Source organism: Pagrus major, chromosome 8 (assembly GCF_040436345.1).
Source record: "Pagrus major chromosome 8, Pma_NU_1.0".
NCBI classification, from domain to species: Eukaryota; Metazoa; Chordata; class Actinopteri; order Spariformes; family Sparidae; genus Pagrus; species Pagrus major.
In genome coordinates, this window is record NC_133222.1 from 19,667,300 (window position 1) to 19,729,459 (window position 62,160).

The window sequence follows — 62,160 nt, forward strand, 5'->3', positions numbered from 1 at the left end:
CACAGAATACAAAAGAATATGCAAGCCTAGAATAATGACAGCAGGAGCAAATTAGATCAGAACAAAATACATGAAAAAAGTTTAATTTGTTAACATACAGACATTAAATTGCTTTTGCAACACAAAGGTATCCTTTTCACATAAAAACAAGCAACATATACAGTTTGTTTTATGCTATGTGACAAGCCTTGCATCAGTTGTCTTTATCTTGAAGCCCAGTTTCATTCATAATAAAAGACAATTTTGCACACACTGGTTTAACCTTAAACCCACTACCAGGAACTTTTAACTGATTATGGAACAGTCTCAATTTAATACTGACCTACATAAGCAAACAAGACCATCAGCGAGAAGACTGGCTATTTCCGAATAGTTATTATAGTTTTTCTTAATGCCTGTCATCAGGTCAGATTTCAATTTATCCAGGTTGGATGAGTCATAAAATTTAAACTACTTTTCATGAGTGCCGAGGATGGATTGAGGGGGTTACAGCTTGAGGAAAGAAGCTGCGCTATTCTGATGATACAGTTAGGAACTAAAGCAAAGTATACTTTGTTTCGTATTGCCCACAGGAGCCACCGGAATCAACATAAAAAATTAAAAGTTCCTTGTAGTAGCTTTAAACAAAGTGTGCAATAGTAATCCAACTTGGAGAGGGATTATAGTGTATGTATAATGTCTATTGTTATGTTTAAAGCTGTAAATTCCTCTTTCACATTCACAGAACAATAAAGTATATCGTATTTGTATGTCAAACAGTTTAAAGTGCTGATGTGTTCTTAGTTAAATGATTAAAGCTTATGTTTAGCTGGTTTCCGTATATGCAGCAAATATGATGTACAAAAAAGAGATTAAAAGCAGAAATGAACAAATTAAGCGTAATGTAAAGTTTGAAAGAGGTACGTTTTTGGAAGTATCCAACATCATTCCATTAAAAAAGCATTAAATCTTGTAGGTTGGCACTGAGTCCTTCCTGAAGATCTTTACGTAATTTGTTTTCACCAAAGTTTGAACTCTTCAGCTGTTGATCCCACATATAAGATAAGAAAACCTTTTCCAGCAAGAGACTGTGTGTTCATGTCTGTTTGCTGTCAGCTCTGTCTCACCTTGTCTGGCTTCAGCTAACACACTGTCATTACAGTAGTGCACTTAAAGCAGTCATGTTGGCCTTCAAACATCTTCAAACTTCATCCCACTTACAATGAGGAAAACACTGGCACTTTAACAAGATTACGTATTGCTTTCAAGCTATGTTCGTAGTTAGTCTCTGTACAGTTTGTTCCATGTGCTACAGGTTTTATTTAACAGTTGATTGCCCTTTTACGTGATTCCGTCTGCTGCCAGGTTGTAAAAAAACGACACCACGCACGTCTCAATGACCCCTTTTGGAACTTGCACTGCTTTCCTGTTGATTATAAGATTGAACTGATTGCTTTTAGGGCTCAGGTATGTCTGGTTTCCTACCTCAGCTCTTGTTAGGGGTGAAGGTTTGACCCTCAATGAACTGGAGAGCAATTTTTGAGCTACAATCTCAGATCAAAGAAAAAAACGAAGGTGGCAAAGCCTTTCGTGTCCAAGCACTGTGCTTTAATTTTACATCTGTTAATTTTGAGGCAAGTGTAGTAGGTCACACTCATCACAATTATAAAAATCTGTCTTGCTGGCCAAATTTGGGTTATAATCACTTACATTAACACATAAGATTCGGTGGGGAAAAGTGGAGGCATGACTAGAGATCAGGCTGTTACTCCTGCACATGATGACAAATATGTTTCTCTTATCTCCGTGTAACTCTTCCTCAGAACTGTTGAACACTCCTTAAGCAAAATCTCAGTGACGCAAATGCTTCAAGAGTTGCGTTGTCACACATGAAAACAGACCGTAATTCTGCTGTGGATGTGGTTAAGGATGACAGCTCTACAAGCACTAGACAAACAATGACTAATGTGTGTTTTTGTGAGAGACGAGGAAAGAGGTATGGAGACTTTTCATGTTCTACCCGCTGGTCTTTGTCCATCCCCGCTCCTGGATGGGAGACAAGAAGAGGCCGTTGTTAAATAGAAGGGCAGCTGTGCTTTGGTTTAGCAGGCCCGGGCTGTCTCACAACTGAGATCATGTTGAAATGCTGTTTCTCTTGCATGCACTGAAAAATGACAATGCATTTATATTGCAAAAAATATATATACATTCGAGAAGTGTGTGCGCACATTAATATGTATAACAGTTAAAGTAAAAGCTGGCAATATTCTGTATTTTTCATAGTATCAACCAATACCAAGGAAAGAGCCCCTGATGCTACATACACTGATAAATGTGTGTCTGAGTCATCGTTCCCAAAAATATCTATTTCTGCCCATCCAGACGTAAACACTGGAAACAGACTTTCTGAACATCTCCACCCCAGAAGGAGTTTTCTATAAAGTCTGTTTTCAGCGACCTAAAAACGTCATTTAGATGTTTTTAAAAGGCCAAAAAAGCTTTGTTTTCAGAAATACCCATGAACGTGTGGACAGGGCCTAAAACCTACAAGAACACATAAATGAGCCACATGTTGACATGTTCTTTTCATTACAGCCAATATGGGCACTTTAGTTTGAGTCAACTAATTATATTCACCAAGAGCTATAAATGCTACAGCACTGAATGTGTATTTATCCCTAATTGAAAATAGTCCCCAACTAATACTACTTTACTACTGTTTGTGTAACATTTCCAAAAAACTACAGCTGTTGTGAAACTATATACTTTTGACTTGGTTTTAAAATCTTACGCTGTGTCCTCAGTGGTAACCAATGAGCTTGGGGGCTGCCTGCCACAGACAGGGCAGGGAAAGCAGAAAGTGTTGAGTCTTTTTGGATTTGTTGACAATAAGAAAAACATAGATTGACGCGTTTTCTTCAAACAGATGGTATGTAATGTCTGCCACCAGGTGTCTCAATCAAAATTATAATAAAAACCAAAGACATAGTTAGCTGACACAGTGAAATCACGTGTGATCACGGGAGTTGTCCTCATTGTTGGGCAACCACTATTGACGAATCTGACAAAGAACGAGGTAATGCATTAAAGTTTTATTCGCGTTGACACACAGTCGCCAACTTCCTTCCTTCACTCTCTGATGTATCATCTGACGTTTCTTTGGAATTTTGGTTGGAAACATGTTAGGTAATGTAAGTACCAACTCAACAAAATACATAATAATTTCTTATAATTGTTTGGTCCTTCTTAGACATTTTATTGAAGGAATGTTATATATCTTGAATAGTGAATGGTCACCCCCACTGCTATCCCTTTCTGCCTCACAAACGCTGATCTCCAATCTACGTCCCTCTTTGATTACTCTTCCTCTCGGCACACATCATAGTCCAATACTTAAGTCATTCTCTGGAGAGAACGTCTCTCTCTCATCTGGCAGATTTACTTAATCAGAGTCTATTTTTAGTCAAGCCACATGCAACCCAAGCAGGTTCTCAACTAAAGCCCCTGTAGCATTGTCTCAGTCTGCTGACTCGCGCTTGGATGGAAGTCATACATCACGTTTCACTTGTCACCGAGTGGATTAGGAGAGTAGGGTTATTAGCAACAGGAGGGATGGCTGCAACGGATCTCTGTGGGGTTCGAGAGGGCACGTCTCACAGCAGGCTGGTGTTGTTGTGGATGAGTTCACAGATGAAAACCTGATATTACTAAACGTGCGTCACCAGCCAAGCAAGCATGCCATAGACGCAGCTCAAGTAGTAAGTGTTTACACATGGGTCTGACATCAGTTTATCTTAACAATAACAATCGAGATGGACAGGCAGTAAAGGTTATACATCACTTCCCATTGTTTCATTAATTCCTCCTTTATGTATTCCTCATTTTGTGATTAGCTTTTCTGATAGGACTTTTTTTCTTTACCCAAGATTGGGTCAATAATGTTTTCTCAGACCCATTGTCTTGGGGCTAAGACTTAGTGCCCTTTGCACGTATTCTCAATGCTTACTTGTGTTAGTTTCCAACTGCTTCACTGTACTCGACTACAGGAATCTGTGCTTGTGATTATTGCTCTTAAACCTATATCTCGAGACCACAAATTAAAGGGACAGAATGCAATGTCTCTTTATTATTGTCTCTATTTTTTTAGACTTACTCTTGTGCTGCTGCTTATTTCCCTCTGTACTGCTGTGTTACCTGCGAATTTCTCCCAAGGGGAATCAATAAAGGAACATCTTATCTTAAAAAAAAAAAAGATTTTTCATGAGTTGGGAATGAGACTCAAAAATCAACTTTTCTTACAAACAGGACATTGAAACAACCACCATTGCTGATGAATATCTTTCTACTTGACTCACGCAGAAATGTTCATGACAAGGTAATAGTTCAAAGTTTTATTCATGTTACGTTTAATCACGTTCACCATCTTTCATCCTCTCTCTCTAACTCTTTCCCGGATGTTATGGAGACAGGCGACCAAATGAAACTGAAATTGTCATTTAAGAGGAAGACTAGCCCAGTTGCAACTTTACAGGCGAGTACACTTTGCTGATCTTGCTTAAGTGCATGTACAACTGTAACTGTACTGTTCAGTTATGAATCCTCCTCGACAGATAGTCTGTCTCAAGTTCTCCATATTTATCCTGTGATCTTGAGAAAACAACAGTTGTTTTACAGTTGATAAATTATCGTTATCTCAAGAAATTGGCCTTTGGTTTTCTATTTTTCTTTTTTTTACATTATGTATTTGCCCTTTTTACATGGCTTTATTGGACAGGACAGGTGAGGAATTGACAGGAAATTGGAGAGAGAGGGGAGATGACATGTAACAAAGGGCCACAGGTTGGACTTGAACCCCGGATGAAGCCTCTGCACATGGGGCACACGCTCCACCAACCGAGCCACTGGGGCGCCCCTGGCCTTTTGTTTCCTGAAGATACCAAGATAAATTAACCTGTTATCATGAGAAAATGAGCTTTGTTATCGAGATAATGAAATAATTACCTTGTGATTTCAAGATAATGAGCATGGCCATTCTTGGCTTTGGCTTCTTGACTGGGTGTAAATCAAGTTGGATTACAGTGTCAACACACCTGATGTCAGAGAACACAACTCACTGATGATGAATAGCATTTTGTTTCAACGATTGGACTCGAAAATGAAAATGAAATGAAAATGGCTCAAAATACTTGAAAATATTTATTAAAGTACATATAACAAACATTGTATTGTATATGTATAAAGTAACACAAATATACAGTATAAAGGTTATGATTTTCTTTGAAAGTCAAGGTGACTTTAGAAGAGCAACACATCTACAACTCCACTTGGTTATGAACAAAATAAGAGAATAAATAAAGACATTTAGAAAGGCATTTTCTTTTTGCTCAAGAATTAAAGCAGGAGCAGAGATTTGATTCACTGTGAAGCTGGAAAGCAAGAGCTTGACCTCCTGACAAAGCTTTGTGTTGGTACTCTACTGCCTCAGTGACGGCCGGGTCACTTTCAATGCTCAGTACATTGCTTAGTCAAAGTACATACAGCATGGTAAGTCACAATACTAACATTTTTCAACAGTCATTTCTAAGGTGACTGGTCAAGTAGAAAAATCTGGATTGAAACAAAAATACCTATACAATTTTAAAGTGGAAAAATATCAACCATCTTCATCATTCAAGTTTCCTCACAGACATCTACAGTAGAAAAGGAATACATTTGAAGAGTTGTGTGTTCAAAACTGCGTCATCTGCTACTTTCACACTCATCATATCTATACAGCAGTATAACCAGCTGTGGCACTGGTAGAGATCTTTACAGATATGCATCAAGTGCATCCTCGAGCTATATACTGTATGTTGATATGTTAGTATATATTAACAGCAGCAGCTCACACACATACACACACACACAGGCAGGCTGGCAGACAGGCCAGTTTGGTTCAGTTCAGTTGGCCTCCATTTGAAGCGGCGTCATGGAGAAGCAAGGAACAAGGGTGCCGGGTACCACTCACTGGGTAGAGTCGGAGTCACTGGAGTCCAGGTTGGCCTGTGTGGGTGCGGGGGTGCAGCTGTGATGGCCAGTCGGCAGGCAGTGGAGGGTCTGTGTGCTCCGCCGCAGGTTCTCCAGTGACTGCAGGAAGGAACGACGTGCCCTCTCCTCCTCCAGGGGTGAGGAACCCTCTTCTTCTACCTCTGCGATCTCAGCAAAGGTGACAGGCTGTGTTTTGAAGCGAGCCTCGCGAGATCGGCGGGAGCGGCTCTTGCCCCTTGCTGGGCCCTTGGGGACAGGCAGCTGCTGGGGGAACTCCTCCATGGCTGAGGCCATAAGGTGGGCCGGCAGGGCGTGGAAGCCGGACGCCTCCATAACCATCTGACGCACAGCAGCCATTGGCAGAACAGTGATGGGTACGAAAGTAAATCAAATGTGAACACAGTTGGAAGAAGACAGCTGATTGCCTGTGCACCTCTCAAACTTCTCTTTCCTTTCTCCCCGTCCTATTTGAAGAGAAGTCTCTGTCTCAGGTGTAAAGCAAGAGTTCGTCCAAAGTCAAGCCAAACAAACACTCCTCAAAAAGTCCAGGCACGCTGAAGAGTAACAGTCTTTAAGAAACAAGTGCTCTTGAGCTGCTCTGGTCAGTCTTCACTCCTCGGTATAAGAGCTTCTGTTTCAACTCTGCTGCTGCCTGATGTCTCTTTTCTCTCTGTTGGCTGTTTCTCACTCTGTGTGTGTGAATCTCAGTCTGCTGAGGCTAATGCCACCAACAGCTCCAGCACTCTCTTTTATAGCAGCTCACTACCCACTCAGTGTCTCCCTCTCTTGTCTCTGTACTCCTTGTGTTGCCAGGTCCCTCCCACTCCCCTCCCCTCCTCCCCTCTCCGTCACAGTTCCGGCCTTCAGAGCAGTCAGTCAGTCACCCCACCAAAATAAACACATGAGGGAGAGAATATCTATGTGTGAGTGTGAGTATGTGCTCGGGTGTGGGGGCTTTGACGGGTTGTGTGTGTGTGTGGGGGGGGGGTTAGCGACAGAGGGAGAGAAAGACAGTCAAGACCAAAGTGGAGACGTTAAATGGAGTGACACATTGAGAGCTGGGTAAAACAGAGAAGAAAATCAGAGCAGGAAGAAAAGTGGACCAAACCAATGTCAAGGTGGAGAGACTCAAATGCTGTACATGTTATATCACAAAATATAGGACAGGATCCTTGGGACAGACAGAAGTTGGACAAAACTCTGCAAGAAATAACTACTTTTATAGAGCTGTTAGTGAGACAAGTAGAGATGTGTTGTTCCAACTCTGTGGCAATTTTGGTATCTAAGTGTTGTGTTTTTGTCTCACACTGCATTACATCAGAAGATGATTTAGTTTATGTATTGCCACATGTATTCCACAGATTCAGGAATAGTTTGCCTGAAGTTTGAGAGTCTGAAGAGAAATAAAGGTAAATCTCTTGTCAGTAACAATTAAAGGTTGAATAGACAACATTTACTGCCACTAGATATCGCAGTAGAGCAGCAGCATCTCATACCAAAACAAAATGTGTGAATCTTTCACACAATAAAGTTGGGAAAGAAAGACCCTGAGCACACACTGCTCAAAAAACTCAAAATACAGCCCAGTCACCAGGATATCATGTTAGCCGTTAACATTTCTGCAAACCACATATACGTCCAAGGCTGACATTTGTACTGAACGTGGCACGTTCACATTAAATGCTTATTAGCCACCTTTCATATCAGATGGGATGGAGGTGGCATTATTACAGCCAACAAGGCAGCCAAATGGCTGACTGCAGTTCAAGTCACATCACTGGATATTTTTTAGGAAACCTGAGGATATTTCCAGCCTTTTTTATGGCGGCACTGGGTGTTTTTTAAGGAGACCGGCAGACATTTCCAGTGGTCTTTGAGGCAACCAGTGGGACCATTTCTGTCGGTGATCATGGTGACCAAAACAGGTATTATAAGCGAAAACAAGATTTTTGCCCTAACCTTAACCAAGTGGTTTTAAGGTTCTAACCAGAGCATAAGCACATCATTGTGACAAGAGAGTAATAAAAAATTCAATCTAAACAGACGTAAGGTTGCATCATAAAGAAACTTCTAGTTCTAACTTATCTGTGGTTTTGCAGAAACGTACCGAGTTAACATTATTCTGGCAATTGGGTTGCAAAATAGGCAGTGCTAAACAAATATGAACTAACACTCTGTCACTGCTTTGTCTATTTAGCGCTTAAAATGTTTTTGGAAACATTTTTTATTGTACTATTAAGTCATAATATGATGGTTTTTACCAGGTCGCCATGTTGAAAATGGACGCAGGACAGAGTGCACTAGCCTGGCTACCAAAACAAAGAACAGAGAAGCTCAGACTACAACACACACAGAAGGAGTGTGATATCATTCTCTGTACACGACACCATTACTCCACCACATGTTTACATAGCAAATAGTTGTTTGCTGATATATCACTGGTTAAAATAATATTTATGTTTAAAGAGCCGAAAAAAGGAAGGAAAAAAAAGCAATATCCAACTATGTGTTACTATTCTATGAAGCACTAGTACACAGTATATCCATTGTCTAATTTCCTCATCTGTTTTTTTGCACCATTACTGACGTACTGGAGCCCGGAAACCATTATTTTTATACAGTGGCCACAGTCACTGTTGAAGCAAATTTAACAAGCTATTTTAATTATATTTTACCAACCAAACGCTTTGTCAAAAACAACTGATGTGGTTATTTGCCAAAGACAGTGTGGTTAGACATACTAGTGAACCAAAGCAAATAGTGGATTTTCTCATGCATGTACTAAAAGACGCACACTCAGATGAAATATGTGGTTACCACTGAACTCACCCTGATGTGTGTCTGTAGAGAAACATGGCAGACAGCTCTGCTTATAGTGTTCATAATGTATGTATGTAAACATGACTGCAGAAGAGACTAACAATGTCAGGAATTTATTGCAGTGCCTGTGTCGGTAAAACCATATAATCTCTGACTTTGCGTATGCACAGTGTGGCAGTCACACATGTACGCACTAACCAACAATAAGCTGAGTGTACAGTAACAAGTAGTCAAATCCACCTAGATTAGATGACTTTGGTCTGTGGAAAGAAAGTGGAGCACCCTGACGAAACCCAGATACTCACAAAGAGAACAGGCAACAAAAGGTCCATGTGCCTTAAGGCAGCAGTGCTGACAGCAGTTAACATCAATTAATGATTTCCAGTTTAATTAGTATAATTAATGTAGATTAAGACTATCACAAAGTCCTAATCAGCCTTTGGAACTGTGAGCTACTAGGTCAGATATGGCAGAAAATCTGAATTTCTTTATGGCACAAAATAAAGACGATAATGTTCTTCCAGTGTGACTGAATCTGAAGCTTCCAGTTTCCTGTCCTCGCAGCTGGAGTTGGACAACGTTCCCATGAGATACTTAGCTTCCATCACATTCATGGACAACCACAGAACACCCAGGCTGCAATGTTGTTGTCTCAGTGGACATGTTTCTGTTCCAAATGAAGTCTATTAATAAATCATGTTTATTTGCATTTTTTTGATCGAATGGAGCTTCTTCTGTGTTTACTGCACATATTCACCAGTTGAACACATGATAAATGCCACTGACTGTGTGCAGGTGTGCTGAAAGTCCTGTCCTAGAATCAGAGCATGTTGCTCTAGAACAGGGCTGCCCAAAGTGGGGCCTGCATGCAGAAGTTGGCCCATTTTAAGATTAAATTTGGCATGCCAGATGTTTCTAGTGGAAAAAACAATAATGTGTATGCTGTTTTATTTTTTGTGAGGTAAAAATGCTCTTTAAATATGTGGGATGCATAATGAATCATTTTTCGTAATCTGAGCAAGGGTTTGTGAATTAAAGGAACTTCTTTTTGGTTGTATTGGTTTGAAAGTTGATCTCTAAATAATTTTCAGCTTTGATGCAGTATATAGTTAATAAAAATAATGTGTACTTGTTGAAAAACTTGATCATTTTAAAATACAATCAGTTTTGGTAAATCATTACAGCATAAACATCCAAAAAATCTGAAAAATATACCCTTCTGGTATAAAACTGTACCTGTAGACGTGACAGTTGATGTTTCTAAAAGGAAACCTTTGTTTCTCAAATACATAATGTAAATAAATTTCCCTTTGGGAAATTGAAAATGTTTGGAGATGAGGGAACAGGATGACAGATAGGTCACAGACAGTCACACAGGATGCTCAGCCATATTTACAGTCGCAGTAGACAAGGAAACATGTACACAAACTCACCAGCAGTCTCAGCATCATCCAAGTGACCATGTCATGTCATCTTAACCGTTAATAACTAAATTTATCAGTGTCACTGCTGGTGGCGTCATGTTAGGGTCGGTGCAGCTTGGCTGGGTCGGTGTGCCATTCACACTGCAGCTGACAGCATCCCAGTGCAGTCTGCTTCCCTCACATGAGACACAGGTCAGATGTTTTCTGATCAGAGTGACATAAATCTGTGTACAGTCACATTTGATCTAATCTGGAACATTGATTTTTGATACAAAATCCCTTCATGATCCCATCCCAATCCCATTCAACCCTCTTGTGACTTTAATTTGAACGCTCAAGGCAAAAATTATTCACTGCTGCCATGAAAATAAGCAACTTTTGTTTCTGCACCTCAGCTCAATGAAAAATACAAAACAATAATAACTGGCTCAGTCACACTCTACAGTCTGTCTTGAGAGATGGATGTTGCAGGTTACAACTATTGCTATCACGTACGATAATGTCAAAGGCCACATCAAGGACTGACGCATGTGCCTGCCTGGGGAATATTCACTTCCACAAACAACTCTGGCAAATGAGCTAAGAAAATATTGTCACTTACAGTAAATGAACCAGCTTCGATGAAAAAGATAAATCAGTGTACATTTTATTTCCATGTACATAATGTGATTATTAGCATGACTCACTGAATCACGCTGCTCAATGATCGTGCTGTCTCCACTGCTAACTGTCACCACGGTATAAATTTAGGATGTTATGAGCTTAAGTGTGGAGAGAAAGTCAAGTATTAAAGCATAAATTAGCTTTGCAGAGTTGTAAAATCCTGTCTGATAGCATTATAAAACTCTGTGAAGCGTTTGGTTGTCTGATAAGGCATCAGACTCGTAGATCTATTACTCAAACCAGACGTCATCGTCTCACTAATGCGTTATAACACACACCCCCAACAAGACAGCCTTTTTTTCCTAATGAATGTAGGGTTGTTTGTGGTCTAAATACCCGGTTACTGTGCAGCTGCTTCATTTCACTGTTCATATTGGTGACAGAGATGGGTCATGTCCTCAACAACCTGTAGTGTGATCACTGGCTTTGACACTCTAGAGCTTTTTTTCTCATTATGCAGTTTCTCTACAATTACATAAATCAGACAGTAACACACATACAAATCGGATCATAATCCATAATCTGCAGTTAATGTCACAGTAGTCAAGGCAACACGTACACAAACACCAGCAACACAGGGGCAAACCCAAGTGTCACCCAAAGTTGCTAATATTAACCTCTTGTATCACCAACAGCAGCATGTACATCATGAAATGTACGATCAGTCGCACTGAGGCGACAACTTTTTTGCATTTCAAGGGTTGATCTCACGGGCTTTCCTCTGCCGTCGTTTAAGAGTTTTCAGGAGTGACGTTATGGCCAAAAATGGCTCCCCCGTTTCGTCATGCATTCCTTAGATGGCACCTCAGGAGGGTGAGACAGAGACTAGGTCATCCTGTTTCTTGTCTCACACACACACACATTCAGCGGGTTGTAAGTTGTAGATGTGGACTTGCAAATGCCCCGTGTTCTATTTTGAGTAGATGTAAGGTCAGCCACGATCGAGCCAGCTGCTGCCAGTCAAGTGACATCACATGACATTTTTGATTCCTTTTTAACCATACATGTGTATGTGTAGCTTGGGGGTGTCCTTTCATACATGTATGTGCTTGCCTGGTTTTTCATTTCATGTCATAGCCCATTTGATCTAGCGTACATGTTTTATCACAAGGAGGGAATAAGAAGTGTATTGAGCAGGAAGTTAGTAGGCCAAGAGCTGTCAGTGTCCTTGGGGACGCCTTGTTTTTCTAAAAGCCCCTGTGCCAAGGCTGCATGGGTTGTACAAGGACATCATGTGGCAAAAGCAATCCCCAGACAAACATTTGAACTGCACTCATCTTTCAATCAGGTTCTTGGAAGTTTCTTTTAATTTGAGAAGAAAAGGTAAAAGACGTAGCTAAAACAGCGGTCCCTTATTTGTGTGAGAATATTATCTCATTTTTTACTTGTTTGCTTTGTAAATTAAAACACTTAAACACAACAGATGAGGAAATCCTGGTGAAAATCCCACTGTACATTGCAGCCTGCCACAGTATCTTTTTTGATACTACACTGTAAAATCTGACAGTGACTTTACTTTAAAAAAACCTAAGTAGGTAAGTAAAGTGGACATTTAAGTTGTTAAAACTTTTTTGCTCATACAACCTAAATTTAATAGTCTACTCAGTAATTCCTACCTACCTAGTAAGTTTTCTGACCTTTTCTTTGAAAGTAAAGCCAACTTTTAACATTTGCAGTGTACCACAGGAGTCATGAAAGTCAGAATTGTGTAAATCCTACACATAGGGGCTTTGAAAGCAAAGAAGCTCAAACTAAATTTAAAGGTACAAAATTCCAGTGTTTTAGCGATAACTTTAATTTATAAAAGAAAAATGCTTGTTCGTTGGAAATTTTTGAATGTTGGAGTTCTTTAATGCATCAATACTGGCTCTAGGTCTATGGTTGGCGGGTGTGTGGTGGTGGAAACTTTCAGAAGAACCTTGTATGCTTAAAAGAAGACAAGTTCAGTTTATCTTGGTTTCTTTGTTTCATGCATCATCGTAGTTTAGGCTTCTCAAATATGGCTAGATCTGAGTGCTAACTAAAACTATTAACATCCTACTACGACTACAACATCAGTCATCTTCTTTTAGGAATTGTAAAAAAACACAGGTAATCCAGGGTTCTGTATATCTCTCTTCCATCCTGTATCCTGTATTCAACAGCTGATGGCATTTCGAGGAGAATACTTCCAGCAGGGAGCATGGGCAGAGGCAGCTGAGAAATAATCCCCTCCAATCCTCTGCTTGATCACTAACACCACACTCGACCCACCCCAAAACACACAAGCACACCAGAAACACACACACTCTAATTAAGGACAGCTTGAAGTAGATTGCCATATAGTGTATATGTAGTATATGTATGTGGCTATTAACTGGGGCACTTTCAAAATGTTCTCTGTACTTTTCTTTGTTTTTGCCTTTTAAGTTCCACTCCACAAATAAAATTAATCGATGTAATATAAAAGAAATTTCTGTGGTGAAGAAAGAATTATTACTCAACTGTGCAGCTTACAAAGAACCAAACCAATCAAGTTTAAGGTCTTTGATGGAAAATGTCTCCTAATTTTGAGAGCCACAAAACCACATCACTAAAGTCAGTTAAGTTCCTTAAAACATGCTCGCAAAAGGAAAAAAAAAATATAATTCATATTTGCTTGCAATAGTTATAGAAAGGTGTCATAATAAATTTGTTGGATATACCGGTGTTTAAAAAATATTACACCTACAGCAGTGCTGTTAGAAGGTGCTTACAACAGTGTACTCCAAACTGGAATATAAGCCAGTATCAGTTACACAATGTGTGTATAAGTACAACAGGCCTGGTTATGAAACATGGTTGGAAACAAGGGCATTGACTGGAAAAGGAATCAGATGGAGTCATTATAATTTACAAGCAGGCTCGACTTTCACTAGATCCCACTTCATTGGTGTGTAAGTATGTGTTCGTACAGTATGTTTGTGTGTAGTGGATGTTTGGCAGGTAGAGTTACAGGGCCTGAATACATGGGATTAGTTCAGGGGCTGAAAGATATGAGATGCACGCCATGATAACGATTCAGCAATATTGTTTGTCTCAATATAGAATAGATTTTAATTGCTATAACTTAGAGTACATTGTGAGCATGTGTGCAACATACTGCATGTGTGATCAGGTGTGATAGCATGTGCAAAACGAAATGTATAGTAAGACAGACAACACAACAGTAGAAGCACTAAACAGTAAAAAAAAGTTTACACACATTGAAAAAGCTGGAAATTAATCAGGCCTGACCCTAAGGCTTTGAAGCTTGAACCACTTCGATTGTAATTGACATCTGTATCCATCTGACATCTGTAAATCCTTATTCTTTTAAACAAAGAAATGCTTTATAAGCCATTTATTAAGCAATTATTTATTATAAAGTTGCATATGATCTTTACAAACCTTTCCAATTGCTTAATGAGTAGTTTAAAGCATTTTATTTGTTTGTCAACAGCAAAATACATAGTAATTAAAGTTTAATTAACTATACATTTTATTATTAATTTATGATGGTAAAGTGTTGCCTTTTTATTCTGAAGAGGACGGAGATGTTGCTTTTGCTTCACTGAAAAATATGCAGAATACTTATAAGAAACAAGACATGGAGCTCCTATATGGCATTTAATTAGTCGCAATGCTTGAATACATAAAAACAAGGCAAATGCTCCTGAAACATGAGCATAGAAAAGTACCCACGAGCAGAAAAACATCCTCTCAAGGAAGCACTTGTGCTGCACATGCACAAAGAAAGAAACGGAAACTAAGTCACAGAACAGGAACATTATCATGAACAGCAAACAAGTATTTTTTGTTTTTCTTAGATGTTTATTTCACTGGATCTTCAGTGTGTCCTGGATCTATCTACAATGTATTTTTATAGTCTTGAGTACAATTCAGTCACTCTGGGTGCAGTATAAGGTAGATTATAAATGTGGTCATGGAGAAACAAATGGACTCAAAGGTTCAAACAACTACAATTTAATCTATTTAAACATGTACAGAACTAAAAACCCTGGAGCCAACACTCGTCTGCACAAAAATACCTCCGCCAGTCGACACTGCATTCGCCTTTGTCATATCTGCACTTGTGCAATCAAATCAAACTTGATTCAATCAGCTGAGAGCCCTTTTAACATACGCTTCTAATGAGGGCAGTATTGAGTCTCATACAGACCAATTCAACTGAGACTTTGATCTTAATTTAGCGCTAAAATAGGGTTTAATAAAGTCTAGTGGATGAACGTCTTTGGGACACTTTGAGTTCTAGAGAATATAGAGAAAGAAATATTATCTTGAATGTACTAAAAGATGGTTTAAGCGCAAGTGGATTTTAGTGGGAAGGGTCTGGGCTTGTGTCTGTTTCTTAAAATTTGAAAGGTATTGATTGAATCAAAGTATTGCTTAACAATGCAAAGTACTTACTCGGCTATGCGCCCTTTGAGACCACTCACACTTTTTGACAAGTTTTGTGAGTCTGTTAATTAAAATCAGAGACACATTTACACAACTTCATATAGACAGTAGTGTGTATATATTGCCATAAATCAAATATACATCCAAAACAATTACTTTCACTGAGTGTGTGTGGGAGAAGAAAATGATAGATAGAAAACAAGAGAGAGAGGGGGGGGGGGGGGGGGGGGGTCCACATGGTCAAGAGGTGAGGTACACGCCACAGGCAACATTCCCGGACTGGCAAATCACTCTGGACCCACTGTGGTGGGACACCCTTGTTACCATGACAACCGAAATGTCAAGGGATTGACAGGAACCAAGGAGAGGAGGGCAATCAGAGTTCGTAAGTCACACAGCAGTTCAGGTACGGCTTGTCTTTTCTCCCCACTAAAGTACTGTGAGTGAGCACACTTGTACCACCATACCATACTATATGGTTAATGACCTATATACTATAGGTCATTAAGGAGACATTATTTCCTGGAACTATTTCTTGATGAACAACAACTTTTCACAGCATACCCAAGTGTTGCTGTCACAGTTAGGTTGCCAGGTTTAATACCACTGTGCCTGTAAAAAGACCAAATGCAAAACAAACAAATAAACATCATTAGCTATAGTTACTTTTCAAGTTATAGCATTGCAGCCATTTTTGACAGTTAACTTACTCATTTCCCGTGTTTGAGAAGTGCTGATGCAACTGAATGGTTTTCAAGGCCAGTTTACAGTTTTTATCATTATTGCATTAAGTTATATCATGGCCCTGCTAACACAGAGAATCATTGATACATCGGCTGCTTCAAAAAAGCATGTTTTGGGCAAAACCGTGTAGTACACCTGTGAAGCGGGGTTGTGTGCACAACCGAGTAATCAGATGTAATAAATGGAAAAGGTGTCCTTGAACTGAAAAGTTAAAGAAATTCCAAAACATGGCGTATGTCGCTAGAGAGAAGCGAATGCCAGATGCGCGTGCGGTAGAAAAACAATGGTTTTGCTGGTGATGCATTTCTCATGACACATCTTGGTGTGATCGGCCGCTATAAGGTGAAAGTTTATATTGTTAAACACCCCTGAAAATGTATTAACAAAAATATAATATTAATTAGTTGCTTTGAAGATGCATGCATTGTAAACATACTGTGTACGAAAAGTTATATGCAACTAACTAACTAAAACTACCAATACTATTGTTGAAAAGCCTACACTGACCAGTTTGATCATGTATGACCGGAACATAATCACCTAATCAAGTTATTATTAGTATTTTTAAGTATTTTGGCACGTACAGTAAAGGTAATGTTATTCAAAGTAACATTAAAATAAAAGCGGTGCAATGTGCCTGCCCTGACAGCGGTTAATTATCAACAGTTGGCTAATCTGGTCAGCTGGCTTAAAAACAAAATTACCTGCAGATTTCATTAAATACATTAGTTACCATGTTTTATATTTAAGCAGCTATGTTCAGTGCAGTGAACATCTTATTGAAAATACACCAGACAGTAGCGGGGCAAAATTGGTGTAAATCAATAAACACGTCATCCTCTGGGGATTGGCCTGGTCTCCCCACCCTCCCTCTCTTGAGGCTGAGTCAGTAAGACACCATCGGGACAACATGGTTATTTATAGACTGAGACTTGGAGACTGGGAAGCATTCCCATCCAGAACACTGAGTCTGTTTACGTGGCACGGCCACGTGACAAATTATGTCTCACAGATACGAAATAAAAAATGTTTTCTGACGCTTTTTGTTTTTAATCTTTCTTCAGTTACAACTATATTTAAATGTACAAGACTTGAACACTTGCAGATTTTCCCAGACTGCCACTGAATCAAGTCTCTGTTTAATGTGTTTTTTGATTATTACTGATTTGATTTGCAGTTTGTTTGAACATGGGGTTCATAACACATGAATAGACAGACAGGGTCCTCACATCCAAATCAAAATTCAGGACAAAACAGCTTTGTCAGGGGCACAGGTGGTGAATGGGGTAAAGTTTCCATCCACCACTGCAAAGACCCTGGGGTTTGATTCCCAGTAACTGTATCTCCATCTTTGCCAGGAATTCCAAGAAAACTATTTCCCTTGTTCGTAGGTGGGAACCTGGTTAGAGTTGGTGTCCTTGTTTCTTTACCTCTGATCCCTACAATTGTTCATAAGACAAACATAAGTCTTAAAGGGTCAATATGAGTCTACATGTCTCTCACAAGACAATGTATTTTTGATGCAACTGTGGCGATTATTTGTTGATACGAAGCTGCAGTTAAGGGAAGCGAAACTGTGACCTTCTGGTTGCAGGATTATCACTTTAAATTCTCACCCTGCATTAAAGCAATAACAATTAAAATGTATCTCTCCTGAATCCATTTGTGAAGTGTTACCACATTGGCGGGTCATTGCAATCAGTCATTATGTCCTCAAGATGCCCCTAATGACTCTTCTGTTAACGTGAGGCTAGTGTCAGCTGCTAAAATTCACACAGGAAAGACGTGACTTCACAGGGCAGGGGGTGGATATCGAAAACAGTGTGAGAGATCCATTAAGACCAGCTGAGGTCATGTTAGTATGCTAAGATTAGAACAAGGCACTAAAATGAAAATATGAACGACTGACATATGAAATTCTACGGCTTTTAACCAACACGAGGAATGGGCTTTTAATTTTGAAGATTGTAAAGCTTATTAAAGACTGTGATCTATCTTAAGTCTAGCAGCTGATCTCAAGCTGATACATTTCGGGAGAGAAAAACAAACCACGTTCCTCCCTCTCTCTCTCAGAGGCAGATGCAATGTGACACGACCAACAAGCGATGGATAACAATGAGTACAAAAGGTGATAGACGACAGGGACGGAAAGGTGAAGATAAAGAAGAGGAAGGAGGAGAGGAGGAGGCACAGTAAGGGAGAGTGAACTGAAGTCATGAAGCCCAAGGGAGGGGAAGAGGGGAGTGAAGCAGGAGGGGGGTGAAGTGAATCGGTCAGCTCGTTCCCAGAGCAGCTTCCCAGCAAATCACAGCATGACTTCAGACTGCACTTACGACTATATTAATCACACACACACACACACACACACGTACACAGATGTACAACAAACACTTCACTCTTGGGCAACTCATTCTCTAGCTCTCTCTCCATTTCCAAGTAAACAATTCTATACTACAGCAGTTGTGTTCATACATCTGGAGACAAAAACACAAACATCTCACAGACTCACTTGCTCACTACACTCTTTGGAAGATGCAGGTCAGTTTGGGTTTTCACAGAATGCAGCAATAATGACACAGACTCCTGTACTGCGATGTTACTGACCTGCAAACATCCTACCTGTACACACAGAAGGTCATGGACTGTTCTCTTCTTAATGGACACTCCGCTATTTTGACTTGTTGACAGTGTGTTTAACTTACAGCCTCTAACCAGAAAGACACAGGTTTGCTGCACTTTACAACCTGAATTTATTAGTGTGCAAACACCTGCAGCTTTCCCATAATACAAACACGACAGCTTGGACAAGACTGGCTCTCACAGTACAGTTAGTAACTTCAGGGGGACACGTTGTCCCGTAACTGCCAGTTGTTTCTGTTATTGAGCTGTGATATGTGGCATCAACCATCTTTTTAGCGAAACTGGGACAATGAGGCTTTAATAGGATGTGATCTCTGATCTATGCAGTTTCTGCTCTTCCCAGCAGTATTTTCCAATCCGTTTCCACTGTGAGATAACAGATAACTCTGACATGTTGCACTTTTGACCTCATAGATAATGGTGAATTTAGAAATGCATGCCGAATGGCAGCAACTTTGATTTTTTTTTATCATTTGTGTTCATAGTCTACTGCTACAGGAGTGGCTCAGAGAGGCTGAAGCAGGTAGTGTTAGCTGTTAGCTATTTGCTAATTAGATGGAGACATGAGAAGCATGCAGCAGGAGAGAAGCCACAGAGAGTCGGACATCAGCGGCGGACGATTTAATTCGACCAAACAAGAGGTGATTGGGGAAAGACCAACCAAGACTGTGTTGGCGAGTTTTATTTGATTTATGTCAAGTTTGAACAAAGCGTGTTTTACAATGAGTTGAGAAGGGAATTAGGCTCATCTTAGTATGAGTAAAGTATAGAAGAGTTTCATTTCTTGACAATTTATGAGTTTATTTTGATAATTTAGTTCGATAACAGCTGGCATATATCTGCCTGCTGAAACTATGGGGGCTGTCCGACTATCACCTCTTGCAAAGTGTACTGTGCCATATTCAAAAATAGGCACAACATGCTCAAACAGCTGGCAAATTAACTAACAATTAATAACACATAACATTATGTAACACTTTTGCCTCTGACTTAATATATGTGGATATATATTCCCCACTGGATTAATTTCAATATCCTGATGGATCAGGACTTCGTAATGCCACACAGCCTATCTTCAGCTCTGTAATAAAACCCAGTAGTTTTACGGCTCATTGTCTGCTAATGTGAGACTATACAGTCTGGTGGCTGGAAGTCAGGTGGCCACAGTAAACAGCATGGACAGGAACGTGGCTGGACTGAGGCCTAATTGGGTGTGATCCACACAGTGGCTCCAGAGCGAGCTAAAAGGAGTTAGCAGCAACCGCAAGTCTGATGCAGCTCCCATGAATCCAAATGTTTCCAGCTCTGCACAACAGGTGTCGGGATCTTGAACAAGTAAACTGCGGCTAACAGAGGAATGCCAGGCAGCTTGTCAGTTAGCTATCCAAGTTCCTTTCCAGGCAGAGCGGAAAACATCAACATAAACAAGACAGAGCTGGGAAAGAGCTGCACATACAGGAAGACAATGTCTAAATCTGAATGTGTAGTGGGAATCAGGATGGCCGGAAACATAACAGAAATGTTATTTTCTCCATCATTTTAAGTCAGAAAAAATGTATGTAAGCAGTTATTCTAAATTAAATCTAAATGTAAAATTTTGTATAGCTCAAAATACAATTGACTTATTGACCTTTTTTTATTTCTTCGGTTCACTTTGGAGCAGTGGAACAATATACAGTTTGCAGCACTGTGTTAGAGTTTTTTAACCAAGGGCCCTAACACACTAACCCCACATCAAAGAACTAGTGACAACGAAGGCTGTCTGTTGCATCGCTCACACTGCCTGTGTCCTGGCCAAAAACCTTCATCTAAACTTACTGCAAAGACAACAGCCAGCTTGTACGTGCGTAACAGGAAATAACTCCTCTACCACCAGGTGGCAGTGGACAGTATTCATCATTCAAACAGGGACACCTGAAGACTCAGGACTGCGGAAATACAGTAAAGAGGTGGAGGCAAAAAATAAGAAGAAACCACGCTAAATGGATGAAATCATGAATACTACAACAGGATCATGGGTCTATCACCTCCTTTTTTGCACCTCTTCTTGTGAGCTGATTGCCTTTGCTGAACAGCAAAGCTTTAAACATTTTATATAAAATCAACAGCACAGTGAAATAAAGAATTTTCCGAAATCACTGTGCATTGACCAGCATCACCAGCACAACCTGTAACAATCAGTGAGCAGGTGCAAGATTTGCTACAGTTCATTTCCAAAACATAAACACACAATGCAAACGTTTTGAGCATGAGGCACTGTCCCGAAGCCAACTCAAATGTTCAACCCAGACCTAACGTGAAGGTTCAGTGGTGTAACGTTCTCTTCTGGTACACGATGTCCCAATCTGTGCCTCTTGAGGCCCATCATCAAGGAGCCAGTAAAAGTTGGGCACAGCATGCGGCGCATTTCTCACCTGCAATTCACCAACAAAAGGCCGAAGACCTATTACACAACCTGCTGCACTCACTGTGGGTCCTCCTCATTAACTCACTCCATTGACACAGACACACAGACACACACACACACACACACACACACACAAAGGGTCTTGCGAGGAGAAAGGGTGACTTCTGAACCTAGTTCACAGTATGAGTTCCCAAATCCTCTTGCATATAAACAAAAATACATCCTGCAGTCTGCTATTGTCACGTGTAATTGAAGCTGTTTGCTCAGTTGTAAGTTTGAGTTTGAGGAGCAAAGAATACAGTTGTGGGGTTTATAACTCTTTTTGTCGGGCTATCTGCTGCCGTGTAAGACTTAAAACATATTAGCAGACCAAAGTAAGGTCTACAAGGGGCCACTAACTGAGTTGTCATGGTTACAGTGACTGATGTAGTGATGGAAAATTTAGTTTAGCAAAGGCTGCAGTGAGTTTAGAGAGTCTTGTCAGAGTCAAGTGGTGTTTAGGTTAAAAAGAAAACCCTGGTGGTCTTAACTTACAGAATATGTTAAACTTGATCCACTTTTTTAGTTGGTAAATCATAATGCATGTTTGTCATGATACAATCCACTGGTCCTGGTCCCAGTCTGTAGTGTTCATTGCAACAGTAATTATTTGCCTTGTCCTCAAGATCAATCATGTAAATCTGCTGAAGTTAGTTACACTTCTATTACTCAATACAAAATTACAGCTTTTGAGGTAAATGTACTGTACATCCACCCAACTTCAACTCATTATGTATCTGGCAAAAGATACAGCAGTATCCACTGCCATACCACCAGACTCTAAAGCAGCTTCTTTCCCCTGGCCATGAGACTCCTCAATTCATCATCAAGACTCTATTGTCTAAACACATTGTATTGTAGCAGGACTCAAACTTTATTTTGTTTTTTTAACCCTCGTTTGAAAAAATGACATTAAATTTACCTTGTATTGACATCCTTGATTCTGTCAGTGTCCGTTGCCTCTGCTGCATCTGCTAAAGCCACGCTAAACTAAGTTAAACTAAGCTAGCAGATCAAACAAATATGGTTCTGAACCACCATCTTGGCCACCAGTAAAGTTTGAGACTGAAGTCATTTTCACTGTTTTCCACGTACACCAGGAAAAAAAAAAAAAAGACGCTTTGGGTTGTGTACGTGAAAACAAGAGCGATTAAGCAGCCGATGTACACATTACAACAAGAATGTGTAACTGTGGCTCTATACATTTAGCAGGGATTGGGATGTGTGTGGGATTGAATGATTTTTTTTTCTGAAGAGGCTGAGTTTCAGCTAAAACTGGTCAAATAATAACAGGATGAAAGGTGGTTTTGAATGTTAACTGCAAGAATTTTTGTTTAAACTTTCGTCTTGTATTCGGCGGCTACGGTACATCTGGAGTTGGGGGGTCTGGCCAAGAAATAATATCACAATCTATTTAATTACAGTGACAGTTCATGGTCTAAACTGGAATCTTTTTTTCCTCAAATTTGAAATGATAAAATAGGTAACTTGAAATAGCCAATGAATTCCTCCATTTGCACAATTCAAACTTGCACTATTATTCCTTCTTGGCACAAGCTCCTCATACACCATGCTGCTAGTAATTGTGACTTGGACTCAAGTTGACCGGAGTCACTGTTTTGATGATTTTCAACTTTGACTTGGAAGTGAAAGACTTGTGACTTGAGACATGATGACTGGAAAGTTTTTGTTTTTTCATCAAAATCTTTTTAAATTGTTCCGTATGCTTTAATAAAGTTATTTCTCTTTTGTTTTGATTAGATTCATTCCACCTATTATTGATTATTATAACACAAATTCAATTTGAACATGTTAGATGTATTGGCCAATAATATCATTATAAGACAGGCTCCATTACCTTGCCTTTTCTATTTATAAAGACAGGATACTGCAGATCTTGGGGTGTGAATAGACTTGGGACCTGCCCAAGAAAAAAAATGACTTGGGACTTGCACCAATTGACCAAATGACTTGAGTCACATCTCTGGCTATAACTCACATTGGATTGTTTTTATTACCAGAAGATCCATATAAAGTAATCTGTCCAATCAGTTTAGCCATCTAATCTGCTACATCACTCTGATTTCAAATCAATCATTCACTGATTTGTTAGCTAGTCATTGAGGGTCTGTGAAATTTAGAAAAAAGAAAAAAAGGACATTAAATACCACAACTTTTCAGTTCACATGAAAAGAAGATTGTGGACGCTTTCAAGATCGATGATGTAAAATCATCAGATCACCTTCCCCTAACTACATCACAATCAATCTGCATACTAAACTGCAACTGTAGCAACTGTTTTGCTAGTCCTCCAGAAAGCTTCATCAGTTAAACTTACTGGGGAGTGACACACTGAGTGTCTAATCCATTTGACTTTATCCTTCATCGCTCTTGTCAAGCTTTTTGTGCCAGTCTTGGCTGTTAAAACTTCCCTGTGCACCAACTTTATTAGAATTACAGGACAGTTTGTCCCAGACAGCACTTCTCTTCTTTGGGACATAACTATTTATCTGTTACATCAGGTTCAAGTATCGATATAATCTTCCTTCTTCCCAGTGGTTGCAAAGGAGGAGTTGAGTCAGGCCTATTTACGGTTTTATTACAGGGTCATTTTGCTAGGAAGAACCCTCAGATTGGAGCTGCAACACAAACAACTATAAATAACCCATATAGAGGGTTACTGGTATGATTAGACTCAGCTAGCTGATGTTACATGGCCAGTGACCAAATGCCTAACATATCACCAGGAGTCACCCAGAGGAGCGGGTTTAGTTTCTTGACACTTTGCTGAATGTGTGTTTTTCCATTTCTGCAACAAAATTCCTAATTATCCTGAAAATTGAAGCTCAGTGAAAACACATTACTGGTGGAACAAGAGCTAATCCATTTTGAACCTTGACTGTTTCAGTCATGTCTACTGGGACTTGACAAGACAAGCTGGATTCTTTCTCACAGTTTTTGATAGCGCGAGTGGATTTCAGCCAATGCTACAAATGACCCATGACTGTTTTGTGTCTTTTAAGAGTGTTTCTTTGTTTGTATGTGAGTGAGTGTAAAGACTTCAATAAGCGGTGGTAATCAAATAAAGTCTACACACACATTTTGTCAGTATATTATTTAGTCCTAAAACCGGCTGTAGAATTATTTGATGTAATTATCCAAGAAGATGGCACAACAGAAAGGACAGTGACACATTTTTCGTTGTATAGTATACAACGAAAAATGTGGATACCTGGATGGAGTATTTGTATACAATGTATACAAATACTCCATCCAGGTGTTTACATCCAGGTAAATGGCTTGTTTTCACGCATAGTCTCCTAATTTAGGTGTCAAAAACTAGAACAACCTAAGTTAAGTCATCACACTGACAGTAAATGCCAGAAGTCTGTGGCCCACAAACATCAATAGTCACTTTCTATCTGCCCTTGTGGTGCTGTGCTAGGTCAGTCTTCTCAACCTTCATTTTTTGGGACTTTTTGCCTTCATTGTGGGGTTTAGCAAGTAAAACAAATGATCAGTTGGATTGAGGTGGTGACTTGGCCAATGAAAAACAAAAAAAATAACGTCTGTAATTTAGTCTATTGCCTATCTAAAAATGGGGACTATTTTCAAAAAGGATAGTGGTTAGTAGAACATTAAAAATGTGACTCAGCACTTTAACTTGTTGAACTTGTTTGTTTAATTTTAAATCCAATATGTTTGACAGAGACCAAATGACAAAAACCACAAAACTGCCCGCATACTTTCTGACAGAACATGATAAATTATGAGGTGATCAAGAACTGTTTTCCATACAACAACCTTATCACATCTTTTGGGTATAATTACAACAATGGTTGCATAATCTCGTGTCTCAGACAACCTGGCGAGACCTTTCACTGCTTCTTGTATTTAGCAAACATTATGCACTGATTGCAGCATATTTTCATGACAAACTTTCTATCACAATGTTGGATTTTTTTCAACTTGCCTGTCCATTATTTAATGTTGAGCCTCTTCCCCAGAAGCATACCGCAGCTAGAAATTAGGTTTTAAATTCCATTATATGTATCAACTAAATTATGTTAAGATTAATTAATAAACATAGAATTTTTGGAAAATAGGACACAATAGAAGAGAATTCAGAGAATAATTGTTTATTTCAGAACAGCAGACAATCAAAACATGTGGGTGGCGAAAGAAGAGTGTATCCCCCCTTTAAAATCAGACCCAAAGTCTTTTTCAGCAAAAAGTTGCTCTGTTAATCTGCCATTATACAAACAGTGTGAGTTTTACCTATCTGTTACACAACACAATTGAGATTGCACTTTTCCTGGGAAGTATATGTAATAGCCAAATAAACATTACTTTAAGTACAGGAATTGCAAAATCATGAATTGTGCTTGGACAGTGCTACCCATCAGGTTCTTTAGTTTTATAATGTTTATTTCAGGCTGTTAAAGATTCTCTTTCTCTTTTGGGTTGTGAGATTCTTCCGTATCATTTCTACTATACACCATAGTTAAAATTAGGGGTAGACCGATTATAGGCCCAATATTCAGCACTTTATCTGTGATTTTTCTGTCAGATTGCTGATAAAATAAACTTATTTAAAATGTGCTACTTTGGCTCTGATGCAGCATCCTCTCACACAATGTCCCACCCACAACAATATCTGATTGGTAACATGTCACAACTAATAGCCTAATAACACTGAATAATCTGAATCTGTATAGAAGTATTTGAAATGGAAATACTCAAGTAAAGTACCTCAAAATTTTACTTAAGAACAGTAATTGAGTAAATTATACTTAGATTTATTTCATAACTGGTTGTTCAAAATTTTGACACAAAGACTTTCATTTTTTTACTGCAAATGAATATCAGTCCCAAATATTGGTTTCCTTGATTTCTAATAATCGGTATTGGCCCTGAAAAATTCATATCGGTCGACCCCTAATTAAAATGTCACTATAGTTTTTGTTTGATGTCTCTAGGTTGTTTGTAGTGTATGCATGTTAAGTTAGCTTGCATTGTGTGATGGCTATGTCTGTAAATTTAGATGCTTGTACCAAATGAGCTATAATTTCAACAGAAAGATAAATCCAGCAATGCAATATATTCTAACTCTGAAAGGAGATATTTTCAAGAAATGATTAAATAGTTTTCTCCATTTATTAATTTACCAAACAAAATTTACCTCAGTAATGAGTTTAGAACAAATATTTATATTGAAACAGCAGCTAGCTCTGATGTCACTGGCATCATTGAACAACATATAGAACTGATCGGTTTCTAACAATTGCATTTACCACTTAATATTTACTAACCGTCACTTCAAATAAAATAAAAACAAAAGCTGTTTCACAACTGATCAAAAACAAAGTCTAAGGTAGACAATTCATTGAATCAAAAAGAAAATGAGGTAACATGCTTCGGTTTGCTGTCCTGTTTCCCAGTCTACAAGTAAACATTTCAGACATACACAGTATATGTCATTATTCTGTTGAAAATGCAACTACCAGTATGTTGACTTGTTTTGTTAACAAAAAAACAAGACACCTTAATTATGCATATGCTTCCTCAAAACACTTGTGCTCTTTTCTGGTTGATTCTGGTTCATGTTATCAGAGGTTTGAAAAACCTGAACTACTTCTTTGAGGAACGGTCAGACCAGTCTTGTTCAACAGGACAATTATCTAATTCCAGTCGTGATGGAGGTGTAATTGTCTTAAGTGGCCACTTTACTTGTTCCTTCTCTTTAACAGCAACTACGTTTTCTCCAAAAGATTAACAAGGCAGAAGTCATTTTCCTTTTTAGAGCATTTCAGGAAAAGTCATATCGACCGTGAGCACTCAGGACACTGTTTTTCATAAAGACGATGGAGTCATGGAGTCAAAACGAATAAACAAAAACAAGACCTTCAATCTAAATGACTCACAAAGGCAAATATAATGATAAAGAAATGCAGTAGGTTTATGCCATGTCTGACATTGCCACCTCGGTGCTTCCTATTACTAACCAAACTTTTATTAGCAACTACAACAATGCATTGCTCACTGACATATCAGTGGTGGTTGAACTCTCCCAGCATACTAAGTAAAGATTATACCATGTGAATAAATAAAGTTAAAGTAATATGCAGAGCTGGCATTTTATCAAGTTGTAAAGCCTTCATTATCACCCATTCTCTACCTGGCTTCTCTGAAAACATTGATATCTGATAATCCCCACTGGTCATGACTGTGGTGTTATTATGGTTTGTTTATGCAACAGGTGAGTTCAGGCAGAGCTGAACATCTCCTCAGACTGCGGCCTGTAACTCAGTGAAGACTTCTTTCAAACAGATGAAATTGCTTAAAAAGCTCACTGAGAAGGACGACGACATTCACACACTACCGAGCCTTATTTGCCAAAATCTCTCCATCATTCATTCACTCAAGTCTTGTTCGCCCTCCAGCCATCAGATCTAACACTGCATGGATCAGTGTTTGGACTGCTGAACCATGAGAGACATTTTCCTCAGCTTTGCTGTAAGTACCTGACTCTGAGGGGAGTTTATGGTTCTGTGGCTGCGAATCGCAGCTTGGTCCCCGCCCTGTGGCCCTCCGGCTCTGGGTAGATAGTTCTGAAGGTCAAGTTGATGCGTGGGCCTCGGTCATGGTACTCTTTAGCCACTTGATGCTGGTGGAGACAGAGAGACGGATAAATAAAGACGTATTTTATATTTTGGTGTCAAATATTTTGGTTGACTTTTACCCAGGAAGATTTCTATGAATTAAGGAGACTCTACAGCTGGGTTTCAGCAATAATGATACATTTAAAAACCCGATTAGATGGTTTAACTTAAAATTTTGTTGCACCAAACTTTAGACTATCCTAAGATTAAGAAAGATTACATTTAAAACTCAGTTTAGTTTTTGCTTTGAGCCAAGATTCAATTTCATTCTATTGCACCACAACTTTAAACTCCATTTTAAAATGTGATCCAGTATTCACTTTAAACACACACAGGTTTTAAAATGGCTGTCTTTTTGAGATAGATTGAGCAAAAAAAATCAAGGTCCTTGAATAGTTAAAGGACAGACTCAACCCAGCAGAGTTTTATGATGCAGCTGAATTTCTGTCAAGATACCGCAAGGAAAACTGTTATGGAGCTCGACAGGAAGATTGGACCAAATGTGGCTGAATCACCAACTATTAAAGATCAAGTTAGTCTTTGTTGGTGCAACCTAATCCAAGCCTCTATATTCTCATAGGCAAATGGATATTCATAGACACACTAGCTGCTTTTCAGGATCCAGAAGGTGACAGGCTGAAGAAGAACATCTCTAGTAATTAGCTTTTCTTACCAAAAAATCATGAGGCTGACATGAAGACAAGTACATCTTGATCTTTGGTTCTATAGTCACCAAATTAGTATTTCTTATCAAAGGCTTAGTATGTGACACCAGATACAGGCTGTTCTTTTTCAATCTGTAGAACCTGATGTTGTGTTCGCATTGTTAATGAAAACTTTTAGCAATTTCAAATTTTTTAATTTGAGATAATCAAAACAAAACAAAGACTCATGGAAGCATGCATGCAACTGAGATTAGAAAAGGAAGATCAATATTGTCATGAATTTTCTAAACAGTGAGTTTTGCAGCCGACCTCTGTGCTCCATTAACTGGTCAACATACAACAAACACCATCTTCTTTCCATTTGACAAATGGGGCAAAAGTCAAATTCATTCCCGTTCCGAAAACAAAACTAAAATGTTTCCTAGCAGAGACACAATCTCTTTTCTCCCTTGAGTTCAACTTTTTGATGTCTGCACTTTTTACGATAACTTCCTTGTTTTCAACACAGACACACACTACACCCTCACCTACATCTCAAAAGGAGGCAAAAGTTTGCTTATCCCCAGCAGTGTCAAAAGAACGAGTCCGGAACAGACATAAATAACTCTGTATCCTTTTTCAAACAAACAAAGTACTTTAGCAGGATTGACAGGTTTAGTTAAATATTTAGCACTCACTTCCAAATCTCTCTAACTGAGCCAGGAAGTTTTATTAGGCGGCCAGGACTGCAGCGACAGAGAGAGAATTAATGGATGGTGTGATCTTCTGTCTCTGGCAAGATCTTTAAAGGAGAGATGAAAGCTTTGTTGAGATACTCAGGGTGGTGTCGCCATAAAACACCTGTGACCTTCTCTCTTTTTTTAAAGCCAAACCCTCTTTCACCGTCTCTGTAGGTCTCCCTCTCTTTATCCCGCCGCACTCTTTGTTTTTCTCTCTCTCTTTTGAATTCTCACTTAATTTTTTTTGTGTGACCACCAAGTTTAACACAAGACATGCTAAAGGAGCTTATAAATTACCAAAAACGTTCACATTTCATTTTCACACACGATGTTAAACTGGCAAGACAGTCTCTCAGACAAGGTCAAACTAAATAGTATGACCTATTTTCATCTGCTCTTACAAAAGCTGAAAATATTTAAATCACCATGAAATTCAAATGGGTTAGGGTTACAGCACATTTCATATAAAACATATTCTCACTGTTGAATGTGACCTGATTTTTTTCACCAGAAACTGGTCACACACTTGCACTCCTCATCTTCTTTCATGCACTCATAAACCAGGCCGCTGTCCCTGATTATAAAACAAAAGACTCTCATTATGTTGAAGCTCTGCCGATCTCTCCCGGGCACCCCATCCATCCTCGCTGCCTGAACCAAGTGCCTGGAACACAGGTCTATCGTCTCACGTGTGTGGAGTCGGAAGCAATTACACACACATACGCACACGTGCACACACACGAGCAGAGCAGGTGAGTAAAGTCTATTTACTGTAAATACCTGTCTAATTGATGTATCCTTTGTTTCATCGTTTCTGTTTTAATAATAATTAAGGATAGTTGAGAGCAAAGTCTTACATTTAGTTTGGTTTATTATCATTATTAACATTTCTAACATTTAACAACAAAGTGCTTCACATCACCAACAAAAAAAAAAGTAAACATATCAAAATGCAAGTTACAACTATTGATGTAATGACTTTTTAAAAAAAAATAGTAATTTGTTGTTGTTATTATTTGTGTGTTTCCTTGATTTTTGCAGTAAATATGTCATAATGTTAAATACAATTACATCTACACAGTGAGAATATGTACATTTTACAATTCAGTTTCACTTTTTTATATTCCTGACTGATAAATCTACAGCTGCTGGCTTAGCATTCTGTTTAAAGTAATATTAAAGTAGTATTGATTTCTGCGCATGACGGTATGTGATTTATAAGTGTGTATGGTGTAAACAAACAAAGCCTTAAGAAGTTAGTAGTAACTTTAATATAAAAAACACGGAACAAGACATAAATTCGTCAAGCTTTTTGACCGACAAGTAAACTGTGGGAAGGGTAGTGTGAAAACACCACAACAACCTCCACTTTATAACAAAGATGTTTCCAATAGAAAGAAGCAAGAAGAAAAACAAACAAAACAACTTTTAAAGTAGTCCTAATTTCCACCTCATTCTGATCCCAGTGTCAAGTGGCTGATGTTGTTATGAATGGCCAAATTCCCTGCGTGAGTGCTTGCACATGATAGGTCGAACCTACCTGCCAGTCGTCTTGTGTGGCTCCTGACATCAGCAGAAGTGTCCCGTGACTCAGAGGAACCCGAATCCTCTCCACATATGTATAGTCACCGTTCTCCTCCTAACATAGAAACATAAAAAGGGAAAAGCACAATGTATAATCATCAAACAACAGACACACACATTCAGTACAATGTACTTTAACATAACTAAACACACATAAAAGCAGAGAAGGAGGAGAACAAAAAACAGTAAAGTACAACTAAATGCAACTTGTTTAAATTAAGATTAATATAGCCTGCCTCCTGTGAGCTGTATATTTTAATGCTTGAAAAAATAGACAACTATTACACACAGGCCTCTAAACACTGCCGAGTTTAAACCCAATATCTTACCTCTTGCCTCTTTTTCCAGTTTTTCACTACCTCACAGTGGCTACTGTTATGTCCTCCACTATGCTCAGTCTATCCTTTTTTATTAACATCTGCACAGCAGCTTTATTAAGAAGCGTGCCGTAGAGGTAGAGCCTCCTTGACTGTGAGCCAAGTCTTACCACAAAACTAACTCATGAGAAACATCAAAAGGTCAGATAGAGTGTATGCAGGTTTTAGGAGGCCACATCAAGCTGGGTCAACACTAAAATTATGGAAAATAATGAGAAAATAAAGAGTGTGTGCACAAATTATGTCACTCACCGGTGGAGGCTGCTTGCGGAGACTGAACACTCTGGTGTCGCCCAGACTGATGGAGGCGATGGTGGGTTTGGAGCCCAAGGAGGCTTCGTCGTCACTGTGCCAGCCGATGCTGTCATGGCCGTCACGATAAAGGTTACACAGCAGTGAGTTGAAGCTGCATCCGCTCACCTGCTTCAATGTCTCGCGAAGTGTTAACAGCAATTGATGCCACTATGTAGAAAAATAGTAAGAGTAGAGCAAGAAATTAAACTGGCGTTAGACAACTTTTTTGCTTTAACTTGTCATTCAGAAGTACATTTCGATTGCAGTGACACAGCCGTGTCTGGTGACACACTGGTTCCTTATAAACCTCACTTTCAGCACAAGGGAGATGGTTCAAAACCAGCATTCTAAATTAGATCAGTAAGTAATGAAACCTGCCTACTTATGGATACAACCAGGTGTTTTACTCTGAGATCAGGATTTCTAGATCAAACTTGGATTGTTACGGTTGGTTTTCGCTTCAACAGTAGCCAGGCTGCTAGCAGTAGCCATGTTGCTACCACAAGGAATTGCATAGAGGGGGAGAAGTTAAAAACTAAAACAGCAAATAAAGAAAAAGATGAAAAATAAAAAAAAATAAAAGAAGAATTAGAAAACAACGAAAAAACAAACAAAAAGCAGCATTTGCAAACAAAACAGAAAACCATAGAAACAAATACATAAATGTATGGATAATATTGTGTGAGCAAAGTGCTTGTTTTTCTTTAAAACTTTGGTGGCTCGGACATTTATTAAATTTTTTCTAACCTGTGTGTTAGCAGCCATGGTGGAGCGAGCATATGTGTAGGGAAGCTCTCCATACCAGCAGGTCAGCCGGGGCTCATCATATGCCTCACCTGCATCAACACACACACACAAAATAAATACACCTTCACATAAAACAAACCAATTAAAACCATAGTCAGGATTTTTTTTTGCAGCTTCCATCTGTAACCAGGTCTTCTGTGGTTAGATTGATGAATTAACAAAAGGCTATACTGGTTCCTCTGCATGTTGTAGCCTATTGACATAACACTCAACCCCTGCAGGCTTTAATTACCCTTTTCCTTATGGAGAGAAGCAGCTGTGGACAGCATTTTTTTACATCACAAAAACCTGCCATTTTAACAGGGGTGTGCAGACTTTTTATATCCACTGTAGCTCTCTCTATATTCCATCAGTAATTGGGTCATGGCAATTTTAACTTCAAAAGAGAATACATCTAGTTTGTTTTCATAGCTGCTTTTTTTGCTGAATGACAACTATAAGTAGGGCAGACAGCTGACACAGTTTATTTCTTAATGTATTTCTTTCCAGCGTTAATACAAATGGACAATGATTATCTGCTAGAATCCATTTCTAGCAGAAGGTTCGGTCAACAACTTATTCAGTGTCTATTCTGTCCCTCTGTTGGTCTTTGTGCGTCTCTCGTTCTCTGGGAACAACCAGATCTCTTCTTGGAACCAAACCCCTGCTATTAGTGTATTTTGGCAAGCCCTCTGGTACGATAACATGGTGAAACCAAAACAAACTGTTTAAGCAGCCATCGCTTTTTATGGCACTGAATTATTCAGGGACTCTGGAGCTACTACTTATAAATATGTGTGGCCATTTATCAACTATCATAAGCCTTACTCTTTCCATAAAAAGATGATATCAGATAGAAAAGATTAACAAAACTGAAAGCCACTCAGGATCCAATTTGGAGCCCTGAGCAATGGTTGGAAAAACTGAGTCAAGAGAGTTTTAAAACAATGACAGAGGGCATAGGAGAGGTGACTGGTCACGGGTTAACATCTTTTTTCCACTACTTCCTCTTTAAACCAAACATCACATGGACTTTGTTGACAAAGTCTGAGGAGTGACGGATTGAGATTACACAACTTTGTGTTTACACATCATCTTGGTCACTTGTCTCTATCATGCTGTTTGTCTGCTATGGGGCCATCACAGAGTAACACACCAGATGGACGAGAGCCAGCTGAGCAAAAGGCTGATTCTGAGGCAAAGTCTGGCTGCAGCTCAATAGGCTCACTGTATATCGTCTGGGTGGGTACAATCATGTTATTCTTTCCTTTAAAAGGAAAACCCTAAGTGTTTTGCAATATGAAGCCTCTGGACAACTTACGCACGTGCAAGGAGAGACATGCTGCAGTTTTTGTTTTTTACAAGTTTTGCAGTCTTCTCAAGATAAACTGTACTTAGATCAATGAAAGCAATCAGGCATGTTTACGAAACGATTACCTTCAACTTTATCTAAACATATTCTGCTGTTAAAATAGCAATTTTAGAGAATTTTGCAGCCTTGGCAAAGTCGTGCACTCAAAATACTTTCTAATTAAAAAATGTCTCAAACATGAGATAGTTCAATGCTGCACTGTGACAAAAGTTGAATTTTGAGTCCCGTTTCCAATTTGTCAAAAAAATGCGTATATCGAAATGTCGATAAGATAAGACGCATACAATTAGACAATAATGTGGTTACCATGACAGATCTACAGACATGTACCCAACAGCAAATCAGCTGCAGTGGGAAAACCCTTTTCACCCTTCAGTTAACATCATACGCTCACATTTCACCCATTTCACACTTCTTATTCTTCAGACCCCTGGTACCCACCCTGTCTGTAGTTGGTCTTCTGGGACCAGGGAAGCTCTGCTAACAGCTTACTAAACATCCAGTCAGCCTCTTCTGGGGAAAGAAACCCAGGCAGCAGCTGCAGTCTAGACAAATGGAAAGACAAAGCACACACGCAGACTAAGTAAAGTAAAGTGGATAGATACAATATTAAGCTCATATATTTAGTTTGTACAGGATAGTCTAAATTGGGGCGCCGTATGAGTCTGAAGGGCATAATTCAAAATCCTTGGTTCAAGCCTGGACATGTATCTCCTGCGGTCACCTTTATACGACTGACTCCCTGAAAATGTATTAATTCTCCGAAAACAACACAAGTACAGGTAGTAAAGAATTCATAGGCAGTGGCTTGCAAACAAATAACCAGCCAAAACAATTTGGCAAGTGGCTGGCATTAGGGTAGGTTTATGCTCAACCAGAACTAGTTTGTCTGACAAGTTGACCAACCATGTCAGAAATCGTGTTTGTTAAAAAGAATTGACCACCATCAAACAGAGAGGGAAAGTATGGGCATAACAGAGCACATTTTCAGACACTTTCCCCTGGAAGACAAATAGTGTTGCATTCAGTCACATAAAAAGTTCCACAATTAGTTCTGCAACAAATGAAAAAGAGAGCTGGGAAGAAGCTCAAACCATCCAACAAGTAGTTCTGAAGAAGCATTTTGGCCCCCTTCAGTGTCCTTCGATGCTTAAATGTTGCACACGATCTAAGGTTAGTGGTGGGATTAATCTCAAAATCTAGCGCAGACTTAGATAAAGTATACTCAAAATCTCCTTCTCATTACTGCTGAAAATAAAGACTAGCAAAAGAGCAATGTGCCTAATTCGGTTCCCTGCTTGAGTGCCACAGAAGTTGACCACAAAAGATTTAAATTAGAACTGAAATGATAGTTTTTTCCCTACTGTTTTCTCTCTCTTGGTTATCTGTAATGTCTGTTTCTCTAGGTATCTTAGTCTTGACAACAAGTAAATGCAATATTTACAGCACATGTTACCACATATTCAGTGTCTATTAAAAACACGGCTCACTTCCATGTGTCCTCATGGGTATCATATGTGGGGTATGATGCATGACTTTCACCAAGACATTCACTAAAAGTGGTATAAAAGCTATACATACCCTATTGCTTGTGTGATGACTGCCATCTAGTGGACTTCAAACTCAATCACAGATTTGTCATCTTAACTAAAAACACTGGTTTGGTATTATCACATCACTGTTTATTCTCCTCGTTTCCATTTTTATCTATAATTCCCACAGAATGAGGATCCTCTCTGAGTCACTCTGTACTCACCTGGACACTCCTGATGGCCCGTGACTGATCTCATAATCACCTGCCTGTCTGTCGAGAGCAAAGTGATGAATGTTAGCCAACAGATGTGTAGCATACAACCAAATCATGAGCTAAAACACCATGAGATAAGAAACAGAAATGTGTGACTTACTCGATCACCTTCTCTGGTGGAACATCTCTAACTGGCTGCAAGGAAGAAAAGAAGAACACAGAAAGGGTAAGCCTTATTAAAGAACAAATGAATTACCCCAGCATACAAAAGTGACTTATTTCTTATATTTATTGTCTACCTTGGTGGGTTGGTTAAACTCAAAAGTTGTAGTTGTTTGCTGTGGTCCACATCCCCAGGCAGCAGGGGGTGGATTGACACTTTTGGGCTGATGGTTATTTGGGACAGCACCTGGTGATAAGCAAAAATAAGATGTTTTCTACATATCAGGCAGGTAACAGAACTAACAAATCGTAAGTGAATGTTTTTCAGCGAGACACAAACAAAATGTTTACATCAGAATAAGGGGCTGTAAATAAGTAAACAAAAAGATAAGGGTCTCATTCAGCTTGGAACAGGCAGATGGATGAGTCACATAACACCGAAAAACAAACAAACAAACAAACAAACAAAAACAAAAAATACAGTGTAAATTGACCTTAAAATTACCTGCTGGTCCTGAGTGTTTTGGCACTTGTTTGGCCCAGGAGCCCTGGACTCTGGCACGCTGACGCTTATCTGACATCACATCAAATCTGCAAAGAGTAAGAAGCAATAATGATGAATAATGAAATAATGAAAAAGTCTCAGCTGGATGATATATTGTCCCAGAAATAATTGTGTTAATATTATTGTCATTTAAAGGCTAGCGCAGAAAATATGGGAGTCTCTTCTCTGTCACAATAATGAAAACCCACAAATTCTTATCCAACTTTTAAACCATTTCAATTAATTTGTTGAAAAGGACCAAACCAAAAGCATGTGTAGAGTTGGCACATGTCTGTCTTCCCTCCCTAGGCCAGTAGAGTTATCAGTGACAAGGAATGTGGCATAGAAAATTGAGGGAATCGTGCAAATAATTTTACATGTGTACAGGTGGTAATTCTTTAGTTTTGTAGTCCTTTGTGAAGGTATGTGCTATGCTATTGATTTAAAGTATGATATATGGGCTTTTATACGTCTTTAATATGATGGTGATTGATGACAATGATGTTGTTGATGATATGATGTTGATTTCATTTATGCTGTATTCTACTGCATGTTCATTGATTTGCTTTCTTTCTTTGTTCCTTCATTTTTTAACATCACCCTGCTCAAGAACTGCTGATGAAATAAGGCTTTTTAGCTAACATTATTCACCGAAATAATTTCTGAAGTCATACGTCCAAAGCTATTTCAGCTAGTTAGCAACGAACCTTGGTTTTGTAGCTAAATCCCTCCTATGCTAGTTAAGTTAGCTAAACCTACGTCAAGTTACTTTAATAAACATTTTGTAAAGTCAAAATTTAAAACAAAAACCATGCTGCCTCCTATGCTAGTTAAGTTAGCTAAACCTACGTCAAGTTACTTTAATAAACATTTTGTAAAGTCAAAATTTAAAACAAAAACCATGCTGTCTAATGTTGAACTAAATCTTCAAACGACTTACCAAAATAGGCTGCTAAAACTTGACACTTCAGCTTGAAGAAAAGAGACAAGTCAACATTAGCTTGAACGTCTGTGCCTTGACAGCCATGAACGATGTGTTACAAGAAAACAAATCCTACCCGGAACTGACATAATGCAAAGGTTCCGCCCCGCACTCTTTCCTTTTGGCTAATGTGATTCAAATCCCACAGCGGTGTTTTAAGTCAAGATATTGTGTTAAAATATTATTTGAAAGTCACCTATAAAAATAGCACTTGAGGAAAAGTCTTAAAGTAGGGGATTAAATGTAGCCTACATAAAGGTGCACGATGTAGTCTTGGGGAAGAAATTTTAAGCAGAAGAGAAAGATCTTCATTGACTGATTTTTGTATGCCTAAACAAACTAAACAAACTATCTTGTTTCATGACTGAATAAACAAACTGACCTTAAAGGACAACACAGTTTTAAACTGTTTTACTTGGTTTATATTGGTAGGCCCTGCCACCTTTCTAGCTTCAAACAGTGTTCTGGGGACCTTGTTTTCCTCCCAGAACAGCTTTTTTTAATCAGTAATGCGAAAAAATGTATATACAAGTTTGTTTTATTTCCTCAATATTGTAAATATTACAAATCTGAGTTTGAATTTCTTCTCCAAAACTACATAGTGCTCCTTTAAGGTCAATTTGACTTAAAAGCACAATATTTGCCTCTAAAATGTATTATTACTGTAAAAAATGTTAAAAGTAGCAGAAAATAGAAATACTCAAGTTCAAGTACCGAAAAAAAGTACTTTGTTACAGTAATTGAGTAAATATCAGGATCACGTTAGCACAATATTTAAGTAGCCTATCTTTCTGCATTAGGACTACTTATACTGAGTACCTATATGTACTGATTACCGATTTTCATTTTGCATCTTCTTCAGAAGGAAATCATTTTGTGTAGTCCATTGCAGTTGTCAGCTATTGGTTTCTTTGCACATTAGGATTTTTTGTTCAAATCATAAAATCAACTGAAATATGATACATTATAGATTAAACAACCAAAGAGTACCTAAGCACATCAATTTAGCTTCATTAGCACTAGTCTGACAACAATATGCACATTATTGCAACACTTACAGTAACCCCATCAGTATAATAGTCCATTAAACAGTCCAGCATAGAGTAAGGGCATAAGCCTCTGAAAAAAAGTACACAATAACATTTACTGTATGGCAGAGTTTTTAACAAACCGTATAAAACATATGTTTACAGCAAAATAAATGTAAACAGTGCATTTTACATGTAGAATTTCCATTTTTAATTTCCAAGCATATTAAAAGACTTTACAGAGAAAAAGCATTCACAAGGCAGCTAAGTTGAGGCACAGGTCAGACCAAGTTGCATGGGGGTATTCGACCATGCACAAACTGCATAAAGAGGAAAAGTTCTCCTGTTTTGCAGCAAACATTTAGTAGAATGAACCAGTCTGTCGGTAAATGTGAAAGCACCGTTTATCATGTAAAATATTCTCCATTCCTGTGAAATCCTTTCAAAAACACACTAGATTTGCAAAGGGCAAGAGGTTTTCTTTGTCTATGAAGAGTTTACATTTTTGCTAACAAGAGGCAGACAAAGCAACCGTGTAGTTCATGGACATTGCACTGGTTGATGTACATCCTTTATCAATACATTTTTAGCCACCTAATACCTGCTCATTGAGTTTGACCATTTCCATCATTCATGTCAGTAGAAAGGCACTTTTGTTTAATGCAACAGTGAATGAAAACTACAAAAAAAAACAAAAAAACAACAACTTTGGTTTAGAACAACTGATATACTGGTGCAACAACAACCCACCACAAAGTATAATTTTAAATAGACAGTATACTCACAATATTATAGGGAAAAAAAAGGAGCCGACGCATGATGATAACTTCACTAATGCAACTAAATTGACATGACAGGAAGCAGAGACTGCCATTGTTAAAATGGCTCAGTGATTGAAAAAAGGACTTAAGGTTGGCAAAGGTCCGAGTTTGGCTCATGTGTTCTTTGGAATATAAAATAAATAATTATACAAATATATAAAAAAGATGCCCACCACCGTTAACCACTGCTTACAACAGCAGGGTTAACAAATTACCATTTTTTTTGGCTATATTTCCACCATCAGTGTCTGAGACAAAAAGTATTAATGTTCTTTGCCAAGAGCAGCATTTCATTACCATTTCAGCTCATGCCTTCTTTGACTATTTCTCTCCAGACAAATCACATCAGGGCAGGGTTGCCGTTTTCAACACAGTCACATATGCTTTGATGCGCACATTTACTGAAGGCACAATGGTGAAATCTCAGGCAAACCCTGGAGGATCAACTGCACAGATACAAACAAACACTCCCTTTTCCTCAAATGCTGCACCGGGTCAGAACAGAATGGCTGCCTGAAGATTCATCAGCAGTCCTTCTATTCTGTCTTCAAACTCTCTCCATTCCTCTGCTCTCGCAGCTTCCTCCTGTGCAGGTATCCGGTACGCTGCAGACGGTTCATTCTGGCTCCAAAGAAGGTGACGAGGTTGTCTGGCACCAGCTTGGTGGTCAACCAACCCTGTGAGGAAAGAAACAACACAATAAATGAGGTGCATGGATTTACAATCAGTTACAACTACATCTTTCAAGTAAGGCTGGGCAATATGGCCTTGACAATTACAATATTTTTAGGCTATATTGCAATACATGATACACATCTTGATATTTTGAAATCACCTCAAAGGAACTTCATAAATTCTAGGATGAGTGACAAAATCTTAATATTGTTTGACCAAATTCCTTGATGTTGTGATGACATTGTCATTGACTGTTGGTACATCACAAAACTTTAACAGAATCAGATTTTTGATTAATAATCAACAGTAATGTGGAGATAATGACCAAGAGGGTAAAGCCACATATTTGAACAAGTAGAACAGTCTGGAACGTTCAGAAAATCATTTTACTGTAATGCAGCCTTTCAAACCAGGAACAGACAACACTTTCAAGCCTTAATCTTTAAAAAGTAAATTATATATTAGTGTTGTAGCATATAAAATATTGTTTAAGCATAGTTTCCACAAATCGTTTGATTAAGATAAATGACAGCCTGACTGTAAACTGGATTTGTGTTGCGGCTGAATATACATCTCATTAACAGACCTAAAGGGGCATTAGAATAAACTAATGAGCCACATATTTCAGTCTTAAGTCTAAACATTCTATAACTACGAGCAACATTGAACTGAACGTTGTGTATTTTTGAGGTTTTTGCTTCTTACCATGACGGCATGTGGGAAATATCCATTGGTCTGGATCTGCAGACCCACAGTGTTGAGTTCAGCAGCCACATAACGCTCAGGGGTGGGCTTGTCCAGGGTGGGCTTCCTGATACGAGTCATCTTAGTGGCCACAAAGAAGGGCAGCACGCTCTGAAGGAAGACAAAGGGAAAATGTGAGGTTAGTTTATACAGCTTAAATGAGTTTGAATAAAACAAATGTTTGTTCTTCAGGTCAGCATAAAGTCTGCTCCCATTACTTATCTAAAACGACAAGCTTCAACAGTTGAACTCCAGATTCGCAGCACAAAGTTGTATGATAAACATTTATAAAGTGGAAAAGCATTTAAAAAGTGGAAAAGCACATGTCCTCCTGTTCATCCGACCAATGGCACTTGCATTAAAAACCCATAAAATCTTTGCTGTAAACTGGTCTGATGACCAGAGCAATCAGGTGAAAATACCCACTGAAGGTTTGCTGAGGTGAAACTGTTGTACACACTGCAAACCACAAGGTGGCACTTGAGTGACTACTACAGAGGGTGCTAAAAACAGAACAAACAGGCTTTGTGTGGAACAACATATTTTCAAAAATGCCTCTGCAGTAAAAATGCATATCAGAGGCAACATTCATGAAGGTGCATTTATTTCATTGCCCTTCAGGCAGGATTGGCTGAGAGCAACAAGTTGGATCGGAGCAATAAAAGTCCTATGTATGATGGAGAAGAGGGATAAACCCCATCAGACGAGACCCAAACTCACCTGAATGATGATGCCCTGACGCTTGTACTCCTCCTGCAGGCCACGAGAAAAGAAATCCACAAAGGCCTGCACACAGAACAGAATGAAAAATCTTCTGTTATCACAACCCAAATGGTTGGCTTGATGAAACAAACAGATACTGATCAATATTATGAAACAATTCAGCTCAACCAGAGAGAATTATTGCTGGTTTAAAGGTGGTAAATGTTGCACATACCTTTGAGGCAGAATAGACTGTAAGCAGAGGGACGGGGTACATGCCACTGGCAGAGGAGATATTGAGGACGACACCTTTGGACCTAGAAACAGAAAAAGGTAGATTCAGGATAAGAACTTTGAAAACTCTACGCTGTCGTTTGTGAATCTACAACAGTCACATTTCTTTGTATAAATACAATTCCAGGACTCAAAATCATCATCTTTTGAGGACGTGGAACTGGCCAAAATTACACATCACAGAGGACTCCGTTATTTGGAATTTTGTCAAAATCAAGAAAGCCTTCTGAAATCCTCAATTTCAACAGTGCTGCCATAACAACACAATCTTCATTACAGGGCTTTCCTCAAGATGTGAAGCACTGATCCCAGAAAAGTGCAACTCATTTATTCCTTTTATAAGTGTCCTTATTTTTCCATCAAATCCACAAACTTTCAATGATTTTCCAGGCCAGTGGGAACCCTGTGTCTATACACATTCAGCATACTGACAAATACACACAAAGTGATGTTCCACACACACCGACATACACACTGAAACAGTGTGGTAGTGGCCGTGTGTGTTGCCATGGCAGCCTGTTGCTGCAGTGATGTAGTGGAGCGACGCTCCAGCCTCACACGGCACCAAATGTGCCTGCTCTGCGATTGGCCAGCAGGGGTCACATGGGAACAGAGCAGCCAATCGGGTGGGAAGAGCACTTTCTGTGAATTGAAAGCTTGTCAGCATTGCGAACAAAGGAGGAGAGGAAAAGAGAGATGCAGTGATGGAAAGGGCTTGGTGAGGATTTCTTGTCCCCCTTCCTGATAAAAATAGTCACCTTTATAAAATGAAATCTCCCGAATACTGCTCTTGGAAAACAAAAAAAAGGTCTAACTCTGAGTTAGAGATTCCTTGTGCAGCTCTGTGCCACAATCCCTCATTCACAACACTGATATTTGACTGCAGTCATGTCGCAAAACATGGAAGCCTATCATTTAACTCACCTCTCAGCCATTCTGGGCAGCACCAGGCGGGTCATCTAAAAAGGAAACACGAACATCAGCTCAGTTAACTACAACCGTCACTCAAAAACACAAACAATGATGATACCCTTAAAAGCAGAAACAAGGGGATCTGAAAAGAAGGGAAAGAGTTTATTTTAAAAAAAGAAGACTTTAAGAGGGGGAGAGAGAGACAGGCAGAGACCGACAGAGAGAGAGAGAGAGACAGAGAGAGAGAGAGAGAGAGAGAGAGAGTTGCGTAGGTGGCGAGTACAGACAGCGTTGGTGTAGTCCACCGTTGCTTTGGGAACAACTGAGAGACTGCAGGTACCATGGTAGAAACAGCAGAAGAGGAGAAAGAAAAAGAGGGAGGAGGAGAAGAAAAGGGGGAAAAGTGAAGAGAAAAGTGATACCTACAGATCAACTTTAATCAAACAATTGGGGAGAGATAGGTGCTGAAAGTATTTGAGATATTTTAGCATGTAAAGAGTGAAAAGTCAGTCAAGAGAGAAAATTTACCTGGCACACTGAGGTCATGTTGACGTTGATCATATTTGTGATGAACTGAAACAGAGAAAGCACCAGTCAGCTTAAACACTGGTGTATAATTTTACATGTTTCAAGCGCAGACATATCACCAAAAAGAGGTGATAGGTACACTAAATTCAATAAATATCATCAATACTTAAGTAGGAAGCATGACACAAAGAAAAGAAGAGCTCACTCAGTTAGTTTAGACTGTACTCACTGCATTAGCAGCATTCGAAATGTTCCATCTGGAAATAAAGACGATATAAGAGAGAACTCACATTGTCCAGATCAGGAATGTGGAGGAAGTACTCAGGATAGGAGTAGGACACACCAACATTGTTAACTGTTGAAAGAAAAAGGAGAAAAACAACAGTTATTCTAATGTTTTCACAAAATAACCTTGTGCTGGAGAAATTCAAACTAGCTTAAACTTTTACCACAAGGTGGAAGCAAAAGCAAGCAAGATAAAAGCAGGCCTTCATTCCACACTAGACACAGCCACACCTTACAACCAGTGGAGCACAAGTGGTATCATAAAAAAGGACAAAGAGTTCCTTAAATGTTTAGCTAAAAAGCACAGTGTGAACTCTGAGTTTAAACATCTAAGATCACACCAACTGCTGGAATTTGAATGCAACTTTATACATCTAACATGAGTCGTGATATTAGTGTCAAAATGTCTCAACAGCTCGAACTAAAGAAGAATTCTTTAAAAAGAAACCCATGACTCAGAAAGCTGAAGGCAGAAAAAAAAAAAAAAAAAAAAAAACGTTCTTTTCAAGCTCAAAATAGGATTGATCCTTTGTGTTCTGGCAATACGTCTTCACCCCTGCATTATCACGATAACTCAACCAGACCTTCAACTCCAGCAAACATTGTGCACATTGCCAACTTTGCCTAACAGTGAAACTACTAAAGAAGTCATTCAAGTTTCTAAGCTAAAGGAGTATAAAACCGATCAAACCACTCTGCTGTTAAGCAAGAATCAGGAGGTCACACTTAGGTTACATTTCCACATTAGGTGTTGTGTGATTTAAACTACATGGCTGTTGTATATACAGTGAAATCCAGAAGGGAGGTTTGCCAACAGTCAAACAAAGGCCAAACTGTCTGTGCAAGGTTTTGTACACCCTTCAAGCACATAATTATGTCCAATTGTTCATGACACAGTTTCACCTTCTGCTGCAAACACAGTGCACCTCTTGCTGCCTGATTACACATGGCAGGTGAATGTCAAACGTTTATCACTAAGTGATGAAAGGTTTGTCTTGAAAGATAGGTCTTCATCTCATCGTTTATCACTGCTACACAACTGGTTCTTGGATTGCCTTAACTGCAATGACCACAAGACAAAACCAACAGCTTTGTTCAGATAAGTCGACGTGCAAATGGCGCCTGCATCTCATCACTGGACACTGGACAGTAGAAGGATGAATGTACACAGTCCTGAAAAATTAGCTCTTACCAAGAACACCGATCTCCAAACCAACCAGCCCCGCCTCGATCTTGGGGTAGATGTCCGCCTTGCCAAAGTCAACTGCGATGGTCCTGGTCTCCACTTTAAACTGGTCCTCTGTGAAGGGAGAAAAAAGTGTCCATTGATTATAAGCTACAGTGACGCAAAAGGATGCATGTTTAAGATCATTCACTCATACTGTGGGTTCATGTTTAACAAGTTGGAGAGCATAATGTGGCCTAACAGCACAGCAATCCCCAGTTTCCAAACCCTGGACCCATTCAAATGAAAGGAACATGAAATTAGTCACTGTCAGACTTGAACTGAAGAGGGCACTGCGTACCAACAAACCGGCCGAGGCCATCTTCTACACCCCCCTCCCTCCCTCCCCTCCCTCGTCATATTTGACGCGCCTGCTGCAATTAGAATTTATTGTCCAAAGACTCGTTTAGCTGATAGGTGGCGGAGGGAGTTATAAGAGGAAAATTCCTGGGATGTGCCTCGGTACAGTAGTGTGTCAGTATATATTCAGACTTGAGACCAGATTTGAAAAAAAAAAAAAAGGGGGGGGGGACCTCACAGGGATGTGACCAAAAAGAAAAAGGGGGGTCAAGGGTTGGAGCCTCCCTGAAATCTATATCCAGTTCAGATTATTTTTAGACATCACAGCCAATGTGAGTCCACGTCTAAGAAAATTATGAAAATCGAGCTCAGGAAATGGTGGCAAAGAAGCAGAAATATGAAGGCTGAGGTTGCCAAATTGGAGACATAATTCGGGGTTGCCAGGTAGGTGCGATTAGGAGTCAAATTAGATGCTTGCATGAGAGAAGAGAAGCATTTACGACAATTAAATTATAGGCGGGACAGGGTGGGTTGCCCGGTTACATGCTATAAGGAAGGCAGTTTTGTCAGACTAATCGTGAGGGAGGAGTGCCAGAGTTTGGCACGCCGCACCCTGCTCGTGACTACCCATCAGCCCCCTCTGTGGACTTGAAGCACGACAGGGGAAATTGCGCTGCGAGAGACGTCAGAGACAGATGGAAAGAGAGCGAGTCAGGGAGAGGGCACTATTTGAACAGGGGGGGCCACTCACCATTCAGACTCTGTTAAAATCTGGACACGGGCCAGCAAAGAGAAGGAAAAAAGTTTTTCCCTTTCATGCGGATGCTCATTTGCTATTTGTTGTTTCGGTCTGTGAAGACTTGAATGACATGTTTGCTAGAAACAGACCAGCCTTTTCCTCAGGTTGGTCCATGAGTTTCTCTTATCAGGCCAGATATTGAATCTGTCTTTCCTCATACTGACAGTGAGGACGTAAAACACAGCCTGCTTTGTTGGCTGCATGTCTCCAATTCAGCAGCACTCAAACAGAATAAAAGCATGAGTTAGCAGGAGGCAAAAGAGTGTGAAAAAGGGGATTTAGAGAGTCAGTCTTGATAGTGAAACTACTCGCAAAATGACAGATTCCAAAAATATATTGTGTTTTTAAAAAAAAGTTAGTTGCACTTTGTACAAACATCTAAAATAAGCTTATGTCAACTTGTATTTTGCACTCAATACAGACGCAGCGATTATTCTCTCTCCTTTCTTCTTGTTTAACTATTCTCTAAAACCTTATGTCGAGGACATGTCTGGTTTCGAGGCCTGGGAAACCCTGTAGCCGATGGGGTGGGAGGTTGCACATCACTGCCTGCCCATACACACATCCTCATCAGCCCACTCACTGTGCGCTCAACCCCGAACAGGTTTCCATGATGTTGTGGGAACACACACAAACACACACTCTTGTACACACTTACCAAGTGACCTGGCCACGTCATCCAGCTTGTCCTGGGAGCGACTGATCAACATCATGGCAAATCCTCGGCGAGCCAGCTAGAAAAAGGAAATGCCAGTTAGTAAGAGAAGCACAAAAAGGAGACAAATGTTTAGCTTTAGTGCCCAGAATTATGTAGTATATGATAATGTGATGAAACAGGAGAAAAAGATCCAACTGGAGCACAAATTCTCAAAAGTGTAGGAGTAAAGTTTACATCTCCACTTTCGATGGGTCTGCTTTAATGTCAAGGAGGAGCAATGCTAACATATCTTCTAAAATGTGTCCACACTTATGCATTCATCACATTTTATATTGGCAATATGTGAGCGGATTGTAACCTGACATGAAAAATGAGATCTTCCTGCCTCTCAGTTGTCTATACAAGCCTGTGGACGATTTATTTCAGTTGTTTAATGCTGCTGGATTGGGTTTTTCCTTTGTGAAGGACAACAGCCCAAAGGATGTGATTTTATGCACGTTTAACACAGAAGCTCCACAGAGCCCCTTTAGATGGAGGGTTGGAGAGCAGGAAATACTTGAGAACTTCTTTACTTATTTAGGAAATTCTGATCAAATCAGAATCAGATTATTCTCAGGTTTCCACCCATTCTGACTGGTCACCTCCCCTGAAGTTCAGCCAGGTTGATCTTTGGCTATGTGGCCATGTGGCCATGTTGCTGTGCAAATCTGCTTGTGCATTTCAAACTGTTCAAAGTGATGCACTTTAGATCACAAAGGCAGATTTATTAGTTTTATTAAAGCAGCATTCATGCATAAATGTTAACATGCCTAAGAACCCTGCACAGCTTAATACATTTGGCAAAATGGCGGCCTACTGTTGCATGACAAGCAGTTAGCCCCACTGTAGCAACAGTATGAGTCAAAGGCCCTACATGACTTTATAATACAGCCAGCACACCCACACAAGTATGGGCCGAACACGTGGCAGGGTAGCCCCTATTCAACATGTGCTCGTTACCTCCGAATGAGCCCTTGTTGACGAGCCTGGACTGAAGTGTGCGCATATATGTGTGTGAGGACTCTCTTCCACGTTAATAGGCCTGTAAGAGCTCTCCCCTACCACGGCCTATGAGTGAACACTGTATGCATGTGTGTGAGCGTGTGTATGCATGAGTCACAGCTTTTTCCGTGAAAGAAATTAAATAAATAAGGGTCCAGGAGCCTCACCTCCTCCGCATAGGATTTCCCGATTCCATCTGTGGCTCCCGTCACAACTGGAGAGACAGAAAGAAGAAAAAGAGGTTAGTATGGGTACTCTTCACAACACTATCCCACTATGTAGCAGGGCAGGGGTCAAGTCAATGTCTGTTCTACTAATGAGGGAGCGGATGTTCTTAAAAGTTGCCAAAATAGGACCAACAATGGTTCATTTTCCATGAGACTGAAACCATAATTTCACTTTTTTTGCATTTTAGATCTGGTATGAGGCGCATGAGAAACACACACACACACAGAGATATGGCTCCTCTTTGTTCAGAAGCTTACAACACACCTTAACATCAGGTTTGACCGCTTTCAACTTGTCATCATATCTGCTCAGAGCTCCAACATAAGAGTTTAGCTTGTGGCTCTTGAAGGTGATGGATGGGACAGTCTGATGAAGGCTTTTATGGCACACCTCACAGTACTATTCACCTGTTATTTAGGGAAACCTCTCTCGAAGCTTTGCATGACATGCTTACAGGGTGTCCGCTCTCAAAGGCGAGTGTGCGGTTGGATTTGGGAGCTCAGATGCATAAAATACAACCTGAGATAGTATAGATAGCAGTGAATCTCAAAGATTACACTACAGAGACAACAGAAGGGATGGAAATTGCATTGAGGCGGAGATAAGATGGTATAGATTGCAGCAGAACAAAGATGGAAGTCTGAAGAGTGATGGATTCACAAAGCCCTCGAGAGCAGCGCCTGTGATTCATTATGATTTAAGATCATGTTTTCGGCTTTCTTGCACGAGAACGCAGCTGTTAAAAGGTTAAATCAAGTGTGTTAGTCGTATAGACAAAGGTGGAGGAAGGAGAATGGTGGAAAACCAGAGAGGACGAGATGAGTTTGGTAAAAGCCGAGCAAAAGATGGTAAAGTGGCCGCAACGTGGGGAGACGGAGACAGAGAGAGGAGCTGATGTTCTTCTTGTGTTCAGAGTTCTCCTCACCTTGTCAAGCAAGCAGGGCTATTTTTAAACCTTCACTGCCCATCAACCCCAGTTCCTTCTTGACTGATGGCGGATGGGGGAGAAAGGATGGATGGAGGGAGGGAAAGAAGAACAAGGAAGGTAGAAAAAACAGACAAAGAAAGGGTGGTGGCGGTGGTTTAGGAGGGATTGGGGGTACTCACAAATATACACGCATAGTTGTGCATCATGAATATATTATTAGCAAGGCTTGATGAAAGATTAATAGAGGTAGAGGACATTCTCTGGCTAAGAGCTGGAGAGCAGCAAAAAGAGACAAGATGAGAGAGGGGATGCAGAGAGGAGGGAGCGATGACGAACATGGAGCAGGAGAAAGGAGGAGGGTGAGCGGGGTAGAGAGGGTGGGGGGGAGACGGAGGGGATGTGGAGGGATCCTAGGGGCGGCTAAAAATAGAACTGGAGCGAAGCAAGAGAACGAATGAGTGAAGGAGAAAGAGACAGAATAGAGATGGCGGTGGAGAGGAGGAGGGGGGAGAGAAGAACAAGTGAGTGAATGAGAGAAGAGGAGTGAGAGCGAGTAGCACAAAGTCAAAAGTGAAAAAGAGAGCAGAATCCCTGGTTATTTTTAAACCTCCCCCGTGTTAAGAATGAAACACTCCGTGGCAGAAAAGCCTCAATGGGCACGGGCTGTACCAAATCAGGCTCTCGCTGCAGATGCAGGTGGGGGCAAACAGAGGCAGGGAGAGGCTACAGTCGCTGCAAAGTAAAATGGCTGAGGGGGGGAAAGACGACAACAACCACCTCAACTTAAAATGAGCTTTATCTAATATAATCTGGCAAGGTGAATACGGTTTAATTGTATCATGAGAAAAAAAAGGTATCAGACTTTAAAGACAAAATAAAACGGGAAATATTACAGATCATGGCTGGCAGGTGAAAACCTGCATGATATGGCTGGCAGGTGACAAGTCTGGTGACAAGTTTTGAGTGTATCTGATAATGAACACAAAAGGAGAGGAGTATGAAACCACGACTCGAGTTACAACAATACAGCCTTTTCTGAGACCAACTAATCCTACAATACCTTCGAGGAAGAAGTGACAGGCCACGTCAGCTGTGACAGAGAAATAGAAAGAACGACATGAGAGGCCCAGTGCACCGTCCACATTCCTGTCACATGGGACAATTAATATGCTCCACAGAAAGATGCATCTAACGAGTTTGCATAACTGAGTTTCAGGTACAGATGATTGCACCTGGTGAGAGAATGTGATATGCACTAAAATGCACATACGGCATCACCGTTTCAACTTTCACCCTAACAGAGGAGTGTGTGCAAGAATGCAAGAAGTGTTTAAAATGCAGCTGCAGCATGACATTGTGAACTTGGACATGGCCATGAGAACATACAGTGCCTGTCAGACTGTACATGTGAACAGGCAATGAATGTCATACATTTTAAGAATGCTCAAAGTAGTTTCTATCTTGTGTCGCCACTACTCACAGCATGCGAGTCCCATTTTTTTCATTAACCAAAGGAACTTTACCCTAAAAAAAGGGTGAGGGGCTTGACTGGCTCATCACTAAACAACAACTGAAATCCTTCCTATAAGTCAAGTGTGCCAAATTTCAAGTGGGAAAACTCCAATCTGCAGGTTTGTCCTTTGTGAGTCTTTATGTTCATTAGAAAAATATAGTTAAAAGAACATTCTAATTTAAAAGTCATGTCACATGTATGAGAATGTCACTATTACACACTCAATTTCACTATTGTACACTTGGTAATGATGATATTTTATGTACTTTTTTAGCTCGGGACAGGGGTCACAAATTAGCCTTAGCTAAAACTCCTTTACGCAACAAATCTGTATCATGTTGTTGTTACCCGTTCTGTGTTTCTTGCATTGTCTAATACCAACTACAACTAATAAATCAAACGAAAAATAAATTACTCTGGTAGGCCAAAGCACATTTGAAATCTGAGTCATAAAAATCGTGTAATATAAGACCTAGCATGACAAGATACAGTCACTTTCTGAAAACTTCCAGCCCACCATTTAGAGCAGATGTTTACTTGTTTTAACAGTTTTAATAAATAATTAACTACTTATGCAAGAGTGGAATAAAAACATGTAAAACTGACATATGTAAAGGGGATTTTAGGTGGTTGGAAAAGAGAGACAGTTAAAAAAAAAAAAAAAAAAAAAAAAACTATACTCCCTAAAATACTTTAGAAAAAAACAAACAGCTAGATCAAACAAAAAAAAAGGGGGGGGGGGGGGGGACAGGACATCACAACTCAAAAAAATATTGTTATCGCCACATACTTCTTTACGGACCCTCTATTTTGAACTGTGATTTTCCACTGTGCATTTGTCTAACGACCCCCCCGCTCCCCTTGCCTAATGCCCCCTCCCCACACCCTCCAAATCCTCGTGCTGGTCTTATGAATGACTATACTCCTCCCACTCATTATATAATGGTACCATTTTCTCAATAAACGTTGTCTAGGGAGTGAGTGAGACTGAAGTGTGTGTGTGTTTATGTGCATAACGGGGGGGCTAGTACAGTGGGATTAGTACACGGAGTTCCTCCTGAGTCTTAAGATGTTTCTTCTTTTGCTTTTGAGTTGCCATCAGCCATCACTAGTGCAAGGAATACAAGAACAAAGAAAATATTCTGGGACATTTTGAGCCAAGTAACTAATAATAATTTAGGGATTTATGGGAAAGAAAGACAATAAATTATTTTCAGCTACAACAGCAGAAATGGATGCCAGTTGTTTCACCCTTCAATGATCACCCCACACTGGACTCTGCAGAAATAACAGAAAATATGAGACCCCTATTCAACTGTTCCACTGATGTACAAGTAGAACACAATGTCCAAAAATACCATTGTTCAGTTTAGTCACAAACACACACCCCAGTGCTCCCAGCAGGAATTAATTCCCATCACGTGAGCAACGCATTACATCTGTGACACACACAGATGTAATGTAACAAAAAGGGTCTACGCAAGCAAGCACGTGACTGACAGCAGCGGCACTGACGCTCAGAAGACGCACACACTGACAACAAAAGGTTGAATGTGTGTTGATGGGGCAAGTACGTATTAGAGTGATGTGTGCAATGAAAAAAAGAAAACTGAGATCTGGGAGAGGCCAGGGAAGAGTGGATACATGAATGTATGCGTGTGTGTGTGCGCTGGCAGAGAGGATGTGTGCACTGCTGCCTCACATTCATTCCCAGCGTCGCCGCTCTGAACCCAGTTTCCCCCATTCCAACGCCTCTGAGAAAACGGGTCCACCATGCTGGCTCTGAAGCGCCCTGACGGGGGCGCATTTGCACTGCAGCTCTGCTGTGCTTAATGCTGCACATCACGTCCAGAGGTATTGACATCCCCCAGCCTTTTCTGTCTCCCTCCCTCCCTCCTCAGCAGTGGAGCAGCCCCTGCCGCTGCCTGCTCACTATTCCGAGGGTCTAAAAAAAGCAGCAGGAGGAGTAAAAATAGCAGCGCGCCTGCACTGCCTCGTCTGGGAGCTGCCTGCCTGCCTGCCGCAGCACCTGAATACCAACAAGATCCCCCACCACCATCACCACGACGACCAGGCTGCTGCTGCTGCTGCTGCTGCTGCTGCATCCTCAGCCCTCCACCTAAAACCCTGATGATAGCATGAGAACTGCAGGCTGGGAAAAACCACAGAACATCAGATCTGATGAGCAGTGGAAAAAGAACAGGGAGTCCACAAAGCAAGAATCTTTGATTTAGAATAACTGCATGAGAAGACGCATGTGAGGGGATGAGCAGCTCATGTTAAAGAGACAAAAGAAAACCTGAAATCTTTATGAATAAGAGATTCAGATTTCTAAGGTGCGCTGATTAGTTAAACAAGCTGATCTAGTGTGTTTGTAGAGAAAGCTGGCATGGTTTTGACTATCAGTTACCCACAGGGCGAGTTTTTTTGGGGGGGGAGATTCAACTTCCTATGCAAAGAGAGCGAGACAGAACTAAAATGAGCTCAAAACCTCCCCCCTCTCAATCCCCCCACAACCACCAAATCCCCAATTAAGATTCTCAGTGAGGAGAGACTGCGGTCCTTGTATGCCCCGCTCTCGTTACGTAGCGTTATGTAATCTGTCGCACCCCAAACTCGCCTATCAACGAGCAGCCCCTCCTACCTCAGAGGGAGGAAGAGAAAAAAAAAAAAAAAAGAGGGAGAGAGGGATGCAGCAGAAGATCCAAAGACACCCCCACCCAAACACACACATCCCATTCTCCATCCGCCCACCTTCCACATTCAAAAACACACACACACACACACACACACACATACACGCTGCTTTAAATAGCAGGGGAGGAAAGTCACATGGGTAATATAAAAGTCGACAAAAATAAAGCTTGATCGGGCCGGGGGAGAGGGAGAATTGAGGGGAGGGAGGGTGAGACAGAAAAAGAGAACATGTACTTCAGAGCTGCCCAAGATAGAACCAGCATCTAAATTTGGGTACAGAGCAAAAATAAGAAAAAATAAAAACAGTCACAAGCCTTGTTTAAAAATCAATAGTTTTCTTCACCACGACTACTTGGAAAGAGAAGGTGATTTTTGAGCAGGAAACAAACTTTGACATTTGATCGTACGCAATTAAGGACAGACTGTTTTCTGTGGAGGGTTTGGTTTCAAACCAAGCCTACAGCAGGTGATTTCACTTTATTAGTCCGTCCTCTCTGACTAAAGGAGTGTTAATCAATGAAATCACCTGCTGGAGTCTTTGGGTGCGAACGCCTGCATGCACTCAGCAGCCAATGACTGAATTTTATATCATTCATTCATTCTCTGTGTGTGTGCGACAGCGGATTTAATTAAAGTAAATGTATTCATACTGTAAACATAACTTTGAAAAGACTTTTATCTAGTTTATCACATTAATGAATGCCTGAAAATGCACTTATGATTGTTATTCTGCAGATTCTCCTGACAGAGTTTGACCAAAACTGTCAACAACAGAAAACAACTTTCTTTCCAATCAAAATCAAAACCCAGGTGCTTTTCATGGTCACAAAACTACACAAATCCCTCACACACCAACTCTGTCTTACACACCCTGAGGTCATCCAAGCTCCTCTCAGGTACAGGGTGTTGCTTGTTTTAATTTATTAGCGGTTAGGCAATGACAGAACAGGACGTTAAGTCAGATGCATTCTTCTGCTCCGGTTGGTCCCAGAAACAGTGACGCCAAACCACACTTCAGAATACACTTCAACAGATACTCTAACTGAACCAACTGCCTTTCTGGCATGTTCGACCGCAACCAATGTACGCAGGTGTCGCTTCACACAAGGCAATAAAACAACAGACTCCAAATATGCTGGTGGTCCAGTATAGTGTGTTTAGAGAGCATGACTGCTCAGGTACTTCATTGTTGTACTTGATGACCTCCTTACGGCCTCACGATGTCTGTGTGTTAGATTTAGTTAACTCAGAATGTAAAGCTTAAAAAGGACACAATGGGCAAATTATACGTATTCTGTGAGGTGCTGGTGTTCAACTAGGAATATTATGCTTAAAATTTCTGGGTTGCTCTGTCTAAACAGAACCCACGCCAATAACAGTTTTCACCAACACTCTTGGTACCTGAGGCATTTCAGTTTCTTTGTCAGTGCAAGGACTTCAAATGATCAATATCTTAGTCTGTAAATGATTATTCGATTAGTGGCTCGATAGAAAAGGTAACCTGCAAGTTTTTTGGTGGTCCATTTGATTTTTATAGCAAAAATACCAAAACATCCCCTTGTTTCATCTTCCCAGGCTGTGTTGATTTTCTGCTTTTCTTTGTCTTATAGGATAATGAATCTGATTATCTTCAGAGTTTACACACACGAGCAATTTGAAGATGTTTTTTGCTTTCAGAAATTGTAGAGGCATGTTTTTTTTAATCATTTTCCAACATTTCATAGACCAAACTATTAGTCGAGAAAATACTGACAAGTTAATCAATAATAATGAAGTAATTGTTAGTTGCCGCCCGCGACCATTTAATTAAGAATTTGTTTGAAGAAAGTTATAAAATAAATAAAGGGTGTCAATCACAAATTATTTTGATGCAGAAACTGTCAAACTGTTATAATGTTCAGAGAACATGTACAATAATTTTATAAAATACCATAAATACAAGCTAAATGTTAGTGTTTTTGAAGTTACAGTATTTTAAGTTAATGTTTTGTGTTTGTTAAATTAACAAAATTTATTTCGTGCATATGGAAACATGAAATCAGTACTGGTTGTGAGGGATAGCAAGAATTTTAGTAATTAAAAGAAAATACAAACTTATAGGGGGATAAATTCAGTTGTGATACAATATGAGAAGTGTTTGAAAGAGAGAAAGGCAGACGGATGTGAGAATGTGAGTAAAAAGAAAGTGCAAAAGAGAACAACATGCTCTGAGGAAGATGGTACTGTAGCCAGAGTGCAAGATACAGAGAAACAGATACACACACTGGCTGGATGGGGAGTTGGGTGAGATGGCGTGAAGGAGGGGGGAGAGATTGAGAAGAGCTTGAAATAAGGGAGATGCAGAGGATTTTTTTTTCTTCCCTCTCCCTCCTTCTCTTTTTTTTTTTACCCAGCATCCCTGGCTCCGGCACGTGTCACAGAGCGTGTTCATCACATGAACAGCAGTGTTCTCTCTCTCGCACTGTCTCTCTCTCCGCCCACACGCGCGCACACACACACTCTCACTCATACAAAGCACTAGGGGGAAGCACATTCACAAGGATGAAGATGTGGAGACCCTGCCTCAGTTGACACACACACACACACACACACACACACACACACACACACACACACACACACACACACACACACACACACACACACACACACACACACACACACACAGAGATAAATTTCATTCACATATGTGCATTTTCCTTACCATGAATGAAGCCTAATTCCTATTCATAAAAAATAAACACCAAGTTATTCTCTCACAATAATTAACGCCCTGTAACTGAGCTTGTGTTGACAAACTTGCACGCCTCAAATGTTTATTCCTGGGGACAAATCAAACTCAGCCAAATTCTTGCGTAAGTGCTGACCCAAGTCTTTGTCACTCTAGTGCTGTACTGATGAATGGCTGCATACTTCTTATATAATCGGACCATTTTCTCAATAAACTGTAATGTCAAAGGGAGGAGGGGGGCACTTCTAAGGCGCACGTCACATCACTACCCCCCACCCTTGCAAAAAGCTCCCTTTGGTCTAATTTACTTCCCTATAATGGAGTTTCACTCACACGCAACAGAGCAGACAGTGGCTTCCTTATATAATATGGGATGCTGGGGGCTAAGAGTGGAGAGAGCAGAGAGGAGAAAACTGGGCACTGCTACACATTGGAGTGAGCAGCTGCTCCACCGGAAATAAAAGCAGAAATATTGGAAGCTGCATTACAAAAATACAAGAAAGCATCATTAACAATATTAAATCAAAGATTAAATATCTTTCTGAAAGCCAGATTTATGCACACTGCTAAAAAAAAATAATAAAAAAAAGAAGGAAAAAAAGAGGAATCTCCCTTTCTTCTGATGCACATATTTGTCAAAATGTGCTAAAATATTAAAGACTAAATGTCTTGGCAGATAAAAATGTGTCGTGTTCTAGAGAACTGCCATTTCTTCGTTCAAGGTTTTTTAAAAAAAGAAAAGACTCAGCTGCAGACATGGATTGAGCTGGCAGGAGATCGGGAGGGTGAGTGTGTGCGTGTGCGTGTGCACAGTGCAGTAGAGAGGCTGGGGAAGCCGCCTTAACCCTTGCTGCAGTGCTCCTGTTCTGCCACTAGGAGTCCCACACACTAAGGGGAAGACCAGTTACTGGCAGAGAGGAACTCCACAGAAATCCCTGCCCTGCACTGCATGTGAGAGCTGCAGAGCTTCAACAGAGATGTGCAGTGATACCAAGAAAGACTACTTAATTTTTATTTATTTTTTTATTTTTTTATTTTTTTTAAAAAAAGGGACAAATGGAAGGGATTAACTCTGATCTTATCTTGTGTTAATGGTTTCATGGAAAACTTGAATTCAACCGCATGCATACACTCAAACCTGTCTGACCAGGAAATGCCAGTTGTCACATTTGTTGCGAGAGCACTCGTGGATTGCAAAACGCACATGTTTAAAGCATGAGCCGGGTCGGCAGACATTTTTCTAGAAAGCATAAGATAAGATCATCCTTAATGATCCCCAGAGGGAAAATCAAGTGCTACAGCAGCACAAAGACAAAGTAGCAAGTAGGTAAGAGCAAATTAAAATAGGATAGATAAATATACATAAAAATAGAATAGGAGGCAACTACAATTGTTATATGAAGAGTAAAGTGTCTATACTGAACAACTGAATGCGTTCTGTGCAGTAAATGGCAAGTTAAAGTGACAAATTATGTTTTAAAGTGACATGGTGTGATTGGTCGCAGCAAGTTATGTAAACAGCAGGGTACAGTGTAACATTTTAACGTGGTGTAGTATGGAGTAATACAGTACGATATGAGGTATAATATAAGAACATGTTCTATGAGTGACATTAAATTTGGCTGATTTAATGTGACATCCTCTTCTTACTTCAACACATAAAGTGAAATAAAATCAATAATTTCAAGTCTAAATACACACCTGGTGACTAACTGTAGAGACCAGCTACAGCAGATATTAAAATGATGTATTCAAAATTAAATGTTGATGTATGGCTCAATTCAGGTGATAATTCACACGAAGAAGCATTCTCTAGAAGGGCAAATTTCAAATGTTTCCCCACTTTATATAAGTGAATAGGAACTTAAAGTTTGTGTTAAACCCTCAGCTAACCCCCTATTATTCACTGTACAGCTCAGAAGAAAGAATGTGAGATGTGACAGAACACAGGTAAAAATCCTTTCTCATTCAGTTTCTGTGGAGCAGCTACAAACTACAACTCAACAGGACTTGTGCATTAAAATACAGAACAATATCGAGCCTGTTTATTAGTTTGAGGAGGTTTGACTTGTTGCAACAAGTGCCTTGATGTACTGAAAGGTGGAGTCTCACCGGTGAAGTGTGTGTAAGAGAAAAATCACACCACTGCCTAACCTGGACAGACCTGCACGTCTGGTACAACCAGCTGAGGAGAACACCTCACCCCCCCCCCCCCCCCTCCCTCCCTCTACTTGTTCACTTTCTGCCATGGCACCAACCGTTGTGACTGGATAAAAGGCACACAAGACTTGTCAGACTGGTGGCTGTTAACTGGTTTCAGGGAGTGGCGTGCAAGTTCACGTCAAGAAAGGGCACAGAAGTGTAAATGGGACCGTATGGAAAAGTTGGGCAATAGTTTTCATGAAGATCAGTGACATAAGAATCCTTTCTGAAATATTCCTTTAAAGCAAGTCCTACAGCATCACAGTGAAAGTAGAAAGGTTGTTTACTGCAACAAAACTGACCACAAGCCTGAGGAACATTTTTCTGACTACCAATAATGCAGGAGGGAAACCTCAACACAAGATACAGGGGGTTCTGGGGGTGGAGTGACAGAGGAAGAGGAGGAAGGGAGGGCTTGAGGAGGAGGAGGAGGAGGGGAGGGGGGGGTCACAATTTCTATATGACCAATGGATGACGAAGCGATGAACAAGCGCATGACTCATCGCTGTGCACCGGTATTCCTCCGCATATTCCAGCAGAATCACCAAAAAAAATGCACATTAGTCATTCCTAAAGCCACCCTACCTTTGCGTCATGCGTTTCATCCCCTCTTATGGCGCAAAGGGCATCAATTAAAACACCCCATTCATAAAAAAAACACGACAATATGGAGGCAAAGTGCGTCACGGTGCGGATTTTAAAAAAAGACAACAACAAGCATTCAGATCATCCGGGTCGCCTGGTTTTGGGGTGTGAGGGGGGAGATTATCAACCTATCCCGATGAGAAGGGAAGCGCTCGGGAAAATTGCGCAGCAAGAGGCTCCAGACGCAGCAGTCCTCTCCAAATGGGAGACTAGAGAAGTGGGTCAAGCCATGGCAGGGCGATTCCTGTGAGACTAGTCTGTACCAGAACCAAAATACACCAAGATCTGACTGAAAACTCGTTTCTATCTGGTCAAGCACGTTGATAGAGTGCATTATAGAGCCGAATCCAATTAAAGACGTTTTCATCTCATGTGGAAATATGTAGGGCAAACGGACAAGATGTGACAAGCAGTGATGGGAACCGACGACACAAGCAGCTACATGATGACAAAACACCGCCTAAATGTGTCAGAACTCAAAGTGGGGTCAAAGATTATTAACAAGTGTGAAAATGTTGCCCAAACTACCACAATGTGACAAGTCGAGACCTGTGAAAATCATCTAGATGTAGGTCACGTTTTAATTGGGCATATGGGTTTGTCCTACATCATGCGGATGGGCTAATGTGGTTCAGTAGTGCGCTGGCTGAGAGCTCACCCACATAAAACAGCTCTCTGAAAAGTGCGCATAGCCTGCGCAATTTGGCTCCTGGCTCACCAATGTGGGGCATCCCCCTACCTACCTACCTCCCTCCCTACCTATCGCTCCAAATGTGGGTGAAAACGCTGACTGGAGCCCCTGGCAGCAGCAGCACACGGAGCAGGAAAAAACCAATTGAGCTAATAAGGACCATTATCTTGCCAGTCAATCAGCTGCTTACCTGCGCTTGTTACGCAACACCAACCTCCCCTTGAATTAAGCCACACACCAAAAAAAAGAAAAAGAAAAACATAAACGCACCAGAATGCAGCTCTTCTTTGTGCCAAAGTGAAGTTTGAGCTCAATAACCTAATTCTGGTGTTTGCACGTCGAGTCCACCTGCCTGCTCCTGTGCTGCCCTCTTCGTGACCGTGATGTAGGTGGCGTGAAAATTGATGTGACCCAACTCACCTGCCCATTTGCCCAGCTTCGGAGAGAGCAGCCGCCCGTTCCCCAAGACCCAGATCCTAAAGCCTGAGAGCAGCCTGTAGAGCAGCCACAGCGCCAGGGAGGCCACAGTGAACGCACCGACCCAGAAGAGAGGCGTCTCGGCCCTGCGGAGCGTCTCCTCCACGTTCATCCAGTTCATGGCAGCGGCTCTCGGTGACTCGGCGTGTGTGAGAGTGTGTGTGTGGAGACCTCAATTTTAGGCAATGTGCTCTAATTTCCAAGCCACAACGTGAGAGAGAGTCCCTTTATAAGGAGGTTGTAGCATCACACACACTCCCCCAACTCCCCCAACACTTGTCTAGCCTGATTTAAAGCGCGCCGCCCACCTCCTACTCCGCGCCGCCCTCCTCTGCTGCGCACTGGCTACATCGGCTGTCTCTCGGCTGATGCGCCCTTCCAGTTGGTGCATTTGCATGTCAATCAACTCCAGAGCTTCCCCCATTCATTCGATTTTCTGTATGAAGCAGGGTGGGTCAAAGGGAGACCGGGATGAGCAGCGATTGGGCGAACATTACGGCAGCTCCCATCCGGAGCCTGTCATTGGCTCTCGCCGGAGCAGGTTTGTCGGTTTCAGTCATGATTATGAAACCCTCCAAACCCACGCTTTCTGAAAAAACTGCCCACACCACTTTATGAATGAAAGGATGCTCTCATTGGTGAAAAATGTGCGCGTCCTCCCGCCCCTTGGAGAGCGTTTGGAGACAGTTCATTGGCTGAGGCTCTTCCAGTCTGTGAGGTCAGCCTGCTCCCACCTAGACATGACTCACTCGTCTATTTTAGGTATTCAGTCCGCATCATACTGCTGATAACCGCGCAAAAAACGTGGAAGCAGGTGCAGTGAGACATCTTACCGCACAGATTCACCCATGTTGCGCCGGGAAAGTCTTCCGCGCCCAATTCTTGCCCATACAGGCTCATCTAAAGGTAAAAACTACAATCCCCGACCTGACTTTCGCTTTTTTTCCCACACTCTCGCGAGATTACCCCCATAGTAGTAAGTTCCCCATCCCAAACATTGAGGAGGGGGAGATGAGATGTGATGTGTGTGTTACATAAACAGTGAGACAGGCATGTGAATTTTCATCGCTTTATTTCGTTTTTTGAAAAACATTTCCATGCACATGAATAAGCCAGTCATGCTTGCAGACGCTGGATGTTTCAGCACAACTGGCTGTCACGGTTTTCTCCTCAGCAGTATGTGCTCTGTTCCCCACTCCGACCCAGAAAGGCTATTTGCAACAGCATTTTTCAGACTCCCCACCCTCCACCCTCCACCTTCCTCCTCCTCCTCCTCTTCTGCCGCCATGCTCCCTGTGTCTCTCTCACACACACTCAAACTAAACATGAAATTCTGACAAACCGAGGCTCTGTGGCACAAAGCAAAGCCTGTCATGTACTCAGCAGAGGGACAAGAGTATAAAAATGTGTCTACATACTGACAGTCATCGTGCAGCTGCTCGCAGTCTTTGACACAAGTGGAGGGATCGAAGTCAACGTGACACCGAGAGGAAGGAGCAGCAAGTTGTGTAACAATTTCAAACGGGGTGAAATTAAATGTATGTCCGACCAGCTGGGTCTCAGTCACAGTCACAGTGTGCAGAATAAAATATATTTACAAAATGTCATGTTTCATAGAAATAATCGTCACAGAAAAACACTCAATTTTACATCCTGGCATCTCTGCACAGTCGAAAATAAACATTCATCTACAATTTAATAAACATTTATCAACTTACAGCCTCTGATTTGCACACAGATGTTTCCCAATTTCTCACAATAAAAACAACAAACACAGCATTTAAGTGTAGCCTAACACATCCATTAAATGACTAGTTTTGTGACAGGAAAGCCTCAAGGTGTGTTTCAACTATTAACATTAAATATCATCAATTCCACACGACACACACTCCTATCGGACGTTTTGAGAGTCCACCCTCACGTCTCGGTCGTGTCCTCGCAGCCCAACCAGCTGAAAACAAGAGAGAAAATGTGGATTTAGTCGTGCACAATTCCCTGTGAGAATCTCTCCATGTGTCTGTGTAAAGTGCATGATTTTAAAACACGCACAGCACGCAGAAAAGGTGCACAAACACGCCTCTTATCGCGCATGATGCTGCAGCTTTTTAGTGGGATTTTTGTATTTTTATTTTAAATGCACACGAGACAAAAATAAGCAGAGGTATTATCTGTGTATTTTATTATCATTATTATTATTATTATTATTATTATTATTATTTATTTATTTATTTTACCAGCTACGATACCACAAACTACAGCTGCTCTCTGCTGTTTTCATAATTTCAGGTTTTTGTTTGGTGCACACGAAAAGTATATTTACCCCTGCCAGTATCGGTAGCCCTGAGCACACACACTCTCACACACACTCACACACACCACCTCCTCTAAATCCTGCAACACAAAGCCCTTCACACAATTAAGTTTCTGCCCCCCTCCTCTCAACAAACACACACACACACACACACACTCTCTCTCTCTCTCTCTCTCTCTCTCTCTCTCTCTCTTCCTGTCACCTTAGAGTCAACACTGACCCTATTTCTTCCTCACGCACCGCTGTTTTACTGCTAACTTCTTAACCTCATTTAATCCAAATTGTATCTTGTATTTCCTGATTTTTTATAGCCGTGAATCAAAAGTTTGTGGGGTTTTTTGTGTGTTTGTTTTTTGCCATAATTTAAAGGGATAAAGGCGTCGCATCAGGGCAGCGTTCAGGTCTAATGTTTCCTCCGTGCTGATCAGTCCTCAAACTGACAAATCATAACAAAATATGCATATATATCCCGCTTCATTTCAACCTCTTTGCTTCCAGAAATAACAACAATATACACTCGAGTTTTGTTGTTAATATTGTAGTTTACAATCAGACTTTCTCGGAGTTTACAGGACAGTCCGTGAACGCTGTTTTCTCCCTTTCCGTGTCGCTGTCCACCTCCGTGGTGCTGAAACATTTCAGCACCGTGGAAGAGGACAACGACACACA

The 62,160-nt window shown here is 40.4% G+C and overlaps 3 protein-coding genes across 3 annotated transcripts; all 3 read right to left on the reverse strand.

The window, feature by feature from the left end:
* Positions 1-5,162: 5,162 nt before the first annotated feature.
* Positions 5,163-6,728, reverse strand: c8h11orf96 (chromosome 8 C11orf96 homolog). Its single transcript, XM_073471932.1, has one exon. The coding sequence runs from the start codon at positions 6,361-6,363 to the stop codon at positions 5,983-5,985; it is 381 nt and encodes a 126-aa protein (XP_073328033.1). The 5' UTR covers positions 6,364-6,728; the 3' UTR covers positions 5,163-5,982.
* An 18,557-nt stretch (positions 6,729-25,285) lies between these two features.
* On the reverse strand, positions 25,286-37,112 carry alkbh3 (alkB homolog 3, alpha-ketoglutarate dependent dioxygenase). Its single transcript, XM_073472928.1, has 10 exons — positions 37,015-37,112; positions 36,036-36,121; positions 35,668-35,777; positions 35,529-35,563; positions 35,378-35,425; positions 34,063-34,166; positions 32,211-32,299; positions 31,422-31,631; positions 30,749-30,847; positions 25,286-27,829 (listed from the first exon to the last, which is right to left on the reverse strand). The coding sequence occupies exons 2-10, from the start codon at positions 36,109-36,111 to the stop codon at positions 27,704-27,706; spliced, it is 897 nt and encodes a 298-aa protein (XP_073329029.1). The 5' UTR covers positions 36,112-36,121; positions 37,015-37,112; the 3' UTR covers positions 25,286-27,703.
* A 1,074-nt stretch (positions 37,113-38,186) lies between these two features.
* Positions 38,187-59,397, reverse strand: hsd17b12a (hydroxysteroid (17-beta) dehydrogenase 12a). Its single transcript, XM_073472270.1, has 11 exons — positions 59,124-59,397; positions 47,236-47,282; positions 46,028-46,103; positions 44,238-44,345; positions 43,051-43,115; positions 42,761-42,805; positions 42,245-42,279; positions 41,262-41,343; positions 41,045-41,110; positions 40,286-40,435; positions 38,187-39,582 (listed from the first exon to the last, which is right to left on the reverse strand). The coding sequence occupies exons 1-11, from the start codon at positions 59,299-59,301 to the stop codon at positions 39,442-39,444; spliced, it is 993 nt and encodes a 330-aa protein (XP_073328371.1). The 5' UTR covers positions 59,302-59,397; the 3' UTR covers positions 38,187-39,441.
* Positions 59,398-62,160: the final 2,763 nt, after the last annotated feature.

Coding starts and splice junctions, on each gene's coding strand:
- c8h11orf96 (XM_073471932.1), bottom strand. CDS start 6,363: ATGGCTGCTGTGCGTCAGATGGTTATGGAGGCGTCCGGCTTCCACGCC.
- hsd17b12a (XM_073472270.1), bottom strand. CDS start 59,301: ATGAACTGGATGAACGTGGAGGAGACGCTCCGCAGGGCCGAGACGCCT. Junction 42,280..42,760: donor ACATGACCTCAGTGTGCCAG/GTAAATTTTCTC, acceptor TTTCCTTTTTAG/ATGACCCGCCTGGTGCTGCC. Junction 40,436..41,044: donor GTCAGGGCATCATCATTCAG/GTGAGTTTGGGT, acceptor GTCTTCCTTCAG/AGCGTGCTGCCCTTCTTTGT.
- alkbh3 (XM_073472928.1), bottom strand. CDS start 36,111: ATGTCAGATAAGCGTCAGCGTGCCAGAGTCCAGGGCTCCTGGGCCAAA. Junction 35,564..35,667: donor AGTTTAACCAACCCACCAAG/GTAGACAATAAA, acceptor TCTTCCTTGCAG/CCAGTTAGAGATGTTCCACC. Junction 27,830..30,748: donor CCACACAAGACGACTGGCAG/GTAGGTTCGACC, acceptor TGTCTCCACCAG/CATCAAGTGGCTAAAGAGTA.